Source organism: Mesocricetus auratus, unplaced genomic scaffold (assembly GCF_017639785.1).
Source record: "Mesocricetus auratus isolate SY011 unplaced genomic scaffold, BCM_Maur_2.0 Super-Scaffold_100008, whole genome shotgun sequence".
NCBI classification, from domain to species: Eukaryota; Metazoa; Chordata; class Mammalia; order Rodentia; family Cricetidae; genus Mesocricetus; species Mesocricetus auratus.
Genome location: NW_024429192.1, coordinates 34,530,816 through 34,602,904, shown reverse-complemented (window position 1 = coordinate 34,602,904; position 72,089 = coordinate 34,530,816). Strand labels below are relative to the sequence as shown.

General features: G+C 39.4%; 3 protein-coding genes across 6 annotated transcripts; 1 reads left to right on the top strand and 2 right to left on the bottom strand.

The window, feature by feature from the left end:
* Positions 1–17,509: 17,509 nt before the first annotated feature.
* On the bottom strand, positions 17,510–20,101 carry Gpr15 (G protein-coupled receptor 15). The gene has a single exon (XM_005076736.4). It carries the CDS (start codon positions 20,017–20,019, stop codon positions 18,892–18,894), a length of 1,128 nt encoding a protein of 375 aa, XP_005076793.2. The 5' UTR covers positions 20,020–20,101; the 3' UTR covers positions 17,510–18,891.
* Positions 20,102–30,918: 10,817 nt separating this feature from the next.
* On the top strand, positions 30,919–43,378 carry Cldnd1 (claudin domain containing 1). 4 transcript variants are annotated; one of them, XM_040750615.1, is made up of 6 exons: positions 30,919–31,180; positions 32,262–32,312; positions 32,517–32,826; positions 34,523–34,633; positions 35,809–35,946; positions 43,276–43,378. In XM_040750615.1, exons 1-6 carry the CDS (start codon positions 30,932–30,934, stop codon positions 43,299–43,301), a joined length of 885 nt encoding a protein of 294 aa, XP_040606549.1. In that variant the 5' UTR covers positions 30,919–30,931; the 3' UTR covers positions 43,302–43,378. The 4 variants fall into 4 exon arrangements, with proteins under 4 accessions (XP_040606549.1, XP_040606547.1, XP_040606548.1 ...); XM_040750613.1 differs by lacking the exon at positions 43,276–43,378 and adding an exon at positions 36,080–38,112 and having other exon boundaries at positions 30,925–31,180; XM_040750616.1 differs by lacking the exon at positions 43,276–43,378 and adding an exon at positions 36,080–38,112 and having other exon boundaries at positions 31,119–31,180; positions 32,269–32,312.
* Positions 43,379–59,912: 16,534 nt separating this feature from the next.
* Positions 59,913–60,839, bottom strand: LOC101841365 (olfactory receptor 5K1). Its single transcript, XM_005076737.2, has one exon. It carries the CDS (start codon positions 60,837–60,839, stop codon positions 59,913–59,915), a length of 927 nt encoding a protein of 308 aa, XP_005076794.1.
* Positions 60,840–72,089: the final 11,250 nt, after the last annotated feature.

Here is a 72,089-nt window from a genome sequence, read left to right as displayed (position 1 = left end):
AAACTAGCATAATTTCTAATGACATTATGAATATCCTCACCCTGACAGATAAGTACAGTTATTATCCTCATCAATGAAATTTGTCTTTGCAATAGATAGATATCATTACAGAAAACCACCATAAAAGTGCAGGACATCTCATAGGGATGAAGCACTATGACCAAAAAACAAGGATAATCAGTACAGGAACTCAGACCAGGGTCCTGGAGGCAGGAGCTGATGCAGAGGCCATGGAGGGGAGCTGATTACTGGTTTGTTTCCCATGGCTTGCTCAGCTCACCTTATCTTTTAAAAAATCTGATACATATACAACACAACTGTACTTAAGGCTCAGGCATCATTGTGGAAGAAGCAGTGGAATGATTGTAAGAGTCAGACAATTAGGGAGTTTGCTGTGAGATTGTTTCTCCTAGAAATGTCAAAGGAGCTATTCCCATGAAGTCTCACCAACATGGCTGCCTAAGGAAGACCTGAACTAGGACAACTCCAATAGAGCTGCCAACATGGAAGGGGGAGGCTCAGGATATCTCAACCCTAGAAAAAGAACTACAGGCAATAAGGAATGTTGAGAGCCTGAGAAATAGTCTTCCTTGGGGAAGAGCACACCATTTTCTATCCAATACCAAATGGTCATCCCAGAAAATACATACATACAAGTAACATTATACTGACTTAGAAAGTTGTACATTATCTTCATTACAGTTTCCATTGCTGGGATGAAGCACTATGACCAAAAAACAAGGATAATCAGTACAGGAACTCAGACCAGGGTCCTGGAGGCAGGAGCTGATGCAGAGGCCATGGAGGGGAGCTGATTACTGGTTTACTTCCCAGGGCTTGCTCAGTCCACCTTCTCTTTAAAAAAATTAATTATGTCTATGTGGGGGTATGTGCAAATGAATGCAGGTGCCCACAGAAGTTGGGGGTGTGAGATTCCCCCAGAACGTTGGATACAGGCAGTTATAAGCCACCTGATGTGTGCACTGGGAATTAAACTCAAGTCCTCAGGAAGAGCAGTGTGTGCTCTTAGTCACTGAGCTGTCTCTCCAGCCTGCTCAGCCCACCTTCTTATAGAACTCAGGACCACCAGCCTGGGGATGGCACCACCCATTATGGGAGGGACCCTCCCACACTGGTCACTAATTAAGGAAATGCCCTAGAGCTGGATCTCATGAGGCATCTCCTCAACTGAGGCTCCTTCCTCTCATGACTGTAACTTGTGTCAAGTTGACACAGAAAACCAATATATATACATTGAATGCACACACACACACACACACACACACACACAACAACAACAACAACAACAATGAAAGAAAAATGGGCCATGGGAGAAAAGGGAAGGGAGAAATGTAAAAATTATAATCTCAAAAATAAAAAATACATAATAAAAAGGAATTGCATTACTTTGTAGCTTTATATTTTTTCTTCTGTAAAGTTTGCCCTTCATACTTATGCATGAGGTGATCATTATGCTACCTGACAATTAATGCCTTTTATGCATATATCAGATTGTTCATCTTTTTCCCTCATTTTTAGTAGTTCTTTGAAAATTTTGTACAGTGTGTTTTGATCATATAGTGACCTTCCCCCATTCATCTCAAATAGCATCCTACTCTCCTTGCCTTCAATACTCAATTTCATGTCTTTTGTTTGTTTGTTTGTTTTGGCCTACAAAATCCTATTACTTTCAGATGTAAGGCCTTCTCGTGGAGGACAGGAGAATGGAAGGGATAAAGTAACTAGGGGCCACACCCTTAAGCCGACTCTTCCTCTCCCAAACAGTGGAGTATGCTTGTAATCCCTGCGCTAGGGAGGTGGAGGCAGGAGAATAAAGCATTCTGGCTGGCAATAGCTATATCAGACCTAGTCTGAAAAGAAATTCCAGCAATCTCTAACAATTATTAAAAGGCAAAAAATGCCACATTATCTTCTAGTTTGTGCTTTCCCTATCAGCAATGGCAGTTGAGAAATTGGCTCTCAACAAAAACAAACAAAAGCCCTTACAATATCTGCCAGTTTCCAGCGCCTAAGTGCCTCCCTCATGTGTCCGATTTCAAGTCAACAACACGATGTCACAGATCACAGAGGTAGTTAGAAAAATTTTAAAACAAAAAGACCTCAGCGCATATACCCCAGGGCAGCTGGTCTCTTCCAGCTCTCACGTGTCAATGAACAAGACAATCATTTTAGCACAGGAGAGAGGGAAGCCCGGTTTCTTCTTTCCTTCTTATTCCTAACCAGCTCAGAAATTCATTAAAACACTAACCCTTCGGGCCAACAGGGTTTACTTTATCCATGTTTGCATTTTATTTAATACACTGTGTGTTAATGAGGGCGTTTCTTTCAATATGGGTTGCCACTCTTAAAACACAGTTTGAAGTCACCATGTTATCCCTTCAGCCCGATGGAAGGATGGATGGGATACAGAGAGACCTGCCTGTACCTCATAAAGGGGGTGGGGTTTCCCTTGAGGTCTTCTGCGTCCGCATCTATATCACCCTTCATACTTCAGTACCAAATGCCCTCTCTCCTCTTAGTCTCTCCATCTTGCAGTTTTGAATGAACTAAGTAGTTAAATCATTGTGAGGTGGAATCTGCTGCATTGCTCGAACTGTCCTCCAAGTGGGCCTCAAGCGATCTTCATGACTCTGCCAAGTTGCAGAGACACTACATTGGGCATCTAGCTTGCTGGTCTAATTTTTGTTCCGCACAAACTCCTTTTGCACTGAAAAAGATCAGCGGCTGATGGGTGAGGGACTTGATGGGTGAAGGATTTGTAGTGCAGTGAAACTATCCTGTGGCTATAATGGTGATGACCAAAGCATACAATATGTAATGCCAAATGGGGACCCCAGGATGCTCTCTGCAGCTGAATGTCATGGACATGACCGTGTGAGTTCATTAGTTGTCGTGGATTTAGCCATCTGATGAGGATGTAGATAACAACAAGGCTACCCGTGCAACCCTCTATCCTTTACAGGGTTCTTGGGAGCCTAAAATTCTTGAAAAAAATGTCTTTAAAACCACAGCAAAATCCCACCTCAGATCCTTCGTTACCCGGAAGTGCAAAGGGCCGGTGATAGATTGAAACGCTAACGTGCTAAAAGATGAACTCTCTTTTAGAGAGAAGGAAGCCATAAGGCTGCTGGGCTAAAAGTTCTGGCTCCGGCTGGGTGTGAGAGCTGATGGGATCCACGGTTTTCTTACAGATTGGAAGGAGTGGAGGGGAGCCGCCCCCCCCCCCAGAGTCAAGAGGAAAAGTTGAACTTACAGAGAGGCCTTGAAGGCACTGGCTTCGAGTTCTGTTCATGGCTGGACTACTTCCTGCATGAGTGATTTTAAGAACTCCCTGAGACTCATTTTCCTCACCTGAGTAATAAGCTGAAGAGTAAACAGCTTCTTCCCAGCACAGTGAATGAGGGTGAACCGAGACAGTCCATCTCCTGCTTTATGCACTGAATTGATGCCAAGGTTTTAATTATTACTCACAAAGAGGACGGTGGCTCAGAAGTGTGCAAGCAGCCCACAGGCGTTGGCATCTGTCTGCTTGGAGTCTGCCAGTTTGTCTCCGCTTGCCCCTGAACTTGGCATGTTTACCTTCTCATTTCTAAAACTGAGGAAGAATCAATTCACCTTGTTGTTTTAAGAACACATTATATATGCCTGGGATGTATTTAGTGCAGTACAAATACAAATAAATGACCCACAACAGTTGTGATCTTTCTTTCCCTATTGCACAAGGCACAGCATTAGCGCTTATCAATTCAGGTCAACTCAGCCTAAATTCTCCCCCCACTACTCCAGGAGAGATACTTTTTTTTTTAAGAGTGACACCTCCTCACTACCCCACCAAGGTTTTAATAGAGGAGTCTGAATAAACTGGTGATAGACAGGCTGACGTTAAAAAAAATTGATTTGAATTCCACACATGCACTGAAGTCCTGCAGAACAGGATATATGAAGAATAGCTCATGGTTGCAGTGAAACATCTAAACTACAGAAAGAAACAGGAGTGGGGAACTTCTTCAGAAGGCTGAGACGAATCATGCTCTGTGCTAGGAAATGTCAGTGGAGTCAGGTTGTTCTGTTACACAGACAAGTTGTGTCTGAGCATTCCTCAGAAGACTAGGTGACACTCTGTGATAGAGCTTGCCTGCGTATGATGTGTCTTGCATCTCTTCTGTGATGCAATTTCTCTTCTCGAAATTCCTGCAAAGAAGACTGACAATAATGACAGTGACTTGTGGATCTTTCAGCAGATAAAGAATAAGCTGTTCTCCATGCCTTGGAGGGCAGCAGGTGGTGGGAAGGAAGAAGGTTGAGGACGATAGGACAGGAGGTTATGGACCTTGGATCTGACATCTTCCCATTTTTCTTACCCCAAAGTCTTCAGTGTGCCCTAGTGACATACTTGATGTATTATTTCCTGAACTCCAGAAATCTCTGGGATGGACTACATATGACATTTTTGTACTCTCGCTCTATTAAAACTATACCTGATTGAGATGAAGTGAACCACCAGGGGATCTTTTGACAGCTAAAAATGGAGTGATACACTTAGAAAAAGAGAGAACTTTAAAAATACAGAAGAATGACCAATTCTGCAGAGAGGGGGAAAAATCCTGATTGTTCATTACTAGTTTTACATTTTTATAAAAAGATGTTTATTCTTTTCTTCCCGGCTGTTTTCATTTGACACCTGTCTTCTTGGGTGGAAATGACTTTCTTACAAAGCTGTTGGGCTTTTAGAGGAGTGGGGGAGTTTCTGATCCTTGCGTGTGATTGCTGTCCTCTGTGAAGTAATGAGATCAGTCACCAAGTCACACTTTGCTCTCCAGTGATGGCCACCACCTCTCGATTTCATGAGAAATGATAAAAGGAATGAGTCACCACCAAGGACCCCTTTCAAGGCTGGCACGCTATGTTCAGGCTGGCCCCACCTTCTCTGTAGCTGAAGAGGTTTCAGAGAAAGCCTTCTGAGACGTTCCTCCACAAAACACAAACTTACTTCTCCTTCCTGAGACGCTCCTCCAGAAACACAGGCGTGCTTCTGGTTTCCTTCTCTTTCTCTCTCCTTGTCTCTTATTTGACTTTCTGGATTCCACTGAACCTTTTGAAATGCCAAAGTATGAATTTGATTGGAAATATAAAAAGTAGTGGTCTGTGATCTTTGACCTTGAAGGGAAGCTTCTACACAATTACGCATACAAACAAGGCATCTCCAATAGAGGAGCTGTGTTTACTCTCCTAGTTATCTGTTACCCAGGGCAAACAAGTCCAGTTTTTGAAAACTTTCTGCTTAGGCTGCCCTCTTCCTCTTCCTCCTGAGATAAGCTTTGCTTAGGTGTTTTCATAACCCTTCCCATGGGGTGCAGACACTGTTGCTTTTGCATTTTCTAAACTACAGCCATTCTTTGTTTAAAGGTTTGGAATGGTTTGCAATTAAATAACTCTCTTAGGCCCCAGGAGAAAAACAAACTACAGTGCTGTGTAACTCTAACTGGAACTCATATCTAAACCACGTTATCAGACCAGTCCTGTGAATAATCACCTGCTTAGAAAGGAGATGCTTGCTCACATACCAAGAGAGGAGAGAAGGATTTTGGCCTGGACCTTTTACTAGTGTCAAGGTTCACATATCCCCGGAGAGAAAGCAAACTAATGGCATTTTTGGATTCGCTTAGCCATGTGGCCTATCTCAGAGCGTACTTTTCTATCTGCTGATTTCACTGTGCAAGCCTGGATAGACTGAGGCTCTGAAGTCTGGAGCTTTGGAAACTGGGAACCTTTGAAACTGAAGAAACTCCCATAGCTCAATACACAGGACAGAGAAAACCAACTATTTGGCCAAAGCAGTACTGATCAAATGAACAGGTTGAACTCTAACCCAATTGCTTACTTTTTTTCTATTTATGAAAATTCCTTAAGATTACCCAGATTAAAGTGTTTAGATTGGGTATCATTATGATTATAAGCCTGAGTAAATTAAGATACACAATAAGAATGTTGCAAGATTATAATATTACTTGGTTTAAGGTGGACCAGATGTATCTCTATCCACCTTAATCCTACCAGTTTTAGACGCAGGGTTAACTTGAATGGTGACCTGTTGGCTTTCCTTTAAACAATTTCTAATGTTTAGGAACAACCTACACAAAACACCTATATAGAACATCTTGCTAATATTTGGTTCAGTAATGGTTTATATTTGTGAGCAGAAAAATGAAGGATGAATTTACTGTCATGTCATTATCTGTATTCTTCTCTCAACTAACCCATCATACATTGTGCATGACAAAGTTTCTACTTTAAATGTCTTAGACAGTTTTAAAATTCACTGCTCTGATGCAAAGAACTTTATTTGATTAGTATTAAGGCAAAAGACAAGCAAGCAATAGCATCCTCATATTTTATATACTCCCTACTCCAGCTGAACCCCAATCTCATTGGGCAAGCTGACAAACAGTGGCTTAGACTGTAAGCCCTAAGCCTGTAATACGGCACATTGTTTTACAGAGTATTTATAGCAAGCAGCGTGACCTTTTTGAAGGATGGATGTTAATTATTTGTGACTACTGAATTCAGGGACGTCACAGGATGAACAGGAACAGATAGAGAAGGTTGGTTTATTAGCATGCTGAGAGAAGGCTAATTATTGGGGGTAGTTATTACTGTGTGGGAATGGCTTATTGCAAGAGAACCTGACAAAGCCTTTGTAGTCTGTATTACTCAGGGGTTTAAAGGCCTGTGTTAAATAAGGAAGGAAGCAGAAGCCGATTTCCTTTGGCCAATAGAGAATCTGTTTGCAGAGGAACTCTCTACCGTATTTTTACAAGTTGCAGGAACCAGCACAGTGGGCTAGTCATATCTGTGGAGTAGAGGCATGGAGACTGGAAGCAGTGTGCTGTGTAATTTGCCAATCCAGTTCAAAACTTGAAGAAAACCCAGCTTGGTTTTTTCGGGTAGAACAGAACCCACTGAAATGAAGGAAAATACTGGCTCGAGGAGAACTGCCAGTTCAGACTCTTGCTATACGGCAAGCCCCTGGTAGTTTGACTCCAGTGGCCTTCCGTAACAGTGCCAGGCACCTAAGAGAGGGCTTGAGAGCTGATTTGCTCCCTGTTGCAAATCTAGGGGTTTAGCTAGGGTGTGTAAGTATACAAAAAAAACCTGACCCTCATGCAGTTCACTATGAGAATCATGAGTAACAAGCTCCTAGAGCTATTTCCCCTAGTATCCACATCTATCCAGGGGCACAGTTAAGGAATCATGTTAGACCAGTGTTGCATACACGCGCCTCCCTCACCAGAAAGCAGTGTGGCTTGGTCTGAGAATGTTTTGCTTCTGCCTTCTCCTCATGAAGGATGCACTTTGAATAGATAGAAAACAGCCAAGAGCTGCTTTGGCAGGTATTTTGGCTAGCGAGGGCTGAGGTAGTTTTACTCCTCAAGCTGGCATCCAGGGGCATTCTCTCCTGATGCCTTGCTGTTGGGCTGCTTCCATAGCAGTCTTCTCTAGACACTCCATTCTACAATCATGGAGTAAAGACTGTCAAACCTGGTCCAACTGTGTGAGAGCCACCAACTTCTCTATCAATCTAGTGAATCTATTGGCCCAGTATGGCGTTGTACTAGTGTTGGAAGTCGCACTCTTTCATTCCCAAGCAGGATCATTCAATTTCTTACTATTTCCCTTACTAATCTACCATACACATCTTTATCTTCCTTTTGTCACTATACTTTTCTCAAGAGTTCTTTTAATACTTAAAATTAGCCTTGATAAAAGGTCATTGTAGCACCTACCCATTCCTTCTTGTGAATTGATCAGATACAGGAAAACACTGAGGTCTCTTACGTAGCCTTCACCAAAGCCCATAAGCCACAGAAGCAAACTTGTTGATAAAACAAATTCGCTTCAAAAATAGAATACAGAAAAAGCTGTTAATCCACACAAGAATTTTTAAGGTGTTAATTGAGAATTGAGGTTCACCAAGAGTCCTCTAACAATCCAAGCCTCTAGAACTCATTGCATTTTTAAATAGGGAAAGTGTTGTTAATAAATATTCAAGGTTTGAGACAGTCCTCCTGGGAAAGTGGTTCACTTCCTCCTCCAGGTTTTACTTTAGTCATGCTATATTAAAAGTTGTGAGATTTTTTTCCCAGAAAGGAAACCTATATAACAGAATGTGAATCTGAAATTTCAAGGAGACACCCGGATAAAATAAATGCAAGACACCCAAGCGGTTTGCAAGATCACATCAAGCAGATGATAAAGTATAACATCTGAGGACATCTTCCATAACACTTGGAGCCCTATAGAGCTTCCTGAGAGTTCCAAGAGAATAAATGTGGCTCTCTATGGCAGCCTAGACTTTCCCACAGGAGAAAGCCACTACTTTCTATGCCAAGCTCAGCAAACAGGTGCTTCAATGTGCGCCCCCCCTCACTCCGTGAGCCAGGTATACTGGGCACCAATGACTCCTCTTAAGAAATTTTAATGAGAAAATTGTTGCCGTGTGGTGATGAAGAAGGCATGCTTTATCTCGGGGCAAAATGTGGGCTGTAGGGGGAGTGAATGGATAGAGCTTCTTGACTGGAAAACTGGCAGCTAAAGAAGCGGGAACAAGCCCTGGGGCTCCGGTGGTGGCATAGATGCGAAGGAGCTAGTCCCTCTCTGCTCTGGTCACCATGAGGTTTTCCTCAGCTGATGGCTTCTAGTGCACATGAAGGTGGAGGAAGACTAGTCCCTCTCTGCTCTGGTCACCATGAGGTTTTCCTCAGCTGATGGCTTCTAGTGCACATGAAGGTGGAGAAAGACTGGTCCTCCCTTGTGGGGCTGGGCACTAGGAATTTAACCGTGCTTCTGTGAACATATGGACAACAGAAAATGGACTTGTTTTCTTTTTTCTTAGAGAATGGAGGTTTCAGGAGAGGGGGTAGACATGGGAAGACTGGGAGGTGTGTGATGTGAGATTCCTAAATAATCAACAGAAAGAATTAAATGAAAAGAAGTGTGAACATCCTTGGACAATGGGGAGCGCCACCCAAGTCTTGAGAGTTGACACTGGAGAGTTCTATTTGATGCAATGTTCAAAAGCTTGCAGTTATTCCATGAGCCCACCTTAGCTGTTCACTATGTCCAAAGAATGTGAAGCCACTCAGCACAGAAAGGACTATAAACTCCCATCTCTTCTCTCCTGGTCCTCACACAGGGTTTTCAGATAAAATATAGCACTCGGATGAATTTGACCCTCAGATAACAATAAGCTCATTTTGCTATTAAGTACTTCCCAAGCAATCTTTGGGAAATATTTACACTAAAACATCATCTTATATTCATTTTAAGTTAATATGTACATAATATATATGCACACATACAATATATATAATATATCCTCCCTATTTACAAAATCTGGCAGTGGAATCATATTCCTTCTTTCCTTGAGCAGCTGGTGCACATGAGTTGCTCTATAATTTCTAAGCTGGCACTGTTTTCTGGGTCAAAGCTCTTTCCAGATAGCAAGCACAAGTCAACGGATATGCATAGGAGCATTGCCCTACTGAACGCATCCTTAAATGACTGGATAGCAGTAAAAAAAGACAGTTATGCTTTGAGTACACCATCAATCCTCTGTTAAATGTTCCTAATCTCTCTGTTGAACTTTGTTTAAGAATAGTTCTTCACCAGGGCCACAACAGCTATTACCTTTTCTTTGAATTTGTGCTGTTAGGCACATATTTGGAAAACTTGTACACCGAGGTACAACTAACTATAGGCAGTACCGTTGGAACTCCTGATGAACTAGTATGAATTAGATCCCTTGGGGTTTCGAGTAAAAGTTAAATATACTTTAGCAAGTTTTTTTGTGCAGTTACTTGAAATGCACAGACGTAGGAAAGACTTTGGGATGGATTCACCTGCAAGTTCTAGTTTGTTTTGGGCGGAGTGGCTCAGTTTTATTTATTTTTAATTTTTAAGTATTTTTACACTGAACATTGTAAACTCTAAGACAGGCTCCTTTGTGGTCAGCACGGGGTCTACCAGCTTCAGTGTGGTGCAGTGGGAGGGGAACGACAGAGACTAGCCTCTCAAACAGCCCGATGGCCTCTTACATGCTAGCCCTGTGGTAACTGTGGCTATGGTGTAGAGACATGGAGGACCCGAACTCTACTAAGGCTTTATTGTGTAGGTGACAATTGATTTAAGTTTTATCGAAGCACATTTGCAACAATGGAAAGTGCAGGCAGTTAACTGCTTGAGGGTGAGAGCCCCAAAATCCTTAATTATTTCTATAAAAAAAGGTGTGAGGATGGATAACTGGACCCGCCAACAATGTCCATTAGAGTTCGAAATTTGAACTTCCAACACTGATGGCAACAGGGGCTATACCACTGGACTAAGTTTTCATTCTAGTAGGCAACACTGAGATGCAGAGGACACATTTCTCAGAGCAGGAGCCTGGATCTTTAAGGTCTCTTTTATACCTTAGGCGTTATCTCCCTAGCTACTAGATGCTGAAAGATGCAAGAACTACGGAAATTTCCAGGGCCATGGTTGGGTGGGGCACATAGAGCACCCAGATCTGTGGCTATTACCAACCAGACTAAGTCTACGTCAGCATTAGAACAGCCTTTGTTACCAAATCCATGGTTCTAGCTTAAAAACAAAGTTTTGAGTAGATTTTCATTTCTTTTAGTTTTCACATTTGAAAAATGAGTGGGTTGACTTAGATGATCTTAACAATTCCTCTGAGAACAGTGTTTGCACTGCAATCTGTAACAATCTATGTAAATGAGCTTTAATCCTATCTATCATACACATTGTGATATGCCTATTTTGGAATCAATAGTTGTTACACAATTTAAAAATGCACAGGACTGAATTTCCATTTAAAATTTGGCACATTAACTATAACTGAATTTAACAGATTTTCAAACTCTGTTCTTCCTAAAAACATGAACGGTTTCTTGTTTCTCATTTTCTGTGTTTTGCATATAGAATGAGAGAGAGGAAAAAATATCCATATGACATCTTAAAAACCACTGGTGTTGTTTTTACCTTAACAGACTGAAGACAAGCACAAAAACAGAAACAATTACAGAAAAATTAGAGTTAGATGGAGGAATTTCTTTGTCTGAAGATGTGCCAGTGACTGAATTGATCCTCTCACGTTGGCTGCACTTGCTAGGGTAATCCAAAGTGGAGGAAGAGGGAGTGGGCTATAGACTTTCTGACTCTTCCCTGACAGGTCAAAGGTCCTCATGGATCCTCCCTCCTCCATGATTTCTCCTGCTTACAGTAACACGTATTATTATCCCTATCAAGTCTTTTAGATTTTCCTTCACCAAACATCAATAAAAAACTGTAAGTCTGAACTTTTTATAGTTAACATTTATGGAATTCTTTATTTTATTTTAAGTCCATGATGTGTCTAGCATACAAAACACATGGAACAGGGATTGGAATAAAAAAATCTGCAACAGAGAGGGTACTGATCCCAATCCCAAGATATTTCTTTGTTCTGTCCTCCATACCCAATGCAAAATAGAGTCCTTTATTCCAGAGAGCTGGGGTGGTAGGCCCCACAATTCAGGCAAGAGAGAAAAAGGTTGTTATATGTTTTTCTACCTATTGACATAAATGTTTGTAGTATTTGCAATATTTTTTATCTGTTTGGTGGACCATTTCAAGCATTGGCAGGTTTATGCTTGTAGACTATTCTGCACTTTGTCATCAAAGCCAAGAAAGTCCATTGACCTTTGAAGAAGGAAACTCTTGATTCCACCTCATATTCCCTGTCTTCAGAGCATAGCCATGGCTCAGGAGATCTTTAGGCATTTCCATATTTCCATATATATGATTATGGCTTAACTATGAGTATACATATATATATATATACATACATATGTGTGTGTGTGTGTGTGTGTGTGTGTTAACCAACCAGCTAAAACCTTATATGAACTTCTGAGAGAAGACATAGATTCACAGGTCTAAGTTCTTTTCAAATACATGCTGGCCTGATGACTAGATAGAGTTAAATGATGGATATATTCATTGCCTTCAGTAGAAATTTAAAAATATGATTTATAGAATTTGTTCTGCTCTTTTTTTAGGAACAATAAGCAAGGAATTCTATTCCAGCATAGTGTTCTCACAGACTTTTTGGAATATGTCTTATTTATCTCTATAATACCCCTCCCCACAAAGTTCATAGTCTATTAAGCTATGCAACATCAAATACAGAATCTATACCTGGGGCTTGTGGAAAGATGTGCGACAGTCCAGCCATATCTAGGAGTACTACTCTCTTACATGGTGACTGAGTATCACTATTTTTGGTTACAATCATAAAGAACTTACATCCATTAACTAAAGCGTCTGTTATACAGATTCAAAGGAAGTCAAGGGAAGGTTACTGCATCATTCATTTCTTTAATCATATGTCAGCTAGAATGACCAATAAACGTCAGAGCGTTCAGATAATTTAAAAATGATGTATAATGAAGTGTAAATGTTACCTTTCATACTCATAATGTATTAGAAACAAAAGGAATCAATAAAAAGCAAAACGTAAGCTTTTAATATTTGAAATAGTCATAAGAATTTTTCATTTTAATTTCAGTAATGATATTCTGGTTTAGTTCCAGTTGAGTGTCTCATGAGGGACAAAGAGATGGGATTTTATTTTTATTTTTCTTAGTGTTTGTGTTTTTTTCGAGACAGGGTTTCTCTGTGTAACAGTTCTGACTGTCCTCACATCTGTTTTGTAGACAAGGCTGGCATTGATCTCACAAAGATCTGCCTACCTCTCTCTGCCTCCCAAGTGCTGGCACTAAAAGTGCACACCACACCTGCCTGGCTGAGATTTTCAAATATGATAACAGTTCTCCAGACCCCACTGATCCTGCAAGATTAGAAAAGAACTCTCTCTTTCTAGGACATAGACATAAATGCATTAGAGTTGATATTAAGTGTGCTAATATAAAATCAATGTGTACCTGAAATTTGGGTTAACCATCATCTTTCAAATTTTTAAATACACGGAAGTTGTTCTTGAATGGTTGCTTTGAAGGAGTCAAGTATTACTTGATATGATGCATGACCTTTGTGCATGTCAAAGGTCTCAGAATATCTTCCTATGACTGCATAGTATGTGATAGTAAGGGTGTACATGAATACTATCTAGTCAACTCTGGACATGGAAGTTTTCAATGTTCTATTTCTACAAACAGTGCTGCAATAAAAATATATGGAGAAACTTCCTTGTGCATGTCCTTCCATGGATGTGCCCTTGTTTGTTTGCCAGGTCAAATCCTGTAAGTGGACTTGTCTCTGATAGAGATTTCTAAATTGCATTTAGAAAGTTTAATCAGATAACACCTAGTAAATCTTCCCTTGCACAGTTCTAACCCTGGCTAAAGAGTATTTAATGTACAAATGATTGCCAGTTTTACAGGTAAACCTGTGTTTTGCTACATTACTATGATCACTTTGATTATTTGTGTGAATATTTTCTACAGGACTGTTGCCGGTTTTAATTATGGAGATGATATGGCTTTGACTTTCAACCCTTGAAGCTTCATGTATCCTGCAGTTCTGCATCGACTCTTTCAATTCTCGGTTAATTTTTCCTGGTTTTAAACTAGCTTTGATAATACAGGAGTCAGCCTTGCACTCCATGAACCTTTTCATTACAAACAGAGTAGCCCTTCCCATCTGCCTTCAAGCCCTGCAAAGTTGTATTTTTGCTTCAAAAGTGAAACCGCAGGCGGAGTTCCGTTTCTCATTTACCACTTCTCTACCTGAGCTGTTAGTTTTGTTTTTGCTGGGGACTGAGGGCAAGTGAGAGGGCATCTTACCCAGTTATGGAATCTGGAAAGTTCTTCAGAGATGTTTGCTTTGCACCTCTCTCTCTCTCTCTCTCTCTCTCTCTCTCTCTCTCTCTCTCTCTCTCTCTCTCTCTCTCTCTCTTTCTCTCTCTCTCAATTTCCACCCTTCTCTCTTTTTGTTTTTTAGTTTTGTTTTTTCTCAATAGGGCTTCTCTGTGTTACTGCCCTGGATGTCCTGGAACTAGCTCTGTAGACCAAGCTGGCCTCTGCCTCTGCCTTTGAAGTGCTGGGATTAAAGGCATGCCTCACCATGCTTGACTGCAGACCTCTTCAGTTTGTCCCTTGAAAATAATTGAAAAACTGGCCAGAATTCCTCTTGTGTTTAAAATAATCTATAGAGTATAAAACAGCTTTTAAGAACAGAGATACTGTTTTCACTAAGCATGCCACCGTAAACACTTCCATGAGTCACTCAGGAGGTGACTACAGCCGGCCCTCTATAAGTAACAACAGCTGTACAGAAAAAGCAAGTGTGCATTTTTCATCAGCATTGAAAAAGACCAAAGAAATTCAGTAGACTTGTAATCTTCTTAAATATAACGGGCTCTTCTTGAGTATCAGTACTTCCTTCTTTCATTATAAAAAAAACAAACGAACTTTGTTGTAAACTTCATGAATAAATAAGGTCTACTTTGGCATCTGTACTTACTATCTTCTAATAAAGTCCCAGAAAGATGATGGAGAGAGTAGACATATGGATGATAGAATCGATTGATAAGCAGGCTATTTGTTTACATTGTTACCAGGGTATTTTAGTCCATTTGCATTTGTCATGCAAGTACTGGTATATGTACACATGCCATTTTATTTTACATGCTCTTTTCTTTGTTTTACAGCAATGTTGTACTCCTTATTTTATCAAGTAAATAGAGAACAGTTACATACAGCTCAAGTAATTTATCTAGAATATTAGTAAAAGGTGAAAGATTTATCTCTCCTGAGAAACCACAATAAGATGCGTAACCATAGTAGCAATATTTAATAGATGCTTATTAGCCATGTGATAGATTTGTACACTTAAGTATGCATATCTGAAAAAGCATACATACAATAAGGAGATTTAACAAACTGCCATAATACGTTGTTTACGATGAACATGATGTGTTTAGTTTAGTGTGTATGGTATGATTGTTTTTAAGGAACCCCACAGATCTACAGCATAAAAATCACGTATTCAAACCACAAGCATATTGAGAAGAGAAATGAATAATTTAGCTAGAGTGAGGCCATACATTTAGGATTGATGCCTCATTTAGGCTCATTTCCTGTAATCCAGGCAGTTGTTCCAAATTTTATACTTCACTAAATTGCTATGGAGTTGATTATGTTGTTCTGGAATCGACAAATTCAAGGATATGTGACAGTTTCACAAATGATTTCCATTAATTGCAGAGGTCTGTACTTTATAAGGGCTAGAGCAAAATTGAGTTTGCTGAAGACTAGCAGAATTTTTTTTAAAAAGTAATCTTTAGTGTTAGATCATTTTTATGCATAAAATTTATTTGATGTAGAAACAACTTATACATAATCAAGAGCAATCAAAATAATGCATTTTGGAACACAGATCACAAACATGCTAGGATGGAGAATATTTTACAGTTTCTTTGAGTGAGCAATGAGACAAAAGTAAATATTTTCTAAAAAGAATTGATAACACTAATAAAGTATTAAATTTACTATCAATGTTGACAGGTATGGAGTAATATTGATGAAGACAAAATTTAAGAAGGGAGTGATAGGAGATGAGTTAATTATTAAACTTTCTTAATTAGAAACAAAAATAACAAAGAAAAGTTAGGCTTGTAACATCAGTTAAAGACACACAACAAATCATAAAGTTAGGTTAACATTGTGTTCCATGTCTTCTGAATGGACATTTGTCTAACCGGACTGTAGTTCAACTTAATCACTTATAGCCAAGTAAAAATGTCCCACGATAATTTTACATTTGGGCTTTTGAAATCTTGTGCACATTAGCTTAATATATATAGGAAGTAGACTATTGGAACTGACAATTCACTGTATTCTAAGAACCCATTTTAATAGATTGGTGTACTAGACATTTAAAACAGGGTTTTGGGGGGACTCTCTAGTCATGTTTTATAACACAATTCTAATTTATCAATTCAGTTATGAAATACAGTTCCTTTATGGAAATGATTAAGATAACCAGAAACAACAAGGGCAACTCATTGTAAGGTATATTTTTTTTGATCTGCAAAATAAAATCAGAATATTGGAAGGATCTCCCCTCTGGAAAACTCTATGTAAATTCTAGCCATAATTACTTTCTCTTTGATACAAAAAATAATAAATGACTTATAGTAAGTAACGGATCACAGGAATTTGCAGAAGAAAATTCAAACCACATTTATGGAAGACAAAGGAACTTGGAATAGCTAGAAAATGTAAATAGTGCAGCAGTCTGAAATGAGCCTCTGGCTCTCCCAATCTGACAAGGCTGTGGCCATTGTCCTGTTAGCAGGCTACACCAGTGACATGGCTTTTAAAAATAAATTTACAGTTATTTTAGTATTGCTTGGCTTTTGTGAATGAGCTCTGGAGAAAAACCAAGGCTTACTCTTTTATAAGGCCAGACACAGCAGACAAGTCATTTCTCACTTCTGAGATTGCCAGCAAGGAAGGAGAGTGATTTGAGGGGTTGAGATGAATCACAGGGTTAGATTTCTTCCACCCACCACCACATACCTTGCTTTCTGCATTATAAAAAAAGGAATTAGTCTGTGACCCCAGTGACAGACAACTCTCAGTCATTCGCATAGCTTCCCCCATTACTATTACGATCAGCACAGAAATGATTTGACATGTCAGCGTGGACACATTACACGAATCTCAAGAAGCATCAGGTTAGTCTGAATCTTCGGATGTGTTTCTGGGACTGCGCATGCCTTCATTGCACTTATTTGAAAACTGATCATTGGTGACCAGGCAACACTTTATCAAGGGTTTAATGGAGCACTTCTTTGGGGGGATAAATTCAAGAAAACTATTTCAGAAATGCTTTGAACATTGGTATACTTTTGGTTTTGTTGTTAAAGACATAGAGTAGCTTAAGTAAATGAAAACAATCAGCCTTACCGTATTACTTCAGATTATTACTGTTATTTTGTTTTACCAACTTTGGGTGTAACCTGCAAGATACAATGTGTTAGGATGTCAGATTTATCTTCTAAAAATTCTTGGCAGTGTGTGTTGTTTATTCGATTCTGATCTTGGTTGTCAAAACAGTTAAGACCAGACATGAATGATGGTGCTTATAGTAATAGCTCAGGCTTTCTCACATCCAGTGACTCTCTGCTGGTCAACTTTTTAGAAGCATTTTCTCAAAAACAGTGACTCTAATGATTATCAAGGTGTTTCACTGTTCTGTATGATAAAAATGTACCCTTGATGTTCTGTGTTCTGCTTTTGCTTAAGCTTTGAAGAACTGTTCAACTATTTTGAATTCAATTTTGAAGTTTATCAGAAAACTTTATTTGCTATGGTTTACAGTCTTTTTTCCCTATAAATGCAACAATCTATTAAATAGCTACTAGTATATTTTCTACTGCTATTAATGTTATTATAATTAATATTTTAATATGAAAAAATACTTATAAAAGGACATATTAATTTATTTGGTGAATAACAATAAACAAATAGAATTTTGTCGAACCAAAATCTGTACTTTCAGCTTCAAAATAGGTTCAGTATAAGAACATGCCTTATACTTTTACTGTGAGAGAAACTTGGAGGACATTAAATAAGCTGGTATCTGAAAATAATTTGTATTTTATTATTTCTAAGTTCAACATTTAGCATTAAAAAAGTAATTCATTTAGGCCAGCAATTGGTCCAAACCCCACATTTTCTGGAATTGAAGCCCAAGCTCACAATAGCCCACTTGCAGGTGTAGCCTTTTGTTGTTGCCATTAATTGCAATTTTTGTTTGTTTTAAATATGGATGCAAGCTGACTCAGCAAATATTGTATTCGGTAAGAAGACCCAGAAAGGCCTTTGGGAGAGAAAGCATATGTAAGACACTAGTACAGTTCTTTTTCTTTGGCTGGATACAGAACATCCCATGTCATCTTGAAATTATATATACCAAGCAAAAGAATTATTAAAGCAATGTACAGCACTAACATTTTAATTAAAACCCCAAGTAATAATCTGCATGGGGGTGGGCCCTAGCCTCTAAGCTCCAATTACATTCGTAGTAACATTTTCATTTGATAACTAGATGACAGGTAATTTAAAACATGTAATTACAACGAAGTCCAATTCTAATTTATAAAGGCAATGAAAACAAACAGCACATTAAAACCTTGAAAAGCATCTACCATAGCATTATAATAAGCGGTATTGTTACCACTGTTTTTTTACAAGGCAAAGGTCAAACCTTGCACCATGCTTCCTTGTTAACACATTTTTGATCAGGTGATGAGGTGAGTTCCAGTTCATAAACTCAGTGCAAAGTGGCTTTATCTTCATGAGCTTTTCCTGCCACACCGGAACTGTCAAGAATGGCCTGGGATGAAAGCCAATGCTGGAGGGAGCTGAAGACTCACTAGATAAACTACTAAATGGGCCCAGAATCTATCTCAGTAACTCAGGGACTGTGAGCTACAGAGCACAAGTGAGCTTTTTGGTTATCCTGCATCCCACTGCATTTCTTACCAGATGAAAGTGTCTCTTCAAAATACAGCCCAGTGTGAGCAGTGGGGTGGATGGTCTCTGAAGGTACACTGATCAGCCTATGAGTTCAAGGACAGTGGAGTTTTGTAATGTCCCTGGTTGACTTGATTGCCACATAAGGCCCCATACCTGAAAATGCAGCACAACACAGGAGCTCAGCAGGAGACTTTTATAGATTCAACACTTCCTTGGGTTTATGAAGCAATATGAGTTTCATCTTTAATGCTTTTCTCTTTCTCCGTTGCTGACAAAACCCAACTTCCTAGGAGTGCCAGCAGAGCTTGAAATGTCACCATTCCCTTCAGAGCGACACAGACCTCTTTCTCCGCCTGGCAAAATCCTCTGCATGGATGAGGTTGGAAAGAGCCTTAGTGAGGTGGCTGTCTAACGTCTCAGTGCTGCTCCCAAAGTCATAGTTCTTCAGACAAGGGCACAGACGGTGTACAATGGCCCGACGGATATAGCTGTCAAAGACATAGTAAATGAAAGGGTTGACGCAGCTGTTGGCAAATGCCAAGGGCCCACTCACCTCCATGGCCAGCTGAAAAGACTCTGAGGACAACTGGTGTTCTGTCTGCAGCCTTGAAACAATGGCCAGGAGCTTGAAAGTATTAAAGGGCAACCAGGAGAAGATGAAGGCTGCCACAACAATGATGATGATCTTTATGGACTTCCTCAGCTTTTTGTTATGCTTTCCTGACTGCTGGTAATGCGCACACAGCCTCCTTGTGATGCAACAGTAGCAGGTCAAAATGCTCAGTAGGGGGACAAAGAAGGTGACAATTAAGGCTACCAGACCCCACATCAGTTTTAGTGGAGTGGGTTCCTTCTCTGCACAGTATGGCTTGCCATCCATGTGAGTGAGCTCCCTGGACAGAAGAGTGGGCAGTCCCAGGAGGCAGGAGATGATCCAGACACTGGCGCAGACTGCATATGCACAGTTTCTCCTTCTCAGTCTTCTGGATAAGGCTGGGCACATGATAGCCAGGTAGCGGTCCATGCTCATGCAAGTGAGTAAGAAGACACTACAGTGCATGTTCACTGAGATCGCATAGGAGCTGCCTTTGCACAGGAAAGAGCCAGTCCTCCACAGTCCCAGAGAGGCTTCCTTATCCACCCAAAGAGGCAGTGTGACAAGGAAAATGAAGTCAGAGGCAGCCAGGTTGATGATGAAGATGTCGATCAATCTTCGGTGGCCGTGTTTGAAGTGCAGTGCAACCACGAGGATGAAATTCCCCAATACTCCAGTCAGGAACACAGCTGTGTAAAAGATAGGGAGAAAGACAGATGTGTAGGAGATGTGGGGGAGAGTCTCCATGATAGGATGGTCTGTGCCTGTAACTTCATAGTAATCCAAATAAAGAAGGGTTGCTGTTGGGTCCATCACTGAAGCTGGATGCTGAATCTGGTAAGTGTTCTTACCTATCATGTGTCTTAGGAACTTTGGAACTCAAGGGAGCTTCCAGATGCAGTCAGTTTCTCTCTCTCTCTCTGCCGCTCTCTCTGCTCTCTCTGTCTCTATCTCTCCCTCTCTTTCAAGATCTTGGACAAACATGAAAACAGGTTAAAAAATGTAGTTTCTGCCAGTCTTCTGAAGGCCCACAAGTAGCACCCCTGTGATTGGTGTTGGCTGTGGTTGTGGTTTTCTTTCTTTGTGCTCGCCTGTGAAACTTAGGTGTTTTTTTGACTTCTTTATTTAAGATGTTTGATTTGTTTTCTTAAATCCAGAAATTAAGAAATGAATCAACATTTTTATTTTCACTTCTTTTAAAGAATGTGGCTTTTTTGGCCATTTCAGCGGTTTCTTTTTTTATTATTTATGTACATTGATGTTTTGCCTGCACATATGTCTGTGTGAGGATGCCAGATCTGCTGGAACTGGAGTTACAGACAGCTGTGAGCTGTCATGTGGGTGCTGGGAATTGAACCGGGATCCTTTGGAAGAGTGGCCAGGGCTCTTAACCGCTGAGCTATCTCTCCAGCCCCTAAGAATGTGGCTTTTTTGAACCAAATTATTTGATTGCATCCCTCTATGTCACCTTTAAAATACTGTTATAGAATTGTAAGCTGCTGATGAAGATGCCCTATTTTCTCACAGTTGGTATACACACACACACACACACACACATACACACACACACACACACACAATTAGGGTTTTATTGCATACAGAAGAAATTGTAATATTCCTAAATTACGAGGTTCACACACACAGCAAACATTGTGTTTGCAATTAAGGTGTGGAATTATTCCCATTTATCTGGCTCTTTTGTTTCATGATCAGTTATATCTTGATAAACACATTTTTAAAATGTTTGGATTGCATCTTGTACTTTTATTTATGATTTCAGTTTTTTGTCATCCATTCATTTCTCTTTCCCCTTTCCTTTCTTTTTTCTCTTTCCCCTTTCCCTCTCCTTCCTTCCCTCTCTCCATTTCTTTCCTTTGCTCTCCCTTTGTTCCTCTCCTTTCCCTCCTTCTCTCTTTCTTTTCTTCTCTCCATGGATAAATGCCAGGTCTAGCTATAGGTGCTACTGTGATTTATGGAGATTACAAGCATTTTAAAAACACTGTGATTTTTACCTTCCCACCTGCTTTTGTAACTCAATCACAAACTTTTTTTTTTTTTTGGTTTTTCGAGACAAGGTTTCTCTGTGGCTTTGGAGGCTGTCCTTGAACTAGCTCTTGTAGACCAGGCTGGCCTCGAACTCACAGAGATCCGCCTGCCTCTGCCTCCCAAGTGCTGGGATTAAAGGCGTGCGCCACCAACGCCCGGCCCACAAACTTCTTTTTTATTTCAGGTTACATCTCCAAGTACAAGAGACTTTCCCTTTGCAAATCACAGCTGCCTTCATTTCAGCCTGTCTCTGTGCTCTGCTACATCTTGGCAGCAGCGATTCTTCTGTTTCTGAGATAGGACCTTACTGTGCACTCAGGGAGGCCTTGAACTTAAGACGTTTCTACTTCATCTTCCCAAGGACTGGGAATAAAGGTGTTTGCTGCTGTACCCAGCAAGAGGTGGGTTTTTGTTGTTGTTTTAATTTTCTGCTTTCAAGCTATCACCTTTCTGTAAGTGTCTCCGCACATCAGTGAACTGGCAACAGATGCAAATACAGTATAAAGCGCCTCCATGGGGGAGCTGCTCGCTTCAGAATTTCGGTAAAATAACATATTTGAGGAACAAACTAAAACAGAAGGCACGTTTTCATGTGCATTCCTTTTTCTCATATGGAGAGATCAGAGCAAATTAAAACAACTTTTTAAATTGGCTCCACTGATGTCAATTCTTCACTTTCTGACGTATGTTGAGCCTCTTATCCTCACCTCCTCTCCTCCTTCCATCTCACTTAGTGCTCAAAAGTTCCGTTTCACAGTGGTCACGGTCACTGCTGTCCAGAAGAAGGGATGCCTGTAGATGAAAACGCAACTGCTACATATTCCAAGTCCTTTCTGTGGAAGGAGCATAGTTTTTACAATAACTGGCATGCTTAAAAGGCCAATTGGCTTTCCCTCCTTGTGGTCTCAGGTCACTTCTGACCTCCGAGACCAGGCAAAGGGAGTATGATTATGGAAGGAAGAGGACTCCTCTCCCGTGCAGCAAAGTCAGGAAGTCCACTAGGGAGTTGACCTATGGGGTGACTTGTCTTTTCTTTTGTCCCCAACTGTTCTGTGCTGTTCATACTTGTTATGGGGGGGGTATATTCTTTGCTAAATATAGACTGTAATTCAGAGAAACTAATGAACAGATTAACAGTTTGACATTTCTGGGACAGAAATCCTTCCCACTGGGTAAACTTTAATCATTTAAGAGAATAATTCATTTTTTCCAAATAGTTTGAAGTAGGGCAATATTTACATGGAAAAGAATAGTTGTTTAAAACAGAATACTTAAACACTGCATCTGCATGAGCACGTGTTGAAGGGTCAGTCACAGAAATGTTCTGTAATTGCGCCTTAGCTGTAATACTAAACTCATTCAGTCAGAAGTTATTGTGCATTTGATAACATAAGGCTGATTTGGGTGTAAGTGCCTTTTGTTGTTTTTGTTTTTTGTTTTATTTTGTTTTGTTTTGAGATAGGGTTTCTCTGTGTAGTCCTGGCTGTCCTGGAACTCACTCTGTAGACCCATCTGGCCTCCAACTCAGAGATCCACCTGCCTCTGCCTCCTGAGTGTTGGGATTGATGGCATGCAGCAGGACTGCCTGGCAAGGGGCCGGGACTTTTTAATCCTTACATGTGTCAAGAACATATCTTAGCACTAGTGAGATGGCTTAGCTGTTTGTAAGCATTTGCTTCCAAGCTTGATAACTTGAGTTTGATCTCTGGAAGCTATTTGATAGGAGACAATTGACCCTACAAGTATTCCCTGACCTAACTACCTACCTCCCTACACACACACACACACACACACACACACACACACACACACACACACACACTGTAGTAAGAATTGTTAAAGGAATTAAAATTAAAATGTGAAAGTGGAAAAGAATTTATGCTTATATTTTGGAGAAAAATATTAGTTTAATAGTATGTATACCTGTAGACGAAAATAGAATTGCCAGTTGGGTGAGGTAGCACACACCTTTAATCCCAGCTCTCAGGAGGCAGAGGTAGGTGGATCTCTGTGAGATCAGGGCCAGACTGGTCTACATAGTGAGTTTCAGGACAGCCAGGATTACATAGAGAGACACAGTCTCAAACAAACAAACAAAAGAGAAAAAGAAACTCACTAAACAATTACAATTTTATTTAATCTCCGTAGGCCTAAATTTTCTTTTAGGCTTCTGAAGTTACTGAGCTGGGGAGTGTAAACCATATCTAATGAATCTGACATGTACATCAAACCCTTGAAGCAGATAATAGGTAAGGTGATTAGCTTTATCATATGTGGCAACTATGAAGTACTACATGAGGTGAAAATATCAGAATGAGTATTCTTCATAATGAGAATATCCGTCATGGAGTGATAGTATCTCCTCCAGACCTACATTAGGAAACACATGGCTGTTTTAAGCTAAAGGTGGGGAGAAAGCACCATGGTTCTTGGCTTTTGGTAACATAGAATAAAATGCTGGCATAGAAGAAAACCCACAGTAAAGGCTGGCTGTAAAATAGGGAAGTTCCAAGAAACCTGAGTGCAAGGGTCATTTTTAGTACCTTGAACATCCTTTGAAATACACATGCAGATACTAATGATAAAGTAACCAGTTAAACATAGTTAAAAAAGTCAAAAGCATCAGTGAGTCTATAAGCATGTGAAAAGGTATTATAGACAAACTTACTTCAAAAAGAAAAACAGGACAAAAGTATTGGTAATTTAATTGAAGTTTGCATGCACTGCTTAAGAACAGATTTTCCTAGAACAACAGTAAAACACTCAAGTTTTCTTCTCAATCCCTGCCAGAAATGGTTCTATTGGACTTTTATTTGTGCTATTTATGTTTTTCTTTTTGAGACAGGGTCTTACTATGTACACCAACGTGACCTCAATGCTCCTGAGACCTGCCTGCCTCCACTTCCTTTAGTGCTGGCATTAAAGGTGCATGCCCTGCTTCTGTGGATTTTTAAAATACCCTATAGAGTGCTCACGAAGTCATTTCATGTGGCTAGTTACCTTGGCATCTCAGTCACTGAACTGTTCATGAATAATTTAGCGGCAGAGGCTACTCACATCCCCTCTGCTGTCTAAAACAGACAGCAGTTACCTATCCTTTTTGCACTCAAAGCTATAGTGTTGAACTTGTGGATGCCTGGGCCCATTACCAGATTATTTTCATCTATCTATCTATCTATCTATCTATCTATCTATCTATCTATCTATCTATCTATTTTGTTTTTTTGAGTCAGGGTTTCTCTGTGTAACAGCACTAGCTGTCCTGGGACTTGATCTGTAGGGCAGGCTGGCCTTGAACTCACAGAGATCCGCCTGCCTCTGCCTCCTGGGTGCTGGGATTAAAGCTGTGCACAACCACTGCCCAACTCTAATTATAGATTCTTAAACCATGTTGAGGTTCATAGACTAAGTCATTGGGGACATACTGCATTTAACACATGAAAGTTTAGAAACACTATACTTATTTGCATAAAATAAACATCACAATATGCTGTGCTTTGTAATTATTTTCGCCATTTTTTCCCCAAAAGCTTAAAGATCTGTCAAAAGCTGAAACCTGTATAAGGCTTTTAGCCTGGAGTTTGCAACATTTTGGGAATTTTTTTGAATTTCTAGTTTCTACTTTTGTTCAATCCCTAAGATATGTTCAGAACCAGATAAGATGTTGAACAAGAAGAGGTAGGTTTACTCCATTGAGACATTTGCTCAGGTGAGTCTACTATCCTATCATATGGCTGTAACTACAGTTTGTAGCCTCTAACTTACAAGAATTGGTTAAGCATTATATAAGAATAAAGCCATTCCAATTAGTTTGTAACCTCTGCCATTGTGATTAAATTACTTGGCTTCTTTCCACTCATCAGATCTGTCCCCCAAAGCTGGTTGATGTGTCATCAGATTATACACAAAAAACAAGGCACAAAGTCATCTCAGGTGTAAATTCATGTGTGTTCTGCTTACAGATCCCAGGATAAATGTCAAAGAGCTTGAAGCAAACTATTTCTTTTAGCTGGGCGTTGGTGGCACACACCTTTAATCCCAGCACTCGGGAGGCAGAGGCAGGCGGATCTCTGTGAGTTCGAGACCAGCCTGGTCTACAGAGTGAGTTCCAAGACAGCCTCCAAAACAATACAGAGAAACTCTGTCTCGAACCCCCTCCCTCAAAAAAAAACCCTATTTCTTTTTATTCTTACAGACATGCAATTATTTATATTTAAAAACACTCTTTTTCATTTCTTACGTGAATACAATAAAGTATGCAATTATTTAAATAGTTAACTTTAAGGAAACAGCTCACACTCTAGGAGTTTTTTTTATATTTAAAGTTATCTGGGGAATTTAGACTTTAGTAAAATAGCATAGCAAACTAGGAGTGATATATTTGCTGTAATCAGTTAACCCCATTTAGCTTATTACTTTCCTTGTTAACTCGTGTTTACATGGATAACAATTACGCTATTATCCCAGAAGAATATGCTTTAGGTCTCTTTGCCATAGCAGATTTCAGATGGCAAGATGGCTCACTGGGTAAAAACGTCTGCTGACCAGATTTTGATTTCCTGAAACCGCATAATGGAAGGAGACATCCCACTATCACAAATTGTCCTCTGACTTCCATATGTGTGCTTATAGCACATGGGTACCCATATGCATATATGCCATATGTGCACAAATAAAACAGTAGGTTTGATCCAGATTTACATTCTATATAACAAATTAGTATCCCTGCCAATCCAACACAGTAGACACTTCCGACAGTACTGGCTGCAGTATCTGGCTAATAAAGGCTTGTAAGCCAGGATTAAATTATGCTTGGATTTGGAGAGCCGTTTCCAAAGAACAAGGACAATCAAAATCCCTTGGAATAGCTTCCACTCTGCACTAGCCTTACCATTTCATTACATCATAAACTAACACGGAGAGACGTTTGTAGTTAACATAGCATACTTCTGTTTGCTTTATACAAATGTTTTAATTCAGTGTATCTGGTTAAATCAGAAGCAATTCGCAAGCAAATAGATTTGAATATATCTCTATTATGTATATCTCAATCTCTGCTGCTTCTGACAAATCTATGATAACTGTACTTCAAAGCTACATTTCTATCCTTTCAGTTGAGTCATAAAACTTAAGGCTTAAGTAGTGGTTTAAGAACTAACTAATGGGGTCACTGGGGTGCAGAAGGACCCACAGTATTTTAAAATAAAGTACAATTTTAACTAATTTTCTCACCTCCAAATGGTTTGTCGCTATTGTCCATCGCAGACAATAGGAATCACACAACTACAAGTTGCTACACTTTGAGGCACTGAATAGGATTTGCTAAATGAAAGGGGTGGCGTTTAATATTTTGTAGCAGGGCCCCAAGCCTTAGTGGCCCCCAGAGAGTAGCACAACTGACTCTATGATGGAAGTACCGTTCAGGCCACAAAACGCAGCACATACAGTACCACTGGCCAAGAGAAAGACAAAGACCCAGTCCATCAAAGTCCATAGCTCTGGGAAAGTCTCTAAATGGACTACTTGCGTTTTGGCTTCTTCCATTCTGTTTCTAACTGTTCTTGCTAACTGAAGTGTGTCAACCTGAACGTAGTTTTGGTGCTTAAAAGCTCACTCTAAGAAAGGCTCAGGCTGCACTGGGATCCTGAGCACCCAGTGTAGACACTGACCAGCTAATAAAGGCTTTCTTGGTTCAAACCCATGTCTAAGCAGTGTTCTCTGATGAATATCCGCAAGAATTTTCCTGCTTTTTTTCCATTTTTTAATTTAAATTAGAAACAATCCCAGTTTTCTCTCCCTCTCCTCCTCCCCTGCCCCCCACCGATCTCCTGTCCCATCCCCTTTCTGCTCCCAGGTTGGAGCAGATACCCTTCTGCAGGGAAGGATACCCTTCCATGGGGTATCATCAAAGTCTGTCACATCATTTGGAGTAGGGCCTAGGTCCTCCCCTACGTGTCTAGGCTGAGAGAGTATCCCTCTATGTGGATTGGGCTCCCAAAGTCCATTCATGTACTAGGGATAAATACTGATCCACTACCAGAGGTCCCATGGATTAACTAGAACTCCAAACTGACATCCTGGTTTAGGGGGTCTGAAACAGTCCTATGCTGGTTTCCCAGCTATTGGTCTGGGGTCTATGAGCTCTCCTTTGTTCAGGTCAGCTGTTTCTGTGGGTTTCTCCAGCCTGGTCTTGACCCCTTTGCTCATTACTCCTCCCTCTCTGCATCTTGATTTCAGAGTTCAGCTCAGTGTTTAGCTGTGGGTGTCTGCTTCTGCTTCCATCAGTTACTGGATGAAGGCTCTAGGATGGCATATAAGGTAGTCATCAATCTCATTATCGGAGAAGAGAATTTAAGGTAGCCTCTCCACTATTGCTTAGATTATTTGTTGGGGTCAACCTTGTATATCTTTGGACATTTCCCTAGTGCCAGATTTCTCTTTACCTATAATGGCCCCCTCTATTATGGTATCTCTTTTTTTGCTCTTCTCTATTCTTCCAGACTCAATCTTCCTGCTCTCTCATGTCCTCCTCTCCCCTCCTACCCTTCTCTTTCTCCTAACTGCCTCTCCCCTCCCCCATGCTCCCAATTATCAGGAGATCTTGTCCCTTTCCACTTAACAGGGGGACCATATGTGTCTGTCTCTCTTAGGGTCCTCCTTGTTTCCTAGCTTCTCTGGCGGTGTGGTTTGTAGGCTGGCACTCCTTTGTTCTATGTCTAAAATCCATATATGAGTGAGTATATACAATTTTTGTTTTTTTGTGACTGGGTTACCTCACTCAGAATGGTTACTTTTAGTTCCATCCATTTGCCTACGATTCCATTTTTCCCCCCTGCGGAGTAGTACTCCATTGTGTAAATGTACCACATTTTCTCCATTCATTCTTCAGTTGAAGGGTATCTGGGTTCTGCAAGAATTTTAAGATACATTTTCATTTGCTTTTTTTTTTTTATCACGTTTTGTCATTGATCTATAGTGAACAGATACGAAGCAATTTTGATCAAGATTTTGGGGTTTGGCTAGGACTCAGAAACTATTTCTATTTTCCTTTCTGAGCTGCAAAATTTATGAGAAAAAATAGGACAAATATTTGAGATTAATATAATGTAGCTCCATTTTGATTAACATAAGTTTTGGTTTCTAACTACAAACAATTAAAAAGAGGAGTAGTTGTATTTAAGACTGTTGGAGAACCCAGAGTAGAAGGGAATTATACAAAGAATGCTATCTAAATACATTGATCTTCTATTACTGGGCTCATTTACAGTGCACTTATCTATAACACCTTCCTCCTGAAAACTAGAAACATCAAATTCAGCAAATTTAGCCAGATGCCTAGTTGGAAGCTTATAACCCATTATCTTGAATGGTTGCTAGGCTGTACTCGGTTAATAATGCATATGAGCAGTTGGTGTTCCCAAACAACTCGGCAAGAAATAGGAGCAAAAATTTATCTCTAATAATTGATTACAGGTCTGTTTTGCCTACCCACAAAACTTATTATAAATAAAAATTGGAAAACACCAAAGATTCAGAGATAACCCAGAAATGAGAACATGTGGTTGGTGTGACTGTGTGTGAGAAGGAAGTTCAGGTCTTCTGTGTGGAGGCATTCTGGGTGGCCAAAACCTCAAGCACACACTTTCATGTTGAACTCAGTTTGTGATTGAAAGGTGTCCCGAGAGTTGTTCAGGCATTCTGCAGAGTTGGAGGATGAAAGCAACATTCTCCTTCGTGTCGTGATTAGTGTACTGAGACTCCAGGACTTCAAGTTTCCTGAGCAGAGGAAATATCTTCCTGGCAAGTTGTTCCTAGTCACTTGGTAGTTAGTAGACAAGTCCAGAAGTCATCTGAAGTGAGCAAGGACACCTATATCTTTATTCAAGCCAGGTTTTTCCTCTTCACCAGGGAATCAGGAGTTTTAAAAAGCCAATTATGCCAATTCTTTTTTTTTTTTTTTTTTTGTTTTTTTGTTTTTTTTTTTTTTCGAGACAGGGTTTCTCTGTGGATTTGGAGGCTGTCCTGGAACTCGCTTGGTAGTCCAGGCTGGTCTCGAATTCAGAGAGAGATCTGCCTGCCTCTGCCTCCAGAGTGCTGGGATTAAAGGCGTGCGCCACCAATGCCCGGCAATTATGCCAATTCTATTCAAACACTGTAGACATTCATTTGTAAATAATGCTTTAATAGTTCCTTAATAATCATCAGGTCCCTTCCTGATGTTTTATACATTTTTCTCATCTACTCTTTACAATAACCACATAGGACGGATGTTATTTTCAAATATCCATACACTGAAAAAAAAAGACAATTCTATCTTAAAGATTATTACTTGTCCAAAGTTATAAAATTAGTTTACTCACCTCAGTGTCTTTGCCTAGTGGGCTTCAGTTTCTCTACCGATAAACTTAGGCTGTTTCTTCTTGAAACATCCCTTTTACCCGAACTGGTTGAGCAAATTACTTCAGTAAGTAGACTTCTAATAAAGGCCAGTTGATGAAGATGTCTGGCACATAAGCACATTGGCAAGTCCTTCACTATTCACAGACACCCATCAAGGCATTCACTATACATCATTCACTATTCACACACACCCATCAGCTGATGCCTGTGGCAAAATTGCCTTTTTCTTTTAATTTTCCAGAGAGGGTTTTTTGGTGTAACAGCCCTGACTGTCTGGAACTTGCTCTGTAGTCAAGGCTGGCCTCAAACTCACGGAGATATGCCTGTTTCTGCCTCCCAAGTGCTGGGCTTAAAGCTGTGCATCACCACCACTGGGTGAATTGATTTAATGTTGTACATGAAAATCTAGTCATGCTATTATTTGGATGTTAAGGGGTGCTTGGCTAACATCTTGCCTCTTTTAGGTAGGCTCTGGATATAAGCATCAGTTTACGCACTCTACAAACACACCTTCCCCTCCTCGTTGCTCCCCATATGATGTCACACTTCATCAGAAGTCCATTTCCAGACACAGCCCACGACGAAGCCGAACCGCGAGTCAAAGACAAAATGCCTTTCTTTATAACTAAAAAAAGTTCCTGCTACCTGTTCAGAAATTCCTGTGAAATATTTGAGGGCTTAGAGTCATTCATTACTTTCATGTCGCAGTCTACTCTCTCCGAGGCTGCCCATGACCTTTTATGTCCGAAATGAAGTTCTCTAAGCTCAATTTCGTATTACATTCACACTTTAAAGCCACATTTTTGACATCTAGTATCCTTAGGATTTACAAGTTTTAAATAAACCAATTGAAACTTACTTAAAAAGAAAATTTTCCTGCAGTAGAGAGCAAAAGACGCATTTCTTCAAATGAGAATAACATAACTATATTCCAAAAGGTCATATAGTTAGTTTAGCTTAGATATCATATGCGGGGTTATATCCTTAGTTATATTTAAACAAAACAGAGTTCTTTGCTCAAATGGGAGGGAGGATGTAGGAAATGGGGAGGAGGAGTGTCGATATTTGAACAGTAGGGTCCCCTTATCGTTCATCTACTCAGTAGTAGTAGTATTTAGAGGGAGGTTGCTATGGTAGGGAAAGCACAAGGCTGAAAGTTAGGCGTGAGTTATACAAATCACAGCCTTCGACTATGGATGAGCGAAGACCCTCCCCCATCACTTTCTGTAGCTTGGTCCCTCCTTTTCTGAGGTGTAATAATCCCTCACCTAAGACCTCTTCTTTGCGCACCACTCCGCCTTCGGAAAGAACTACATTCCCCACAATGCCCCGCGCGGCACCAGGCATGCTCTCCCCCGCCTCTAGCAGCTTTTCCTCCGGTCTTCCTACAACTCCCACAAGACCCCTCGGCCCAGGCTCGTCTTGGCCCGGCTTAGGGTGGAGGCGGAGGCGGAGGCGCGGGAGTTATGGAGGGGGCGGGCTCTGCAGGGAAGTGCGTCAGAGGAGGCGCGGGGAGAGTAGGGTGCTGTGGTCGGAGCTGGAGGGCGAAGCCGGTGGAGTGAGAGGATGGGCGGTGAGTGCGCGGGGTCGCGGGCCGGCACGGGTCGCGGCGTGGGGAGAGGGTCCCTCGCTGGCGCGGCCCGGCCGGGAAGCTGGAGTGACGGGCGGGGCGGGGAGGGGCGGGGCTCTGGGCCAGGAGGGCCGGGGCTGGCTGGGTTCGGGTACCCGGGCACCTGCCCAGCCCAGCCGGCCTCAGCCTGCCCGTGCCAGGCCCCGCTGTGCCACAGGCCCAGGGTGACCGCGTAGGCGCAGCTTCCAGAGCCCGGCCTTTAAGGTCATCCGAGAGCACCGGGATGGGAGAGATTTGAAAATCAAAACACAAACCGCAGTTAACTGAGTTATTGTTCGTTCTTGCAATCGCCCCGGGCTTTCCGGAACCACTTCCTTTTTCCAAACTCTGCTCCCCAGTTTGTGAGCCTGTTGTCGGGTGCTTCTGTGAGGGGTTCGAGGCGGTCCCGGTGTACATACACTTGGCAGGGGTTGACTCAGCGTGATCCGCCTTGAGTCATTTTGCCGCGGCCATATACTACTGCCGTGGAGCCCTGTCCACGCCTAGGGTGTGTTCAGATTTTGCCTAACTCACGTTTCTGTTTGCGAGTAGGGAGCATTTAGTTTCTATGGATACATGCTATACTTTAGGATTTAGGGAGCATGGTTGCTGTTCGCGAGGTTGAGAAATGTAAGGGATGGGGAGAGTAAGGAGTGAAGAAGCTGGCTGTGTAAGGAAGCTTGGCTTAGCTTCAACTGGATTGGGGGAGATTGATACCTCCCAATAGCGCTGTTATTGGTCTCTTTACTGTGGCATACGCTTAAAACAAACTTTCCCTTTGGGCTAACACCTTCAGCCCTGATTTTCAAATAACTCCTCACTCCTGCCCTTATTTTGGAAGCCTTCCCACCAAAGAGCAGATGGTTCCTAGCTTCCCTTTCTTGAGTCTTTTTCTCACCCAAACCCTAAATACTTAACATTTTGTAGCATGAATCTGTAAAAATTCAACCTGCAGTTAACGTGTGCACGCTACACTGCTGATCATGGGCATGTCTGTTGTTTGTATCTGTAATGTGTATGTCCATTTCAGTGTTGTCTGTTTTAGTATGCAGGTGATAGACTAGAGACCAAGACTTCTGTCTCCGTAGCGTCCTGGGTATGTGAGCATTCAATAAGTACTTTGATGAGAATGAGTTTTGTTTTAAACTTATTGTTTGCCTTTTTTTTTGTTTGTAAATTTTTAAATGATAAGTGCACTTTTGAAGGGATGGGGAATAGGGTGAAGGGTGGTTTTGAGGTTTAAAGAAAATACCGTTTTTCTCTTGAGGTCTAACTTCTCCGCTCTCTTCGACTTAAACAGAGCAGTCTGAATGCCAGAATGGATAACCGTTTCGCTACAGCATTTGTGATTGCGTGTGTGCTTAGCCTCATTTCCACCATCTACATGGCCGCCTCGATAGGCACAGACTTCTGGTATGAATATCGAAGTCCTGTTCAAGAAAATTCAAGCGATTCCAATAAAATGGCCTGGGACGACTTCCTTGGCGATGAGGCAGACGAAAAGACTTATAATGATGCGCTGTTCCGATACAATGGCACAATGGGATTGTGGAGACGCTGTATCACCATACCCAAAAACACATACTGGTATGCTCCACCAGAAAGGACAGGTAGTCTTCGTTTCCGTTTCTCTTTCCTTTACCACTTAATAATGATTACTCAGTGATGCATAAGCAGGTTTGTGGATGCCATAAGAAATTTTCTGTGTTTGTTTCTCTTCCTACCATTTTCTTTCAACTTCTGTGCAGTTCTGTTGTCCTCACTGATAGCAGTTGGATCAATAATTTCCTAATCTTGGGAAAGCCATTCGACTCCTCATACTTATTTACTAATTAGAATACGTTTACTCATTTCACCTGTCATGGGGAATTAGTTTGGATATTTTAAACATTTGATAATTTGTGGAAGAAGTGGTATTAAAAATCAAGCCAACTAATGTGAGTTGATTATCCTTCTACAATTAGCTATGTTAGCCAGGTGGTGGTGGTGTACACCTTTAATCCCAGCACCTGGAGGCAGAGGCAGGCAGATCTCTGAGTTTGAGACCATCCTGGTTTGCAAAATGAGATCTGAGACAGCCAGGGCTACGAAGAGAAACCCTGTCTCACAAAACCAAATCAAGCAATTAGCTATGTTATGGTAGGTTTCTATGATTTGCCTTATATTTTAGAGGACATAATTTGACCAACTCTGCCTTTAAATCTGAGTGTATTTGAGACTTGCACAACTATAAAGAGTTAATAAACTAAAAGATACTACAGGAAAAAAAAACTAAGTTTTTTCTCAGATTTATTCAAACATTCTTATGAATGCAAATACTTTAATTTACAGGTATCAAATTGGAAATCTTAGCATTCTTCATAAAAACAGCTTATAGTTTCTATTTGCTTCTTTTGACTTCTTAGTAGGGAAGCGTTGTATTCACATCATAGCAGAACACACTTGAGTTACCATATATTAAAGGATGGTATTATACCATATATGAAAAATAGAAGTAATGTGCAAAAAAGGCACAGCCAGTGTTTATTGTAAAACCTCCAGTTGTACTTAGAGAGCACAGAAGCATGTAATAAGGTGACAGTGGGACAGTTCACGCAGGACACTGGATTTTCTGAACATCTTGCAGACTGTAGAGAGCCATTGAGAGGAAGAGGAAAGACCTGACCCGGTCATTCTGGTTGATGTCTGTACACATGGGCAGAATGTAGGGGTGTCAGCTTGGGATTGGCTAGGAGGCTGTTGTAATTCAGGTAAGAGGTCGTTGTGAATCAGACCAGCAGGGTAGCACTGGGTCATAACTGGATCTAGTAAATATCTTGAAGGAAGCTGGGTTAGGATTTTCTGCTGTAATCTATATGGACAAGAATGATGGAAATTAAAAAAAAAAAAAGAATGACTGAAATTTCTTGTCCAAGAACCTAGAAAGGTTGACGTGTGTTACTCTTGAGGACTGTGGCTGGTATAATAAGTGTGGGGGTAGAAGATCAGAATTCTTCTGATTTTTGTGTTCCTGTCCATATTTCCTGGTCTCTAATATACCTACCTACTTCATTACTAACAAACCTTCTAACACACCTTTCATGCTACTCTTCCTCTTCTTCTCTTCCTTGTGTCTCAATCCTGAGGCTGACAGTGAGGCTCAGAGGTGGCAGCAGAGAAACCTGTGTGTCACTGGGGAACACACATCATGTGTGTCTTGGGGAGTGTCTTTCTGCATCACCTTTTATTTCAAAAGACAATTCCTGAAAGAGATTGTTAAGGCATGTTTTTCATGAAAATAACAGGCAGTGATTGTTCTTGTTCCAGAGTCATTTGACGTTGTTACAAAATGCATGAGTTTCACACTAAATGAACAGTTCATGGAGAAATATGTTGATCCTGGAAACCACAATAGTGGAATTGATCTGCTTCGGACCTGTGAGTACTTGGCTGTCAGCAGGACAGTTGGGAGAAGAATCTGTGTTTGGTTGAACTCTGCTTTTGGAATGTTAGTACATGGTGTCGACATTAAGTACCTTACCCAGCAGCTTTCCAGTAATCTCTGTTCCATGGCTAATATTATTTGGAGGTCAGAAACATGCTTAACAAACTTCAAATAATTTGCAGTTGAGGAAGCTAAAATGGTGGAGGGTGGAGTTCACATCTCCAAAAGATGTTATTAGTGGGCCCAAATAAGGGGAAATTATTAGGCTAACAGAGTGAACTCTGGCATTTGAGCCACTCCCATTGCCTGAGCTCACATGAACATACCTATAGAAGTTGCTACAAGCTCTCAAAGGGCTCAGTGTCAGGCCTGTTGACAATACCCTTCCAATCCTAGGTAGTAGTAGCCAAAGAGTAGATGCCAAAACCAAACAGTGTCAAGCATTCCGTTCCTCGATGGTTAGACTGCCAATGAAATGCCATCTTTGGATTTGAGCTACAGTTTTTAGGATACTAGTATTAAAGGAATCAGTGAAGTAACTGCCGTTATTCAACTTTGCAGTGAGAAGGAGAGGAAGAAGTGGATTGGGAGCAGAATATTAGGGGACACATAATATTTGGAAATAAAGACTTACAAAATGAGTAAAAAGGGGAATTTAAGAGACTCAGCTGCCACTGAGTGTCGGATACACTCCATGTCCTCCGTGTCCTTATTTGTAACCATCCTTTGTTTACTCTATCACCTGCCTTTGATCATGCAGAGACTCACACTCTGTGTCTCTATAGAAGGAAACTGTTTTACTTCAAATCTTGGTTCTTCACTTTTCTTCATGTGTATAAGCTACTAATACCTCTGGTCTCAATTCCTTCCGTTACAAAAAGACAGATAATAGTAGCTCAATAGTGTAAGATGTTGGGAGGAGTAATCCAAGCACTTGCATAGCAAGCATTGCGTGGCACATGCTAACCCTTTGGTAACTTAACTGATAGTGGCCCTTTATTTGTTTCATGATAAAGTTGGCCTCCTTTTGAATAATAAGGCCTTGGTAGTAAAATACTTGTTTCTCACTTTCCGAGAAAAGCTCTAGTTAATCCTTTAGAATATGAAAGATATTGCCGTTGTAGAAAAGTGGTCTGAAATCATTTTTTTTTCTCCTTTTAAAAACTAGACCTTTGGCGCTGCCAGTTCCTTTTACCTTTTGTCAGCTTGGGTCTGATGTGCTTCGGGGCTTTGATTGGACTCTGTGCCTGTGTCTGCCGCAGCCTGTATCCCACCATTGCCACGGGCATCCTCCATCTCCTTGCAGGTGGGTTAGTCAGTCCTTTTGATTCCTCTGTCCTCTTACGGTCAGAATTGTGACCTGTGGACCGCCACACACCATTGCACTGTCACACTGTGTGAGAAGCAGTCACATTTTGATTTCTAACTTTCTTCTGAAGGTCTGTGTACACTGGGCTCTGTAAGTTGTTATGTTGCCGGCATTGAATTACTACATCAGAAACTGGGGCTGCCTGAGAATGTATCCGGAGAATTTGGATGGTCTTTCTGCCTGGCCTGCGTCTCAGCTCCCTTACAGTTCATGGCGTCTGCTCTCTTCATCTGGGCTGCCCACACCAACCGGAAAGAGTACACCTTAATGAAGGCCTATCGAGTGGCATGAAGGGGCAGCTGCCTGCTTGACAATTGACGTTTTTAATTTTTTTTTTTTTTTACTATTGAGGTTTTCCCTTGTCTTCCTCTCAATTGTCTTTAATTTTGATTTTTGAGGATATGCCATTTTATCCTAAAAGTCCCTTTTATTTATATACAGTGCCACTAAATACACATAAATACCACTTAAAATGTATGTGGCTTATTTTGAGTGGCTCAGTCTTTTTACCAAACTGATCTAGGTTCAGAATTCAGACAGAAAGAACTGTACAGATGTGAACCTACTTTGTGAGAACATTGGCAGTGGAAAATTGACCCAGAACAGGGCCTGCTGATGTCTGCTAAATCCAGTAGTGTAGTGACTTTTTATGTGTTGAACTAGAAACTAATTTCCATATGAGATCTATTATCACAGTCAAAACTTTATGTTTAATTTCCTGTTGTTGATACCAGTCAGCTAGTAGTACCAGTGTTCCTAAAGATGTATGCACATAAAATTGGGAAATTATTTTTAGCATCCTTGTCCCTAAACTTTGGTACATTGCTTCATTCATCTGACATAAAATATGGCAGCTGTTTATACTGTGATTGTCTACAAGAAAAAAAAGTGAAAAATGATGTTTACTTGAAATTGTAACTTTTAACTGCAAAGTTTCAATTCAATGAGAGAAGCTGATTAATCTTACTACATTATATTAATTTTTTTAAAAAACTGAAACTCATTAGGATTTTCAGTGCCACCAAACCATTGTGACTCTCTGCTGCTTCCCCCTCCACACGCCAGGCTTATTAAACGAGTGCTTCCTTTTTAACAGCATTAGAAGAATCACAGTCCATTCCCCAACCACTTTGTTCCAGCTAAGTACTAAATGGGAGGTCCTACCAACAGTGACCCCCAGAACTGGGGGTTCCACCACCACAAGATCTAAAGCTGTGGCTACTCACTAACTTCCAACTGTAGTCTTTATTTCTTGTGGTGAAATGATGTGCCTTTCCGTGCCCAAATCCCTTCCTGGTGTGTATCAGCATTATTTAATGTCTTCTAATTCAGTCATCTTTTTTATAATATGTCTGTAAACATTTAAAAATCTTATTTATTTACTCCATTACTGTAGAACTTCACAGATTTAAAAAAAAATGTAACTCAGTAATTTCTTACCAAATCCTAAATCTGTCTTTTTTAAAAAAATAAAAAAAGAGAAATGTGTAGAGTGTGTAAATTGTTTTAGGTCTCAACATGTTGAGCTAAAAACTGGGGATCTTCGTGGACCCCTGTGGGAGACTAGTTATTCATGTGTTTGGGTCTGTGTATTAGCTACTTTTTGTTGTGGTGATAAAACCATGACCAAAGCATCTTTGGGAAGAAAGTTCATTTTGGCTTACAGTCAGAGGCAGAGTCCATAATGGCAGAAGGCTGCTGGAGCAGGCGCCTGAGAAATCACACCTTCAGCTGCAAACAGCAAACACAGAGGGAGAATTAAATGAAAGTGAGGCAGAGATGTAACTGAGAGTCCACCCAATCATAGCATTTCCTCCAGCAGGCACCAGCCCCTAGAGGTTTCCCCAAACAGCAGCCGGGACCAAGTGTCTATTGAGGAAACTGGGAGGTCCTTTCCTCAGTAGAAAACCAAGTGTCTTCAATGAAACATCGCTTCAATAGAAATGATCGCTTCATATTATACTTAAGGTGCCTGTTTTTTCCTAAGAAGTCATTTAATGAGTGGATATTTGTGTTCTGGGAGGAGAGAATTCAGCCATTGGATTACCAGTGCTCCTCTTATATTTGTGTTCTGCATTAATAAAATGTCAACTTCTGCATTTATTACTTTGGCTAGTTGCTTCTGAAGTAGCTCATTACTGGAGTTTCTGCCCACCTTTGAAAAACGTTATGGTGCTGGGCATTAAGGCCTTGTGTATCCTGTGTGAGCCAGCATTGAGCTACATCCACATCTATGCACAACTCTGTTTATTTTTCTGATTTTTTTTTTTGACACAAGAGTAGGCCAACCTGGACTTGAATCCATCATTTAGCCAAACCTGACTTTGAACTCCTGATCCTGCTGCCACTGCCTCCCAGATTATACATAGGGTATTCAACATCATACATACCCAATTTATTTCTGTATTTTTTAAAGCCAAATTTAAGGATAACCATGAAAGCACTAAAACTTCCTGGAATAGGAAAATAATTCTAGAATTTACTTGTTCAGGTAACCCTGTGTGCTTTCTATTTTTATGATAGCACATTAGTCTCAATAATGGTATATGTGTGGTTAGGAACTAGTCACACATGAACTCATTTAAGTTACATGACAGAAGAGTGACCTGACTGTACACCAAATTGCAGTGTTTTCATTTTACCAACACCGAATTTCATACTACTACTGTTAAAATTTATATCTGTCTGGGGCCAGCCAGAACGCTCAGCGGGTTAAAACTCTTGCTCTGTGCACAAGTCTCATGACCTGGTTCAATCCCCGGAACCCATGATGTAAGAGAAGATCTGACTCCCCCAAATTGTCCCCTATCACTGCCCCGAGTGTCATGGCACATGAACTCCTACACTCAATGTATCACACACATATGTACATAGAAAAAATAAATTTTAAAACTTCCATACAACTGACTAAAAGATAACATGAGAGCGTCTCAATGCTAAATCTTCATGTAAACTTACAATTCAAGTGTGAACTTCTTTACATTTTCGGGTTGCAAAACGTCTCTTTGGAGCCTCCTAGCTACTTAGCTCTGAAGGTATGAACTGGTATTTTATAGGTAGGATACAGCTCTGTCCTGAGAGATGGGCGGGGCCTTTTGTCTCAGCTCTCATAAGGGAATAATGACTCAGAATGAGTGAAGCACAGGGATATATTTATGTGTAGAAATTCTTTTTCTTTTGTTCACATGTTCTAATGAGATGATTTTCTCTTAGGTCAAATTACAGCTAAGTGCCAGTGTCCTGTGCATTCATTATGTAATGATGAATGATGAAAATCTTACATTCCAAAAAGAATAACAATGGTTATTTACCTTAGAGAAGTTATCATAGTCATTAACCTCAGTATCACCTTTTTTGCTCTTCAGGGGATTAATAGATTTATGTGACATAGAAACATTTACATAGTCTCAGCCAACTTTTAGAAAGCAAGATTCAGCTTATATTACATTATTGTTGAAGAGGTTTAGAAATAGGAAATAGAGCCTATTTGCTTTGTGTTCTCTTTTAAGTTGTTTGCATTACTGAATAATTTGTCGCCTTTTATCTGCTGACTCAGTCAGTGTTGGTGGCTCAGGGTGTGGACTTCACCTCACCTGTCTTGCAGCTTTTGGATTCTTCCCAACTGAACAGCCTTCTGTTCTCTTTATTTTAGCTTGTCCTATGTTTGCAAACACCAGTGATCCTCATGTTGCCTGCCTTTACTGTCCATTACTTGTTTCCTAGATTCTGCCTTTTCTGAATCCTTCTCAAAATACCCAAGATGCCTGCTCAAAAACCTAGAGCTTATTTATTCAAAGAAGTTAGACTGACTTAACTGCTTGATAAATACAGAGTAATACAGAATATTGATTTATTACTCTGTAATGCTCATTTCCCAAACTCTTTTTTTGTAAAGTTTTTGTAAAGTTTTTGTAAAGTTTTTCTTCTTAGCTTCCATGAAAGGAATTTATGTGATTCTTAAGGAATGCTGGGATGAACTCTCTGAGTATCTATGGCCCTTTTTGACCCTATGGAAGAAAGAAGGTATTTTACAGAAGCAATTGCTGGGCCAGGGCATCCCCTGGGGCAGCATGATGCATCTGGAGTTTGCAACTCCGGAGACAGAATGGTAAATTTGAAGTCTTTGGTCTACCTCAGCCTGTCCAAGCCCTACTTTTCACACCTGTGATATTCTATGACTAAGCCCTACTTTTCACACCTGTGATATTCTATGACTAACATATCTACTTCAGAGTTCTAGTGATGATTATGTGAATTGCCCAGCATAAAGTAGTCACTCAAAATGCTAATTATGACTGGTTGTATTATGAGGTAACCAAGCTTACAAAGTCGTTCTCTGCCTAGATTGCACATTGTAATTTCCTAGACAACTTTGGGGAGCTGGAGAGATGGCTCAGCAGTTCAGAGTGTGTAATGCTCTTCCAGAGGGCCAGAATTGGTTCACAGCACAAATGGCTGAAGGCCCACAAGAATGTGTTTTACATGAATAACTCTCTCCCTCCCTCCAGAGGATCCAGCAGTTTCTTCTGGCTTCCACAGGCACCTGTGCTCACATGCGTACACCCCCACACAGACACATATGCATGCACAAAAGTTTACAAAAGTTGCTTTTGCTCCACACAATCCCATTTAGTTGATCTTGGAGTGTTTAGTTTATTGTGACTTTTTAAACTTTTAAAAGTGAATTCAGTAGGCAACGATGTTAGGAAAGTATTTAAAAGTAAGAAATACAGGGCTGGAGAGGGTCCGTGGCTAAGAACATGTGCTACTCTTTCAGAACATCCTGGTTCTGTTCCCAGTACCCAGGTTGGCAGGCTCACAACTAACTACCTGTACCATCAGTTTCTGGGGATCAGAACTGTCTTCTGGCTTCCGTAGGGACTGCACCCACTGTGCACAAATGCAATTAAAATTACAAAAATTAGCACACACCTTTAATCCCAGGACTTGGGAGGCAGAGGCAGGAGGATCTCTGGTCTATGAAAGTTAGTTCCAGAACAGCCTCCAAAGTCACAAAGCCACAGACAGAGAAACCCTGTCTCGAACCCCCCCTAAAAAAAAAAAAACCCAAAAAACAAAAAAAAAAAAAAAAAAAACAAAACAAAAATAGTACCTAAAAAGTAAAAAAAAAAACAAAACAAAAAAAAACCAAAAAAAAAACCAATAATGTGGTTTTTTGTTTTGTTTTTTTTGATTTTTTGTTTTTGTGGCAAGTTCTTAGAGACAGTGAAGTAAACAAAGTACATAGTTGTGCTTTCCTGGAAGCTACACCTTTGTTTCCAGAATTGTCTTAAGTTGCTGACTCATTGACCCTTTGAAGCTGCTTTAATCCACCACACTGATGCAGCGAGGACAAACATTAGGGTTAAAAGGATGTTAGTACTAAAAGTGTGAGGTCTGGTCAAGAACAGCATTGATAAGAAATAAAAGGGCTTGCATTTGGGTGTGAGATCACCAAGTTGAGCAGATTTGAGAGCAGGGAAAGGACCTTGGGGTAACAGTTCCAGCTGCCTTTGCTGCCCTCAGCCCACCTGAGAAACACAGGAAAGCTCTGTTATCTTTTCACAGATTTTTAAATATATGTACATCTATTTATTTGTTTTGCATCCAGGCCACAGCCCCTCCCCCCAGCCCATTCTCCTGTGTTCCTGACCCCCAATCCACTCCTCCTCCATTTCTGTTCAGGAAAGGACAGGTTTCCCATGAGTATCAACAAAACACAGACTATCAAATTGCAGTAATATTAAGTACCTCCCTGTGTATTAAGGCTGGGCAAGGTGACCCAATATGAGGAGTAAGGTCCCAAAAATTTACAAACGAGTCAGAGACAGCCCCTGCTTCCACTGTTAAGAGTCCCACAAATAGACTCAGCCACACAACTCTCACATAGATGCAGAGTGCCTAGGTCATTCCCATGCAAGCTGATTGCGTGTGGGTTCAGTCTTTGAGCCCCTATGAGCCCAGGTTAGTTGTTACTGTGAATTTTCTTGTGGTGTCCTTGATTCTAATGCAGCAGACTAAACTGTGTACTTTGTGATGGGCTGAATTATAAGGAGTTTCTAAGAGTCTCCACCTAGTCCAGCATCCCAGACTACCCCATGAATGAGCCAAATGAGAGGCAATTCAGGAAACTGCAGACCACTCTGGGTAGCTGTGGCAGTGTGTCGTTTGCTGCAGTGGGGAAACTACAAACTGGCCACATGAGTCTGAGAACACAGAACATCATTTGATAAACAGCTAACAGGACACCTGCAATACTGGCAATAACACCAGCCCGAACTGATGGGGAGCAGTCCATCACGGTCATCAGATGACAAAGCAGTAGTCAGAGAGGGACAGGAGGGGCCTTAAGCTATGCCCAGCTGGGCGAGCAACATGCTAGGAACCCATAATCATAGAGTTCGTGACCTCCTAATTTTCTTGACCTAAGAAAAGCTCAGAGAACTAACCAATTTGTATAAATGACCTCAGTTGTGGTCTCATTTCTTGCATAGATATATAAAAAGGGCTCTGGATAAACAGCCCAGCCAGTGCCAGTGCAGTCCCCTCCTAGAGGAGCACTGCGGTTTCCCCACTCGGGGACCCTTCATAACTCTAGGAGTTTCTCTCCCTTCCTTAATTCTCCTAGATAACGCTGCTTGCTTTTGCTTTGCTTACCCCCGTGTCTGTGTGTCCTTGATCACTGATGGGACAGTGAACTCAAGGACCATTGGCTCAGGTTGACCTACATTTACCAGTCACCGTTGAGTAGCTCTGGGCTGTGAAATGCTTTGTTGTTCCTAAAGAACCACATCAGCACCACTTGTGCTTGGGGACAAGGGTGGGGAATGTCTGTAACCCAGTACGCTTCAGTGGTGGGGGTCAAGATTGACATTTAGCAGGAGGTAGAAGGAAGTCCTGCGTGTTTTGGCTTCAGTTCCAAATTAAAGCCTCCCTAGGAGGGGCGCTCCAAGACCCCTCCAGTTGATTTCTGAAATGTGTGCACCAGGTGCTACGTATACTGTATTGTACCCTAATACACACCTATGGTAAAGTTCGGTTTAAAAACTAGGTAAGGTGAGACATTGAATTGTACCTATTTATAAGAAATTATAGTGTTCCTGCTCCCCCATTACTGATAACAGGAAGGAAAGAAACCGTTGAAAACGAGGGACACTAATTTCTCTAGTACTTTCATGGGGACTGTAAGTGGGGGGTGATTAGGCCTAAATTAAGGTGAATGTTCGATTAAAGTCTATTGGTTTCACCAAATTCTCTCTTTGTTAGAACTAGGAAGGAACAAGCATGAGTGATTGACATCAGTCGCTACACAAGGAAGAGAATGAGGATGGATTCTGTAAAATAAATAAAATGGTTCGCTTCTGTCTCACTATTGTGCATTTTAAATGTTATGACTTGGCAGAGGGTTAGAACAGATCCTGAAGTAGAAGAGCCGATAAAGGCTACACACACTCACTCACTCACACACTCACACACACGCACGCACGCACACACTCACACACACGCACGCACGCACGCACACACACTCACACACGCACGCACGCACGCACGCACGCACACACTCACACGCACGCACGCACGCGCACACACACACGGAAGGAGGCAGCCTTGGATTGGTTTGCAAGTCAGGTCACACTGTGTGCAATATTTCTAGCTGCTGTGCACCCTATGGCTGTGCTCCAGCACAGAGGTTGAAAAGAGTCATCAGTTTCTAATAAAGCTTTACTTCAAAATGAACAGGGCTCCAGGACACAGGCATTTCAGCCTTTCACATGACTCATGGTAGAAGAATTTTTGCTTTCTAGCTTACATTGTCATATTGATGCTCAAACAAGACTGTGCTAGGGTGAGACTTGTGGCCTTTCGACGCTTGCACATTGAAACCACCTGTTTGTAATTAAAGCCTAGCAACTACAAAAATCTGTCAGAACAGAACTCATGCAGTGGGTAAATAGTTTATTCTTTCAGTTTTGGAGGTTAGGTGGTAAGGGCCTGTCCTCTGATCATGAGATGGCACCATGAGTGGGTGGTCCTCTGGAGCCCAACTTCTAAAACAGTACAATTCTGTACGAGGCTGCATAATCCAATGTGGTTATTGAGAAAAGCTTGGAAACAGTGTAAAGTTTTTGAATGGTCAACATTCACAAACATTTTGAAATGTGAAATGGACTTGAGGTATTGCTTGCTGCATCTTGTATTTCACTGCGGCTTTCGTTTTAAACACCGATGTGTACTTTCCATTGCCAGCAAAGACAATGTAAACAAGCTAATGCTTTCCAAAACACCTGTTATTAATTGCAGTATTTTTTTTTTTACTGTACACGCAGAGGTTTCTTCTCTGATAGAAATACAAAGTTTATAGCGTCAGGCCAATCTTCCCCCAAATTTTCATCTTTGACCTCCCTTAGACTGAGTTGTGTGTTTCCCCGATTCCAAGCGGTATGTGCCATATATCTGAGTAATCTATCTCTTAATGGGATTCATAGAGTGAAGAGAGGTCAGTTCTGTTCCCCTCACCACAGAGGATGGGACTGCAAGTCCTCAGGCATCTTCAGAGAATGTCTGTGTCCCAGTTCTCCAAGCTGGTTATTCTCCACACATCTTCCAGGAAAGGCGAGCTAAGAGTCATGGTTTTAACTTTCGGACTACTTTCTTCAAAGCTGGCATGGGTTCTAACACCTGGACTAAACATAGAGCTTCTGACTAAACTAAATTGTTATAACACATTAGAAAGTGTGCTTAAATTTTACTAAATTGTAGTAATTTTTGTCTAATATTTTGCCCCTTCTAGAATTGCTATAAACTCTATGAAATCATACATTTTAACTGATTTTACTTATAAGAGAGTATGATGTATTGAATGACACGCTCCCCCAAAGGCTCATATGTTTTGAGTGTTTAGTACCCAATTGGTGGAAATTTTTGGTAAGGATTAGGGAGTGTGGCCTTTTTGGAGGTGATGTATAATTGGGGATGGGCTTTGAGGTTTCAGAAGCCCATAACATTCCAGTTCTCTCTCTCTCTCTCTCTCTCTCTCTCTCTCTCTCTCTCTCTCTCTCTCTCTCTCTCTTTCTCTTTCTCTACTCTCTCTCTCCTGTGACATATGGATTAGATATAAGCTCATTCTGCTTGTCTATAATGAAGTAAACATTCTTCCTTATCTTATGTACCATGTGACTTAATGTCCTACCAAACGTGGATCCAAGTTGTCATATACTGAACACCCAAACTGTGATCCAAATTAAAAAAGAATATTCAATTAAATTTTTGTCAGGTAGTCAGAGTAGCACAAAACCTTACAATACTGTATTTACTATATCCTAGTGATGCAAAAGGTTATGACAATGCCACATAGACCCACCTCTTTACATAAAATCATGTTTTTACAATGCCCAATAGTTTTTTATCCTATGGACTACTGTGAATTTTTACCTCAGTCGATTTTCCTTTATTTAACATGGAATGTTCTCCTTTCTCATCTGATAGTGCATCAAACAGAATGTGCCTGTAAGCAATCACAGCATATGACTAATTGCTCCCAACACATCATGCTACTTTGAAAATACATGCTTTCCCACACTCGTATTTCCTTACTTAGAGTTACCTTTCTCAGAATTCCTTAAACAAGATCAAATAGTTTTTGATTCTTGAAATCAGCTCAGCAGCAAGAACACAACATAAAATTATAACACAAAGAAGAAGGTAAATTAAACTAAATAGCAGTTAAGTATATGGTCAACAAAATTGAAGTGAATTGTGTCAAATATTTCTATCATGTTCATTTCATCTTTATAGAAATAGAATACAAATCAATAGTTATCTGCGTAATTTATAATATTTTCCCTTTAAATTAAATTAATATATATCCATGTGTTTATCCATATCATAAATTAATGAAAGTATCCCTTCTAAACTTTTTTTGATCATTTTTATTGTAAAAGGTGGACCGACGCTGAGGATTTGTTCAAATCAGTATGTTTTGTAATTTGTAACTGGTAAATTTAAACTTGGTATTTCTACTGGAAATAGGTACTAAAACTTGAAGCGTGATGACAAAAAGTAGTTTATGATGCAAAGTTATGCATTCAAATATTTAATGAGGCTATGCATGAGGAATAAGAACTAATTGTTGTCAGCTTCCTCTACTTTTCAGAAGTTAAATTTTTCTTTGTAAAAATTCCCCTGATTTTTGAATATTTGAAATTGATTTTTAAAAAGATTTATGTATTGTTTTATGTATGAGTACTCTAACTGTATGTACATCTTTATGCCAGAAGAGGGCATCCGATCCCAGTAGTGATGGTTGTGAGCTACCATGTGGTTGCTGGGAATTGAACTCAGGAGCTGTGGAAGACAGCCGGTGCTGTCAACCCGTGAACCATCTCTCCAGTCCCCGAAACTGATTTTTTGAAAACAATGTGTTGTTCTGCATTGCATGGATTAGCTGAACAATTCTAATACAACCCTTAGGATTCCTGCAATTTCTTATGTGAAAGCCAAGGATATGGGTATTACGCTAAGCCAGTCTGAAGTTACAGGAACCACCATAGAACATGAACAAGTGACTCAAACATACTGAACTTTGTTTCCTTAGTTGTTAGCTGTCTCAGGTTTTAGTGAGTGAAAAAAAAAAAAAGAAATAATTCTCATGCATAGCTTAGTATAAGTCACACAGTTAGCATGTTAAGTTTGGTAATGTTGATGAGAAAGGTAAAGCTTCTGGAGGCTTTATGGACTTAACACACCAACCCAGTTGACTCATGGATTTATTAGAATTGAGACAGAGAACACCTGAGGAATTTAGATGTTTAAGAGACATACTTGGAATTCACTGCCTAATTTTGGTCTCATAATGGCCATCGCACATTTATTCAGAGAAAGGCGAAACTTTACAAATACAAAAATGAGTTGAGCTGTCTCATAATTCTTTTCCACCACATCCTTTATCATTCCCTTGGCATGCCCTATTGTCTTTCTTAACTCCTTGTGTTTTGTAACAGTTGTTTTAACCAAAGATGGCCACCATAGTGTCATCCACATGCTTGCTGGCTTTTTTGTTGTTGTTTGTTTCTTCTTTGAAATTATCTTTCTCTCTCTCTCGAGATATCTCTCTCTTTCTCCATCTCTCTCTCTCTCTCTCGAAATCTCTCTCTCTCATTCTCTCTCTCTGTGTATGCATGTATGCACAGCTTTCCGTCTCTCTGTCTTTGTGGGATATGCCTTTCATGTTCAGATGCTCACAATGACTAGAAGAGGGTGAAAGAAAGATCTGCTGGAGCTGGAGTTTCAGGTAGTGTCAGCTGCTTGGCTTGGGTCCTGGAAAACTAAAATGCAGTTCTTCGGTAGAGCATCAAGTACCATTAACCCCTAGGCCATCTCCAAAGCCCCACATGCTATTCTTACAGTGTGATATGGGCCCCTTTCCCCTTAATAAGCAGCCTACTGCTCCTCTCCTTGGCTGTAGGCAGAATACTGTGACTGCCTCAACACATGAAGTGAGACAGAAGTGATATTGTGAATCTTCCACTACAAGGTCTTCAGAATACCAGTACCTTAATTTGATGTCTTAGTACATTCTTCCTTGGAGCCTAATAGCCATGTTATAAGGAAATCCAGGTGTATTTATTTCCTAGGACCAACATAGCAAGAGATGGCTTATGCTAGAAGAATACTATTTTATAGTTCTGGAGGCTAAAGTCTGAACTGAAAGTATGGGTGGGGTCATACTGCCTTTCATGCCAAGACAAATCCTCTGTTTTCTCCTAGTTTTTAATCCTTGTGGCCTCATCACTCTGGTCCTCCATCTCACATCATAGTATACTTATGTATCAGTATCATTTTATATTTGTGAGTATGTCTCCATTCAGTTACCTATCTATCATCTGTGAATCTGTGTATCTATCTATATATCATCTATGTATGTATATATGCATCTATCTATCTATCTATCTATCTATCTATCTATCATCCATCTATCTTTCTAATGTGTAAGAGGGCTCTGCCTTCATGGATGCTTGCAGGCCAGAAGAGGACACCAGCTCTCACTATACATGATTGTGAAACACCATTTGTTGGCTGCGAACTGAATTCAGAACCTCTGGAAGAGTTTTCATAATTGCTGAGCCATCTGTCTAGCCACCTCCCTCTTTTCAAATAAAGAAGATCAATCACACTGGATTAAGAACCTCATTAATGTAGTACTTTTAATTTGAGTACTTCGGTAAAGACCTTTCTCCAAATGAGGTCATATTCTAAGCTACTACTAGGGAACAGGGTATAAATATATCATGTGTTTTAGGTTAGGGAGGCAAATCAGCCAATCATGCCAAGCTACAAGGTGAGACTGGGCCTCTATTGAGTAAGATTACATCTGACAGACAGCCTCCATTGCTACCTATGGAAAAGAAGAAACCTTTTGGGAGGATTGTCATTGTAGTCTTCATCTCACTGCAACTATGGAAGGATATAGTACCAAGGCTGTCCTAGAATTGCATAGCCAACAGTAAGAGGTACAAGCAGCAATAACAAGATGATGTTTCTTAAGTTACAGTTTTGAGATACAGCATTAAGTAATGGAAGCATGTGATATTGGAATAGTAAGACATTTCCCCCCATGGGTCCAGTCCACTCTGTAGTCTGATCCCGTGACTATCACTCCAGTCTATTCCACCTTTTTGTTTGTATGTTTGTTTGTTTGCTTTTACTGATGCCTGTGGTTGAACATAGCGTGCCAAGCTACTCGAGGACTCTGCCACTGTGCTTGTCTGCCTGTGTTCCAACATTTCCCAGGCTGGCCATGAAGTCCTTGCCTTGATGAAAGCTCCCTTTCCCAACTCTTACCAATGTCTCTCATTGCCTACACACCATCATTGATAGGCCTTTCCTCTAATTAGCACAGCTTTCCTTTAAGCCTGCCTCCATACGTATGTGGTAATTTTTCCTCTCGATACTTAAAACAGTACATTTTCCTCAAGGAGTTTTCAGTATTGTTGAAAAGAAGCTTGGAATTTCAAATATTTGAAACTTACGTTCCCTTCCTAAGACATGCTGCTTACTTTTCTTCCTTAATATTGGGGATGCAAATGAACAAAATGTTTAAATTTAATAGCTTATATATAATATATAACAGATTATAGACAAACAATATTAGCAATGCTTTCAAAAGTGTTTTATTTTTATGAAAATAAAACATGTACATAGTGTTAGAAGTTAGACAATTTTACGTGGATTAAGTGAAAAATAACAAACTACACTTTTAGCAAATGTTCTGTCTTCCCAACCCTGCATTTCACTCACATTTGTTTTTTTAAGACATATTTATTCAGCATGACTATTATACTTAGCAATCAATAGCATAGGTTAAAAAAAAACATATGGAGAACCTTCATCCAGTGGCTGACAGAAGCAGAGGCAGACACCCACAACAAAAAACCGAGCTGAACTCCTAGAACCCAACTGCAAAGAGGAGTGACGAGCAAAGGAATAAAAACCTAGCTAGTGAAGCCCACAGAGGCAGCTGACCTAAACAAGGTGGAACACATGGACCCCAGACTGATGCCTGAGAGGCCAGCATGGGACGGATCCAGACCCCCCTGAACCTGGGTTTCAGAGAGGAGGCCTCAACAATCTTTGGGACCTCGGACAGTAGATCAGTATTTACCCCTAACACAAATGGACTTTGGGAGCCCACTTCACATGGAGGGATGCTCTCTCAGCCTGGACTCATGGAAGAGGGCCTAGGCCTTCCCTGGGATGATATGACAGACTTTGAAAATCCCCCATGGAAGGCTTTACCCTCCCTGGGGAGCAGAGGAGGGATAGAGTGGGGAGTTGGAGGAAGTGGGGAGGAGGGGGAGAAAGGGAGGGAGAGGAAGCTGGGAGTAACCTGTAAAAAGTTGAATGAAAAATTATTATATTATAAAAAAAACCTTCATGTTGGGGGCTGGAGAGGTGGCTTGAGAGAGTATTGCAACTTCTCCAAAGGGCAGGAGTTGATTTCCAGCATCCATGTCAGGAAATTCAAAACTGCCGGTGACTCAAGCTCCAGGGAAACCAGTGCCTTCTTCTGGCCTCTGTAGGCACATGCACTGACATACATAAACATATTAAAATTTTTTTAAAAAACCTTAAAAATTTTTATCGAAGAAATATTTCATATATTTTGATGTTTCCCCTTACCCAACTCCTCCCACATCTTCCCCACCCAACTGTTTTTCTCTTTCACTTTCAAAAAACAAACAGGAAGCAAAAACAAAAATAAGAAACACAAAGGAAATCCACAAAAACAAAGATCAAAACAAACAAGCAAAAGACCAATATTCTTTTTTTTTTCTGTGTATCCAAGAAACACTTTAATATCAAAGATAGATACCACCTCAAGGTCAAAGGATGGAAAAAGATATTCCAAACAAATTGACTCAAAAAAGCAAGTTGGTGTACTAGTTTTAATATTTGGCAAAATAAACTTCAAACCAAAACTAGCCAGAAGAGATAGGGAAGGATACTACATACTCATCAAAGAAAAATCTACCAAGAATATATTGTAATTGTTAACATTATGTGCCAAACACAAGAGTACCCAAGTTCATAAAAGAAATACTACTACAGCTTAAATCACATATTGATCCTAATACACTGATAGCATGTGGCTTGCCAGGGTCAGGTCATCTAGACAAAAACTAACTGACATAATAAACTAAATGGTCATCATATATTTACAGAATACTTCACCCAGACACAAAAGAATATACTTTCTTCTCAGCAGCTCATGGAACTCTGTCCAAACTGAAAACATACTTGCACAATGTAAGGATCAACAGATATAAGAAAACTGAAATAACACCCTGCATCCTATCTGACCACTACAAATTAGAGTTGAATTTCAACAACAACAGAAAGCTTACAAACTCATTGAAACTGAACAACTCACTACTGAATAAAGACTGGATTAAGACAAAAGTTAAGAAACATAAAACTTTCTAGACTTGAAAGAAAATGAAATAAAATACACTCAAACTTATGGGACAAATGAAGGTGGCTCTAAGATGCAAGTCCATAGCACCAGTTGCCTCCATGAAACAAATTCCATGGTCTGTGGGCCATGTTGCTACTTGGGGGCCATGTTGGTATCCATAGTCCATGCTGCCACTGGAGACCATGCTGATGTCTGTGGCCTGTACTGCTGCTGAGGGTCATGGTGGTGTCTCTGGCCAGTGCTGCAGCTGAGGGTCATGTTGATATCTGTGGTCTGTACTGCTGCTGGAGATCATGCTGGGGTCCATGGCCTGTGATGACTCCAGAGGCCATATGGATGTCCATGATTTGTGCTGTCAGAAGAAACCATGTGGAAGTCCATGATCCATGCTGCTGCTGACTGGAAGGGGCAAGGAAACTTCTTTTGCAGTGGTATCGATGATTTGCAGACTCATAATTGAAAATGAAAGACATAGAAGGCTTCATGACAACTTCCCCACCCCTGTTGTGGGATCCTGCTTGGGTCCCGTTGCTGATTTAGGCCCCAAATAACACACGATACACTGTATTAATTATGACGTTGTGGACCGTTTGCTATGGTTTCTAGTCGGCTAGCTCTGACTTAATTACTAACCCATAATTACTAATATTTATTTTTATAAGGACTTGTCTTTCCAAGGATGCAGCCTCATGTGTCCTCTTACCGTGATCACATGGTGATGACTCTCTTCACTACATATCCCAGAATCCTCCTAGACTCCTAGTCCCACCTACCTTAGCACTGTTGCTAAATAGAGAAAGACCAATATTCTTAAGTAGTTTTTTTTTTCAAACCACGCACGTGAGCATTACTTAAAGCAGGTCTTCTTTGTTGCAGTTAGGCCCTGTTGGCACTATGCTTGGCTGAGCTCACAAATCTGTTGTAACACGCAGCTTCCCTGTTACTTCTCTGGTTCTCCTCTCCTGCTATGTTTTGTTTGCTTGCAGTAATTAGAACCTTTGCCATGGCCATAGCTACTGCTGTTGCTGGAACCGCCATAGTATCTCGGTCACTAGTATAGCTAAGTATTTGCCTCCATTTGTGATGTCACATTGCAACCACTGAGTTCTACTCACATTACACAACTTCAGGTCTTATAGTGGTGGGAAGGGAAAAAACAACATTATTGTAGATAAGTCCTATCCACAGTTCAACATCTACTAGTTTCATCATGTCCTTTAAATATCATCCCATGTCTCACCTCTCAGGAAGCTGAACAGACAAGTTCAGCCTCACTTGCAGCCAAGGAACGTTCAGAAAATCTACATGAGCATTACTTGCTTAGAATTCCAAATTTCACAAGTACTTGGGAAAGATACAGGCAAACCCCTTTTTCATTTTTCTGGAAACATTGCTGCCTCTATAGTCTTATCATTTCAATTGACACCTCCAGGAACAATATTATGACTGAACAAACATGGAAATCTTTAATTAGACTTGTTTTTGTTTCGGCCCTTCCTCCTGTCACCTTCAAGTCATAGGCATCAAACTTTTATTAGTCCTCCTATGTGATAATTACTCCCAAGTTTCATACTGATGTTTTGTTTTATTTTTGATTCTCATTTTATAAGAGAAATCTTCCTAACTTGGTATTAGAAGTCTATAAGACCATTTTGAAATTACATTCCTTGTTAATATAATTTATTTAACTTACAGGGAATATTTAGCACACAATTTTCAATCTGGCATCACTGTAATTTGTAGTGAGGCAAATCACATAATTAAAAAATTCAAAAGCCTTACTAATGTATTCCATTATTGCTACAAGTTTGCTCATCTGGTCTTTGGCACATCCAGCCTCTTCATGTTTAGTGGGCTGCTCATTTGCCTCAAGCTTACACTTACCACTCTGCAGTGTAAAGGGAGGACTTCAAAGGTTCTACCCACCACCAAATTAGAATAAGAGCAAAATGTACAAAGAATTCAGAGAATGCATGCTTTAAAATGTTAATATTTGAACAAAAAGAGTAACTTATTTCTCACCTGGATTTTACTGAAGAGACCAGTGGTTTGCCTGACAGATGTCAGCTTTGAAATGGGATTTGGAAATAAATGCCGTTCCTCTTGATCATTTAGGAGAACATTTCTATAGAGATCAATGGCAATCCCCACCTCACTGGTAGAAAATGGTGTATATATATATTTCAACTATTTCTAAGGGGATTTACTTGTTACCGATAACCAGATTGCTGTCTGGGAACCTAGTGTTCTCAACAGTCCTAACAGTGAATTGAAATAATATGTTCTTTTAGACCAGGAGATTAAAGCAAATACTCAATACTTAAAAATTTGAGGGTCTGTGTGATAGTTTCCATTTATGTGATTCTATCTAATTTACCCTTATCATTAATCTGCACATGGGGCAAAGTGATGAGAAGCCATTCCACACTCACGTGTACAGTTTATCCTTAGCACTACTCCGCACATGGGAGCACAGTGATGAGAGACCATTGTATACTAATGGCTAGCAAAGGCTCAGGGAGAAGCTGAGAACTATAGCCAGAGAGAGAGGAGAAGCAGGAGGGTCAGAGATTGACGGAAACCACCTTTTTCATTACTGTTCATATTACCAATGCTTTATTTTGGATGTATATCATATTGGATATGGATAATAATTACAATCTGGATTATCATGATTTTATCTATTTGTCCAAAATTGACAGAGTTGAATGTTATATAATGTCTTCATATATGTGTAATTTGGAATGGCTCAGTCTAATTTATGATTATACTTATTGTCTCATTAATTTACAATGATTATTTTTTATGGTGAAGATATTAAAAAAGAGTAATGTGTAACTCTTAATAACTTCTAATATATGTTACATTGTTATATGTTCACTATGATGCACAATGAAATAAATGACAGGATTTTTGTGGACCTGATAATTTGTGTCATTAGGCCAATACCTCCCCTACTTCTAGATTTCAGTTCCTGGTAATTACTAGTCTTTCTATCCATTGAGCTGTATTGTTTTAGGTTCCACATATAAATCACATAATAGTTGTTTCTCTTCACTTTTCTCTCAACATAATGTGCTTCATAAACAATGTGGCAAATGACTGTATTCTTTTGAAGACTGAATAATACTGCTTTGTTTTTACATACCATGCGTTCTTTGCCGGTTCATACATTTGCAGATATTTATGCTGATTCCATATCTTGGCAGTTGCACATAACGTAGTGACTGTATAGTTATCTTCTAAGTTGCTGATCTCATTTCATGTACATACATGTGAATTACACTTTCGTAGTGGAATTGCTAAATCATCATCTGTTTTCTGTTTTTCTCTTTTTAATTAAAATTTTTCCTTATTGTTGAAAATAGATGTTTTACTTAAATAATATTTCTTGATTATACTTTCCCATTCTACCACGCCATCCAGTTCCTCCCCACTTCCTCTCTGATCCGGGTCTACCTTTTGTCTCTCATTAGAACACTGGTGCTGCCTTGTGGCGCAAGCCTTTGATTCTAGCAGAATCTGACAGATCTCTGTGTGTTTGAGGATAGTGTGGTCTACGTAGTGAATTCCAAGACAGCAGAGAGACCCTGCCTCAAAGCAGCAATAACAACAAAACCAAACCCCCAGACATCTAAGGAACAACAATAAAATAAGATAAAAACAAAGACACACACACACACACACACACACACACACACACACACACACACACACATCAGAATAGGACAAAACAACCAAACAGAAGGAAAAGACACCAGTTTGACTTCTCCATATTCAGTGAGTTGTGTAGGCGTTGTTTTCAGCAATGGGGCCTTGCCATCAGTTTGTGAAGAGGAACCTATTGTCTTGGTAACGGCTTGGGTTGTTAGAGGTAGCTACTCATGGTAATTTTTTTCTAGCTTCATCCATTTGCCTGCAAATTTCATTTAAAAAATGAATGAATAATACTTCATTGTTTAAATGCATCATATTTTTATTTATTCATTCTTCTGTTGAGGGATATCTAGGTTGTTTCCAGTTTCTGGCTGTTATGAATAGAACAGCAATGACCATGGATGGGCAGGTGTCCTTGTGGTAGGATAAATCATTGTTTGGGTACATACCCAAGAGTGGTATATCTGGAATCTGAGGTAGATCAACTACCATCCTCCTGAGGAATTGCCACACTGATTTCTATAATGGCTGTAAAAGTTCGCATTCCCACCAGCAATGTGTGAGTGTTCTCCTTATACCACATCCTTGCCACCATAAACTGTCATTTGTTTTATTAATCTTAGCCATTTTGATGGGTGTAAGATGCAATTTCAGAGTTTTGATTTGCATTTTCCTGATGACTATGATGTTTAACATTTCTTCAAGTATTTCCGTTTGTGTTTCTTTCTTTTATGTTTTTTTGAAAATTCTCTGTGTAGCTCTATGCCCCATTTTTAAATTGGGTTATTTTTTAATATGTATTTTTTTGAGTTGTTTGTTTATTTTGGATATTATGTTTCTATCAGATGTGTAGTTGGTAAAAATATTTTCCCATTCTATAGGTTGCTGTTTTGTTGGAACGACAGTGTCCTTGGCCATACAGAGCTTTTCAGTTTCATGAGGTCCCATTATTAATTGTTGGTTTTAGTGCCTGTGCTAACAATATTCTGTTTAAAATGTCTTTTTCTGTGCCAATGAGTCCAAGGCTATTACCCATTTTCTCTTCTATCATGTTTAGTGTAACTGGTTTTATGTTGAGGTCTTTGATCTCTTTGGAGTTGAGCTTCTTGCAGGGTGATAGATATGGATCTATTTGCATTCTTCTACATGATGATATCCAGGTTGCCCAACACCATTTGTTGAAGATGCTTTCTTTTTGCATTGTATATTTCTGGCCTCTTTATCAAAATTCAGGCATCCATAGGTGTGCCAGTTTATGTCTGGATCTTCACTTAGATTCCACTGATCAATGTGTCAATACCATGCTGTTTTTATTACTATAGCTCTGTAATTCAACTTGAAATTGGGGCTGGTGATATTGCCAGCAGGTCTTTATTATTCAGGATTGTTTTAGTTATCCTGATGTTTTAGTCTCCATATGAAGCTGAACATTTTCCTTTTAAGATCTGTGAAGAACTGTGCTGGAATTTTGATAAGGATTGCTTTGAATGCCTTGAATCTGTAGATTGCTTTGGTGGGATGATTTTTTAAAATTACATTGATCCTACTGATCTATGAGCATGGGAAAATCTTTACATTATCTGACATTTTCATTTCTTTTTCTTCAATGTCCTAAAGGTTTTTTTTTTAGCTTGCCAATTGGTGTTATCCCTTTATTTATTTTTTTTCCAGTTTAAATTTAGATAAGAAACGAGGTTGCTTCAAAAGTCAGTTCCAGGTCCCTCTCCCATTCCCTCCCCTCCTCCCGTGCCCTCCCCCCAACCCCCCCCTCCATTAACCCCTCATTCCCCCAGGGAGGGTGAGGCCCTCCATGGGGGTGTCCATAGTCTGTCATTTCATATAGGGCAGGGCCTAGACCCTTCCCCAAGAGTTCAGGGTGAGAGTGCACCTCACATTGTTCTATGGGAGTCCAAAATCCGTGTGTATACTTGGGATGGGTACTGATCTGCTGCCCAAGGCTCAATAGATTCCCTAGGCCTCCTCACTGACACCCAAATTCAGGAGGTCTTGATCAGTCCCATGCTGGATTCCCAGGCTGATGCCTGGGATTCAAGAGTTAACCTTTGTCTGGTCAGCTGTTTCTGGGGGTTAAACCAGCCCAGTCTTAATTCCTTTGATCATCAGTCCTCCCTCTCTGTTACTGGCTTTCTTGAGTTCAGCTCAGTACTTAACCAAGGGAGTCTGCCTTTTCTTCGATCAGCCACTAAATGAAGTTTCTGTTTCCCAGACTCTCTGGCCATAGGATTGTAGGCTGGAACTCCCCAGATCTATGTCTAAAATCCATATATGAGAGAGTACATGCCATGTTTCTCTTTTTGTGACTGGGTTACCTCACTCAGGATGGTTTCTTCTAGTGTCATTCATTTGCCTGCGAATCTCATGATTCCGTTATTTTTTTCTGCTGAATAGTACTCCATTGTGTAGATGTACCACATTTTCTCTATCCACTCTTCGGGTGAGGGACATCTAGGTTGCTTCCAAGTTCTGGCTATTACAAATAAAGCAGCTATGAACATAGTGGAACAGACATCTTTGTTGTATGAATGGGCATCTTTTGGATATATGCCTAAGAGTGGAGTTGCTGGGTCTTGTGGTAGGTTTATTCCCATTTTTCTGAGGAATCTCCATACTGATTTCCAAAGTGGCTGAACCAGTTGGCACTCCCACCAGCAATGGAGGAGTGTCCCTCTTTCACCACATCCTCTCCAGCATAAATTGTCATTGGTGTTTTTGATTTTAGCCATTCTGACAGGAGTGAGATGGTATCTCAGAGTTGTTTTGATTTGCATTTCCCGGATGGCTAAGGATGTTGAGCACTTTCTCAAGTGCCTCTCAGCCATTTTAGACTCCTCTATTGAAAACTCTCTATTTAGTTCTGCAGCCCACTTTTTAATAGGGTCCTTTGGTGTTTTGGAGACTTGCTTCTTGAGTTCTTTGTAAATTTTGGAGATCAACCCTCTGTCAGATGTGGGATTAGTGAATATTTTTTCCCATTCTGTGGGCTGCCTTTTTGTCTTACTGACTGTGTCCTTTGCCTTACAGAAGCTTCTCAGTTTCAGTAGGTCCCATTTATTAATTGTTGATCTCACTGTCTGTGCTACTGGTGTTATGTTCAGGAAGCTGTCTCCTGTACCAATTCGTTCAAGGGTACCACCCACTTTCTCTTCTAAGAGGTTCAGTGTGGCTGGATTTATGTTGAGGTCTTTGATCCATTTGGACTTAAGTTTTGTGCATGGCGATAAACATGGATCGATCCGCATATCACACAGGATTTTGACTTGATTGGTTCTAGATACCCAATGTATTTAACACTATTTGATACTGTTGTGAAAGGTGTGTTTCTATTTTTTTCCTGTGCACTTATCATTTGCATATGGGGTCGTGTAACATGCTGCCTTCCTGCCTGGTCCCTGAGCCGCATCAGTCCCAAATAACACAAGACACTATATTAATTATGAAGCTGTTGGCTGCTTGGTTTCTTATCATCTAGGGCTGACTTGATTATTAACCCATAATTATTCATATATATTTTACAAGAACTAATCTTTGTTAGGATGCATTCCTGCTGCATCCATTCCTGCTGTGAGTCACATGGTGACCAGCCTCTTTACTACAATTCCCACAATCCTTCTAGACTCCTAGTCCCACCTATCTTGTTTCCCTATTGGCCAACAATGTTTTATTCAACAACCAATAAGAGAGACAGATTTACAGAATGACATCTCCCATCATCTCCCCTTTTCTGTCTAAATAAAAAGAAAGGTTTTAACTTTAACATAGTCAAATTATATATAACAGAGCAGTTATCAAGTAAGAACTACAGTTACAATATTTAGTCAATTAACATTTAGTAATATTTAAAGAAAATATCATCTATCCTTTCTTTGTGAGTGTAAAGTCTTATATGTAGCTAAGGAAAACTATGATTATAATTATCTGTCTTCAACTCCATCAAAGACCACAGAAGGATAATATGTAAATACTAGAATTGACAGAGACATCTCACTACCTGGACAGTCATCAGAAGTTGGGGAATCCATATTCAGTCCATAGGCCACAGTGTGTCTGGAAGATTTCTTAGCAAAGTAGGAAATTTCAAACTGTCCATCTGCATTAGCAGTCTGTCAGTCATTTTTTTGTGTCCTGTAGAAAGTCCGACATACTCTTCCATGAAGCAGGAACCCTGAAGGATAGTCCAAATTTAGTAGTCACTTTTCTGTGGGTCCTGCATGTCCATATTATACAACAATAGTCAAACAGTCTAGGCATGGGGTTTCTTGCTCAAATGGCTAATCTTGCCATTTCGAAAGCAAAATCCATAACATATTTTCAATGCCCATCTTCCTCTCAGACATAATTGGTGCTGCCAGGAGCAGACATTTCTCATTGTCAAGAAAAACCCTAAACTATTTTAAATGTCATTTTCTGAAGGTCTTTGAAAGGCTTGAATACTGCCTATACACCAAGTACCATTCCATTGTTAGACCCCTTCCTCATCTCTCATGAAGGACTATAGAAAGTTTTAGCCTAATTACTTAACCACAAAGCTTTTCAAATTCTTCATGAGGTTTGTCTAGAATTTTATTATTTAAATTATGTATATATACAAGGGAGTAAGAAAAAACATTTTAAAGCCAGCCTCTCGTAAAAATGAACATTCTGAGTTACTAATGTATTCTGATAGCAAGATACACACATTCAATATTTACTTTTATGGAGTACATCCATTTCTTCACCAATTCCATCTTCGTCACAAGAGCATTCTCCAAATGCTGTCAGACAGTTCCTCAGTGTTGACCCACCACAATTTTGTTGCTCTTGCTTTTAAACACCTGCATTTGGTGACATTTCTCCTAAGCTTACCTATGAGCTCATGTTCTAGTCTATTGAAGCAAATAGACTATGCTTATGATTATGAAAATGCTTATATGATGGCAGTTTATATTTTAGCCACAAGTCTCCTTGTTGTCTCTTGAATGGGAACCATCCCCAATATAGATAAAGGCCATGAGCTTGCCAGCAGACTATTTGGGTATTTGAATTTCAAAGTTTACTTTTCATTCCCCTGCCACCATTTTCTGTTACGATCCATCCCAATTTACTCCTTTAACTCTCTTTGCACCTGGCACACTGCTGCTTAACTTGGAAGCATTATGATATTTTTAACATTGTGTATACAGTTTACATGCATGTTCCTGTGTAATTTCAGGTGAAGTTTCTGCTTAATCAGGTCTTTAAGATAAAGCAGATATCTGTTTAAAATTTCTTGCGATTATTTTTTTATCAGAATTTTTTGCAAGACATTCTTTACTTCTTTATTTCTCAAGCTATAGATGAAAGGGTTCAGCAAGGGAACTACTATTGTAAACAAAATAGCAGCTGGTATATCCTTATCTCCTTCTTCTAGCAAATTTGGCCTAATGTACATGAAGAAAAGAGATCCATAAAATAATGAAACAGACAGAAAGTGAGACGCACAGGTGGAGAAGGCTTTGATTCTCCCCTCTTTGGATTTCATTTGGAAAATTGTAAAAACAATGTAAAGGTAAGATATGAGGACACTGCCTATTGTGAAGACTTGAATTGAACCTGAAAAGACAAACAGCACAAGCTCGTTGACATAGGGGTCAACACAGGAGAGTCTGTACAAAGGAAGAATGTCACAATAAAAGTGGTTGATGTGATTAGAGCCACAGAATGCCAGTCTAAATAGTAGCCCCACGTGAATCATGGAATGCAGGTTTCCAGCTATGAAGGCTCCTGCGGTCATCTGAAGGCAGAGCTTCTTGGACATCATGGTGTGGTACTGCAGTGGGTTGCATATGGCCACATAGCGATCATAGGCCATTGCTGCCAGAAGGAAGCAGTCTGCAGTTTCAACAGTGCAAAGAAAATAAAACTGTGCCATGCATTCATACAGAGAGATTATTCTGTCCTGCGAAAAAAAGTTCCTCAACATTTTGGGAGTAATAGCACAGGCACAGCAAGAATCCACCAGAGCCAGGTTGCCTAGAAAGATATACATTGGTGTGTGAAGAGTACGTTCTTTGGAAATCAGAAGCATCAGGCCTAAATTCCCTACCATGGTGATCACAAAAATGGCAAAGAATACCCCAAACAGAAGGGCCTTCATTTCTGGAGAGTCTGTAAATCCTGTGAGGATAAACTCATGAATCATGGTGTGATTTTCTTTAACCATTTCTGATTTTCTGAAAAAAAAAAAGTTGGGAAATAAAGTGCTAGTTTCTCATTTACTCAAGACATCATTAACCTCTTTTTGTTTCAAAGGAGGAGATGCAACTTGGATAGTGCTTTTGCAAGTCAGCTGGACTTGAACTCTTTGTCTAACCATTAGAATCCCTTTTTTTTTCCTTTCAGGACTGAAGATTGAACCCAGTGCATTGTACATGGTATGCAAGTGGCTTCACCAAGCTATACTCTCTGCCTAAGTTATTCCTTTCAAACATATTTATTAAACATTATTCCATCACATTAAAAAAAACCCTTCAGGGCCTGAGAGATGGCTCAGAGGTTAAGAGTACTGCTTGATCTTCCAGGGGTCCTGAGTTCAATGCCCAGCAACCACATGGTGGCTTACAACCATCTATAGTGAGATCTGGTGCCCTCTTCTGGTGAGCTGACAGATGTGTAGGCAGAACACTGTGTACATAATAAATAAATCTTTAAAAAAGTTAAAAAACCCCTTCATATTAGATTCACATAGGTCACATTTTACTTATTTTTAAGTAGGACAAAACACTTCTTGGACAAATTGCTTTATAATTTTATAATGAAACTAATGTCATTGTTCCCAAACAAATTCAGTGACTGTATTTGTGGTAGATAAGGATAATGTTCAAATGACTATCATTGCCACACTACTGATAGCAGCAGTATCCAAAAGGTGGCAAGAATCCAGATGTGCGTGGTAAGATGAATGCATATGATACGTGTATGCATAAAATTGAACATTAGCTATTTTTTATAAAGGAATAGAATATTGGCATGCTACAACATAGGTAAATTTTAATGCTAAATGAAGGAGGGCTACATTCTCTAATTTTACTTAAGTGAGGTACCTACAGTAGACAAATATAAACTGGTGATTGTGAGGGATCTAGGAACAGGGAGATCTGGTTTAATAACATCCATTTTCTGTTTGGGAAGATGGGATAACTCTGCAGATTAGTAGCGGTGACAGTTGCACAAAGAAAGTGCACCTAACCCTGTGGAACTACACAGTTACATAGCCGGAAATGGCAAATTGAATGTCATGTGTAATCTACCACAAAATGTATTTCTAATCTTATTGGAGTATACACTAAAAATAAAATGGGGAACAGGGAATATTTGCAAAGAATTTTCTTCTGAAGATTGGGATGCACAAGCAGATGGCTGACACAGGGAGGAGATCAAGAGACCAAGAATGAGCAGTGAGACACCAAGAAAAGAGATAGCAAGAGACAGTGAGAGAAAGACAGACACACGAACAGGGAAGATGTGAGGGAGGAGTGAAGAACAGGGACTGTTTTAGGACTTCCAACTTATTTGTATTATAACTTATGCTTGCAATATAAGAATATCCATTCAAGTTTTATGTATAAAAATGAGTGTAAATGTTATTAGAAGAAATTTGATAAAATTTAAGGGTTAAATTGATAAATTCCCATGTAAATGTAAAAAGCCATGAATAAAATCAAATGTTAAAAGAAATGCATGTTTTTTGTAGTCCTTTTCTATGTAAAACATACAAATTATCAGGATTGTTGGAAAATATAGGTAAATGGCATAAACACTAATAGGGTTTTAATGAATCAGAAATGATTGACTTCCTTACCAGAAATATATTACTTGAAATAGTAGTATGAGTTATTTATTTTGTCCATTGAAACGGCAAGATTTTAAAAACATGGTAATGTTTGATCTGTACAATGTGGAATGGAACCTTAGCTGCACTTCAGCAAATTAGTGGAATCCCTGGGAAATTATTTAGTAGTAAAGGATGAAGCATTTAAATGTTTACAGCCTTTGACTATTAGTGAAGAAGCTATCTGAAAGAATGCAAAAACACAAGCAAATAATTACATGTAATGCTTCCCCCTGTGATTTTATTAGTAGTGAGTATAACATTTCAACTAAGTGGACTGCAAATTAGGAAATGTCATTCACCCATATTATGGTATATTGTACAATCACTGCTAAAATATTTATTTCAGTGATAAAATAGATATAGTAGGTGAAGAGCAAAACAATGTTTTATGTATGAACAATGTTTATGTATAATTATAATCTCCAAATAAATATATAACTATGATATAAAGATAGCATGAAAAATGTCAAACTGTTAGTACTAGTATTTTTATGCAGTGAGAATTAGAATTCATTATTTTCTTCTTTGCATTTCTCCCCCTTTTCAAATTCTCTATAGTAACCATTGCTCCAAAAATTGGAAAACAAAACTTTTGTTAACCAGTAAATGTCACGTTCTGAGTTCTGCAGTGTTCTGTAACTTTGATTAGTCTACAGTCATCTTTGAGGACCGTTAATGCTTCCTGCATACCATAGTTTCAGGGTGGATGAGCTCACAGCAGAGTTAGTGAGCAAGTGTCTGCTGTTGCAGTGGTATTGGCAGTTAGAAGAAATAACTTACAGACACCCTGGAATGCTTCTTAAGCATTGAGGAATGCACTGACATGGGCTAGCCATTCTTCTTCCAGAACACTTTCCTCTGGAAACAGTATCTCTTTAAGGTCAACTGTCAGTCTTTCCAGGGGTTAGTATTACCACATACAGTATTTCTTGTTTGTGTGTTTCTTATACTTATTACAAATTCACAACCTTGAACATTACCCTGGTTTGAGATGTGTTGGTCATTTACTCTGGGCTGAGTATTTCTTTAGACGGGTAGTTGGCCCTACGAGGCTTTTCCGTAGAAACAGTGATTTGGGCAGTTACTAACCATAGCTCTACTCTAAGTTCAGGGACAGAGGAAAATTTCTGAATAGCAGAAGAAAGTCATCTGGTTTCTGTTTACTGAAATTATTTCTGATCTTTAAGTCTTAGTTTTCTTGAAGTCGAAACCCTCAGGAACATTACTGAAAAGGAATGTATGGATATACTGAAAAGGAATGTAAATGTTTATATTTATAATTTTAATATTTTCCACTAAATATATTTTTGTGCCAGCTTGAATTCACAAAATATGATTTTCTCCAACTTCCAAATTGATTAAATTGATAAAGTATAATTTATATTGGCACTTGTCTAGGAATCATAAGATAAAATAGAAATCCCTTTCAAATTTCATTGAGAATTAAAAAAAATCTGATGTAAAATTAGTCCTTTCTCATACAACTTGCCTAGTGCACATACAGAATGCCCTGAACAAAAAATTAAGTGCATTCAGGAAGTTGTAAGTATAATGATATTATTATTTTAAAACAATCTCAAAACATTTCTAATAAATTTCCATAGTACTGTGAAAATACCATTCATTTTGGTAAATTTGTGCTTCTCATGATTTCTGAAGTGATACAAATAAATGGTTATTTCTCTAGTATTTGGACAAAAGATTTGTGGGAAAGGGAATTTCAATATTTTAAAACTGAGAAATTCAATTTGCAAGAAAAGACATTTTTCTAGAAAACTACATTGAAAAATTTTTCTCACCTGAGTTTCTGATGAGAATTGTATAGATGCCTGTTACTTGCCTGCTGTGCCTTGAAAGAGGGTCCAGCAATTATTTATGTCTGCATGTTGTTGGTAGAGAATTATTCAACTACTCAAAATAATTCTAAGGAGATTTACTTGGCATTGACATCAGAGCATGGCCTGAGAGACCCGATCTTCTGAACTCTGCATCCAAACTAATTTGGAGTAATTACTTATATCCTTTGAGAACCAGCAGACATATAACATTCTTTTGTTTGTTTTTCAAGACAGGAATTCTCTGTGTAGCACTGGTTGTCCTGGAATTTGCTCTGTAGACCAGGCTGGCCTCAAACTGACAGAGATCTGCCTGTCTGTCTCGAAGTGCCCAGACTAAATGCCTCCCAAGTGCAGGGACTAAATGTATGCCCCACCACCACCTGGCGACACATACCTGTTTTTAAAGCAAATTTACAAAACTCAGCAAGGAAGTTAAGTTTATACTATTTACCAATTTGAGTTAGAACTGGCAAGTGAAATGGAGAAATTCCTACTTGATTGGCCAGAAAAAAATTCACAGTGAAAGCTGTAATTGAGTAAGGATTGTGACTTCTGAGGATAGAAGAAATGGGCCACTGAGACTAAAGAAAGCTGCTGAGACCAGGAGTGTGTCAGGACTGTCCCTGAATGGAGGCCTAGTAGAGAGGCCGTTGTGTGAAGCTGTGAAGTTAATGCCTGGATTACTGTAGAGAAGCCAAGATGTTAGAGATGCCAGAGTCATGGGATACCTGCCAAAGAGAGTTGCTAACAGGTAGTGGAACAATCCCAAGAAAAAGAAGTGTGTTGCAGTCTACAAAACTGAAGGGAGTTGGATATCTGAAGAGACTTTTGACATCAGACAGAGATGAACAGTTTGCAGTTTGCCCATCTGGTTTTTGTTCTTGCTTTGGTCCAGTATTTCCTTGCTATGCTCTGTTCCCTGTGTTTTGGAATGTTAATGTATGTCCTGTGCTGTTATATGTTGGAAGTATGTGATCTGCTTCTTGATTGTGATTTTTACAGGTGATTACAGTTAAGAGATCGCATGAATCTTAGAAGAGACTTTGAATTGGACTTTAGAACATTGTTGAGACTTTGTTAGATCATGGGGACTTTTGAAGTTGGATTAAATTCATTTTGCATTATGATATTGTTACAAGCTTATGGGGTTTTATGGGGGTCAGGGAGTGGAATGTCATTAGTTTGAATGTAATTGCCTCTCATAAGCTCATATGGAGTGACACTATTAGTAGGTATAGCTTTGTTGGAATAGGTATGGGCTTGTTGAAGTAAGTGTGACCTTGTTGGAGGAAGAGTGTCAATGTGGGGGTGTGCTTTGAGGTCTTTTCTGCTCAAGCTACCCTCAGTGTGACAGTAAGTCTACTTCCTGTTGCCTTCTGATCAAAATGTACTTGCATGCCATCATGATCCCCATTATGGTGACATTAGACTGAACCTCTGAAACTGTAAGCAAGCTATCCCAATTAAATTTTTTCAATACTTTCCTTATAAGAGTTGTCATGGTCATGGTGTATCTTCATAGCAATAGAAACTCTAAGATACTGATCTAAAAATACAATATTATCCACAAATAGGGATAGCTTGATTTCTTTTACCATTTTTGTACCACTAGTGTCTCTCTCTTGACTTATTGCTGTAGCTAGTGCTTTAAGCACCACATTGAAAGGAATGACAATAATGGACGACCCTGTTTCATTTCTGATATTAATGGAAATGCTTTGGGTATTTCACATTTATAATGATATATGTGGTTTCATCTAACTGTAACCCTAAGTGACAACTTATCAGAATTGATTGAAATGATACCTCCTCTGTAGGGTGGATTACAGAAGCAGACTGTTATTGTTTGTTCCTCATTCTCTTATAGATAGAAAATGTGAGCCAATCAAAAGCGGCAACTCAGGAAACATCATGTTCCTAATTTTATTACAAATTTGAGAATTTATGTTTGCTGATCTAAAAAAACTTGAATAGTCTTCATATTTAGAACTGCAAATCAACTTCCAAATATTTTACTGTTTATGCATGCAATTACACAATAATTTATTTTAGTGATTGGTATATACTATTAAGATTACATATTCTATTCTTATTGAATTCATCTTATGCTAGGGGAGATAGGATGTAGATGGAGATAAATATAAAAATGAGAAAAAGAATAAAATAAGTGCTATACTGAAGGTCATATGATAAGAATAACTAGGATTTATTTTATTTTAGAAGAGATGAATGGGAAAAGTCTGTGAAAAAGTTGAATAGCCAAGCTGAAGTATGACTTGTAAAAAATCAGTCATAAAGGTTGGGGAAGACCATTTTAGATACAGGGTGAAAGTTATGAAAATCACTTAATGTAGAATAAGCTACCAATGTTTGTGAAACATATCAAGACTGGGGCAAGTTCCTGAAGACTTGACGTCAAAGGGTTTGCAACATAAAATATGAACATTTTATTTTCAACCAAGGAGAAGTATTTGGAGGATTTATTACTTTCCTGAAACAAATTACCACAAACCTGGGAGCTTGGAACAACAGAAATCTATTATACCACATTCCTAGAGTTTAGAATTTAAAATGGGCACCAGTAGGCAAAAATGAAAGCAGCGACAGGATTATTTCTGGTGGAAGCTGTAGGGGAGAATTAATTTCCTTAGCTTTTTCAGTTTCAGAATCTGATTTTCCATGGCTTAGGGTTCCCTTTGTCTTCAAAGACTGTCAGTTAACATCATTCAGATATCATATTGCTCTATTAGGATTTCATATTGTCTGGGTTTAATGTTTAATGTAGTATATTGAATGCATGTAGGTAATTCCCTCATTTTAAGGTAAGCTGACAAACCACCCTAAAATCATCTGCAACTTTCATTTGCTTATGTCACATGATATAATATATCCACATCCTCCATTGATCAGGTTTTTTAAAAAAACCTCTCATTTTTTCAGTCAAATTTATATATTATGACTGAACATTCTACTTACCCCTCAAAAATAGTTAAGTGGAAATGGGGAGTCCAGCTACTAACGTCTTAGAAAAGTTCAGGATTATGGTGATATTAGTGTATGGAGAATTGTAAGTGGACATGCTTCTTGAGGGTTACTTTCAGCTCCTTCCTACAACAGTTTATCGGTCCCAAGTCAGTTACCTGGTACCAATGCTCCTGTCATCTGTCCTGAGCAGCTTCCAGAAGTCCTTACCTACTTTCTCATGGGGCCCTTTGTGCTTCGTTTGCACAGGAAGGAAAATCATTTGATGTTATAGAACTTACCCAATTCCCAGTCTCCAAGGGTCACATTTCTAATAAAGTCTCCAGTGAGGACATTCATTTCCCCTGAAATTTCATTGGGTATTATTAATTTCGGCAAATTTCCTGAGCTAGCTAGTGTTAAAATTAATCAAGTCATGCATAGATGTAAGAATTAGTGTAAGGATGGCCTATTTTTCAATAACAATATTAATGACCTTTTCAATATTTTCCACTGTGAAGTTATTTTTTAATTCAAGTCGGATTTTATTGAGATCAATTAGAAAAAGAAATAATCAAGATTTTGCCAACCTTTTTTTTTTCTGAAGCGTGTATAAACTTAGTAATGTTGAGGGTACAGAGACATGTACATACAGTGTAACACATATTAACACAAATAGACTTCCACTGGAACACTTGAAAATTAAGCATAAAGTCAACTTTTACTTTCCCTAAAAATGTTTTAAAAACTTTAAGTTCCTTCTGTTCAAAGTGGATCTACTATGAATATTTTTAAAAAGGAAAAGCTAAGTAATTACCTTTAGTGGTCTTGTGTTCTGTAGTAGAATATTTATTTATATTTATATTTATTTTGATGTAAATGTGCATATCTATAAAAAGACGTATCAAAATATTAATACAAGTATATAGACATTAATATAAAATTGTTTAAATTTATAATTTTCAAGATTAAGATAGTAGTCAGCTCTTCTATGTAAAAGAAATAATTGCCACTTATTACTTTACTTTTGGGGAGGGACATAGTTCTCTTCTGTCTTGTTTTTACTTTCTTTCTTCAATCACTGTCCATGATACCACCAGGTATCTTTATCTCTCAAATCAAAGTTAGAGTTAATCACTTTTTTAAAATTAAGATATATTTCATATAAAAATTGTCAACCTCTGTGGACTGTCATCCATTTATCAACATTTGTTATCACTGTCTTCTATAGCTCTATTATTCATTTTGAAACTCCTTATCTATTTACCTGCTTCTAGTCAATGTGTGATTGTACGTTTTTTTTTCATCACCACAACATCTTCTATTTGCAATGGCAGTTCCTAGTGCTTTTCTCCATTTATCTCTGTTATAACTTCCACATGTATAGGTGTATCTACAGACTTCTGGACTATCTTACGTAGCCTTAGTATGAAGAATGCTGAAGTCTGAAATGTATCTTGATAAAAACCAAGTGTACAGAGTTTGATGGAATGGCTATAATTTGATATGCAAAGCCCACAGAGTTTTGAGGATCAAAAATAATTGGGTATCTATTTCCCAAATGATGTGGAGACTTTGATAATCTCCCATGGGAGGCTTCACCCTCCCTGGGGAGTTGATGGGGTTGGGATGGTGTTTGGTAGGGGGCATGGGAGAACAGGAGGGAGAGAGAACTGAGACTGGTATGAAAAATAAGATTGTTTTTAATTTAAATACAAATTAATAAAATATTTTTAATAAGATGATTGACAAAAAGAATAAATGGGTAACACACTGAGTTCATTATAGTAACTGAATGTGATATATATACATATATATATATAATTTATTTGTTATTTATTTTATTTTATTTTATTTTATTGGTTTTTACGAGACAGGGTTTCTCTGTATTGTTTTGGAGGCTATCGGTCCAGCCTGGCCTCGATCTCACTGAGATCCACCTGCCTCTGCCTCCCGAGTGCTGGGATTAAAGGTGTGCGCCACCACTACACGGCTTATTTGTTATTTATTAATGTATTTATTTTACATCTCAGCTTCAGTTTCCCTTCCCTATAATGGACTTTCTTGGACTGCCAGCCCCAAATCACAACACAGAGACTTATTATTAATTATGAAACCTCAGACTATAGCTTAGGCTTGTTTCTAACTAGTTCTTATAAGTTAAATTAACCAATTTCTATTCATCTATGTGCTGCCCTGTAGCTCATGGCTTTTACCTCTCCTCCTGAATGTATTGTTCCCTCTGTGTCTGGCTGGAAACTCTGCCTTTTTTCTTTCCAGCGTTTCTGTCCAGAAGTCCTGGCTATACCTCCTGCCTAGCTATTGGGCATTTAACTTTTTATTAAACCAATCACAGCAACATATGTTTACACAGTGTAATCAAACATTTCACAACATTTCCCCCTTTTACGCTAAATAAAAACAGAAGGGTTTTAACTCTAACATAGCAAAACTATATACAATAAGAAAAATATCTAGTAAAAATTACATTAATGATGTACAGTCCATTTGCAACTGGCAAATTCAGAGAAAATAGTACATAATTAATCCTATCTTGAAGTTTTGTGCCTAATTTACCTTCTATCACAGCTAAGGAAAACTATAACTATAACAGCACCTATAAGGTTTTTAATTCCATCAAAGATAATATTACCAGAGTAAACAGGAAGTGCAACTTTCAAAAGTAAGAAACAACAGAGACATCTGGATACCTGGACAGTCACTCAAGGTTCCTCTGCCATGTTGGGGCATCTATCTTCAGTCAATAGGTCTAAAATATCGGACAGACTTTCCTGTGAAGCAGGAATTTTGAAAGACTATCCTATCCTCTGTTGGCAAAGTCCAGCAGTTGCTTTACTTTGTGTCCTGCTTTTCCAGTTTGGACAGCATACTGTCAGCAGTTGAGGCAATAGCAGTGTCTTGCTCAAATAGATAGCTTTTGCCACAAGAAAGCAAACTACATATGGAGATTCTTCAATGCCTATCATCCTTTTTTTGTAATAAATTGATGCTGCCAAGAGGAAACTGTCTCACTGTCATAAAAAGACTTTTGCTATTAATACATTTTAAATGCTATATTCTGTAGGCCTTTGAAGTGTTTGAAGATTACCTATCTATTTAAAATATATGTATGTAAGACCTTGAAAACATCATTTGTCTTATATGTTTGTAGAGAACAAAAGACACAAGCATATGGGAATATTTATGAAATTTTTATCCTATTGGAAATGTGCTGTCCCATTAGGCCAAATTACTCTTTTTCTTGGGGGCATTTATCTGGATAATTTCTCCTTTTTCTTCAAGTCTCATTTGTCCAGTGGTCTTTAGGTTCCTTAGCTGGCTGCTTTTATTCTCCTGTAAAGATAAAACAAAATCCTGTCCCAACATTAATTTTGGGAAGTTTCCCTTTTTGCCAGATTTAATTCCCATGCTGTTTATTATAACCTCACTCAGGATTGTTTCTTCTAGTGCCATCCATTTGCCTACGAAATTCAAGATTCCATTTTTTTCTACTGAATAATACTCCATTGTGTAAATGTACCACATCTTCTCCATTCACTCTTCAGTTGAGGGGCATCTAGGTTGCTTCCAGGTTCTGGCTAATACAAATAATGCTGCTAAGAACATAGTGGAACAGATGTCCTTGTTGTATGAATTTGCATCTTTTGGATTTATGCCTAAGAGTGGAATTGCTAGGTCTTATGGTAGATTGATTACCATTTCCTGAGGAATCTCCATACTGTTTCCAAAGTGGTTGTAAGAGTTGGCACTCCCACCAACAGTGGAGGAGTGTTCCCCTCTCTCCACATCCTCTCCAGCATAAATTGTCTTTGGTGTTTTTGATTTTAGCCATTCTGAAAGGAGTAAGATGGTATCTCAGAGTTGTTTTGATTTGCATTTCCATGATGGCTAAGGATGTTGAGCACATTCTAAAGTGTCTCTCAGCCATTTTAGACTCCTATATTGAGAGTTCTCTATTTAGTTCTGTACCCCACTTTTTGATTGCATTCCTTGGTGTTTTGGAGACTTGCTTCTTTAGTTCTTTGTAAATTTTGGAGATTAGCCCTCTGTCAGATGTGGGGTTAGTGAATATCTTTTCCCATTCTGTGGACTACCATTTTGTCTTTTTGACTGTGTCCTTTGCCTTATAGAAGCTTCTTAGTTTCAGGAGGTCTCATTTGTTAATTGTTGATCTCGGTGTCTGTGCTACTGGTGTTATGTTCAGGAAGCGGTCTCCTATACCAACTCATTGAAGAGTATCTCCCACTTTCTCTTCTAAGAGTTTCAGTTCGATTGGACTTATGTTGATGTCTTTCATCCATTTGGATTTAAGTTTTGTGCAAGGCAATAGACATAGATCTATCTGCAGTCTTCTGCATGCCAATACCCAGTTATGCCAGCACCATTTGTTGAAGATGCTTTCTTTTTTCCATTGTATATTTTTAGCTTCTTCGTCAAAATTCAGATGTTCATACATGTGTCAGTTAATATCAGGGTTTTCAATTCGGCTCCATTGGTCTACCTGTCTATTTTTGTGCCAATACCAAGCTGTTTTCATGACTATAGCTCTGTAATAGAGCTTGAAGTCAGGTCTGGTGATGCCTCCTGAAGTTCCTTTATTGTTTAGGGTTGTTTTGGCTACCCTGGGCCTTTTGTTTTTCCATATAAAGTTGATTATTGTTCTTTCAAGATCTGTGAAGAATTGTACCAGAATTTTGGTAGGGATTGCACTGAATCTGTAGACTGCTTTTGGCAGGATTGCCATTTTTATTATGTTGAT

Excerpts from the sequence above, each read along its gene's own strand:
- Gpr15 (XM_005076736.4), bottom strand. The coding sequence starts at position 20,019 with ATGATAGGTAAGAACACTTACCAGATTCAGCATCCAGCTTCAGTGATG.
- Cldnd1 (XM_040750613.1), top strand. The coding sequence starts at position 30,932 with ATGCCCCGCGCGGCACCAGGCATGCTCTCCCCCGCCTCTAGCAGCTTT. Across the intron at positions 34,634-35,808 it reads AATTGATCTGCTTCGGACCT|ACCTTTGGCGCTGCCAGTTC; the intron begins GTGAGTACTTGG and ends TTTAAAAACTAG. Across the intron at positions 35,947-36,079 it reads CATCCTCCATCTCCTTGCAG|GTCTGTGTACACTGGGCTCT; the intron begins GTGGGTTAGTCA and ends TTTCTTCTGAAG.
- LOC101841365 (XM_005076737.2), bottom strand. The coding sequence starts at position 60,839 with ATGGTTAAAGAAAATCACACCATGATTCATGAGTTTATCCTCACAGGA.